At 38.2% G+C, this 72,089-nt stretch overlaps 3 protein-coding genes across 3 annotated transcripts in view; all 3 read right to left on the reverse strand.

Annotated features, from left to right (window-relative positions):
- Positions 1-7,089: 7,089 nt before the first annotated feature.
- Positions 7,090-25,252, reverse strand: LOC121506627 (tubulin beta chain-like). The gene is made up of 5 exons (XM_041782444.1): positions 25,103-25,252; positions 15,595-15,703; positions 13,492-13,602; positions 11,681-11,925; positions 7,090-8,707 (listed from the first exon to the last, which is right to left on the reverse strand). The coding sequence occupies exons 1-5, from the start codon at positions 25,157-25,159 to the stop codon at positions 7,895-7,897; spliced, it is 1,335 nt and encodes a 444-aa protein (XP_041638378.1). The 5' UTR covers positions 25,160-25,252; the 3' UTR covers positions 7,090-7,894.
- Positions 25,253-30,793: 5,541 nt separating this feature from the next.
- Positions 30,794-43,265, reverse strand: LOC121506628 (H-2 class I histocompatibility antigen, Q9 alpha chain-like). Its single transcript, XM_041782445.1, has 7 exons — positions 43,121-43,265; positions 38,573-38,839; positions 36,354-36,632; positions 35,489-35,782; positions 34,951-35,046; positions 31,049-31,066; positions 30,794-30,903 (listed from the first exon to the last, which is right to left on the reverse strand). Exons 1-7 carry the CDS (start codon positions 43,176-43,178, stop codon positions 30,809-30,811), a joined length of 1,107 nt encoding a protein of 368 aa, XP_041638379.1. The 5' UTR covers positions 43,179-43,265; the 3' UTR covers positions 30,794-30,808.
- Positions 43,266-59,623: 16,358 nt separating this feature from the next.
- The window catches only part of LOC121506629 (class I histocompatibility antigen, F10 alpha chain-like), a 14,176-nt gene continuing 1,710 nt past the window's right edge, over positions 59,624-72,089 (reverse strand). Inside the window, exons 2-8 of the mRNA XM_041782446.1 lie at positions 68,445-68,711; positions 66,479-66,757; positions 65,599-65,892; positions 65,061-65,156; positions 61,992-62,009; positions 61,772-61,850; positions 59,624-61,444 (exon numbers count right to left, since the gene is read on the reverse strand). Of these exons, the coding sequence (XP_041638380.1) occupies positions 61,798-61,850; positions 61,992-62,009; positions 65,061-65,156; positions 65,599-65,892; positions 66,479-66,757; positions 68,445-68,711 (1,007 nt within the window). The 3' untranslated portion in view covers positions 59,624-61,444; positions 61,772-61,797. The remainder of the gene's footprint in view (positions 61,445-61,771; positions 61,851-61,991; positions 62,010-65,060; positions 65,157-65,598; positions 65,893-66,478; positions 66,758-68,444; positions 68,712-72,089) is intronic.

Genomic DNA, 72,089 nt, shown 5'->3' on the forward strand with positions numbered 1-72,089 from the left:
ACAAAACATGGCGTCCCATTTCAGGCATGTAAATGTGGGTAGATGTTCATTTTCAGAGAGCAGCAGAAGCAGGAGAGAATCTTCAGCATGAACCACAGATGTGATGAAGAAAGGAGGCCATTCGGTGCACAAATCTGCTCCCTATGAAACTCAGCAATCACTGCATTCCTCTCTGACTCTTATCGTTTTCTTTCGTGGACTTCAGAGCTCAAACTCTCTCCTTTTGTGTTAGGAAACGGTTAATTTGCTCAATATTGTGTGGATGTCCGGATTAACACCCCGCACTCACGCCTTCGCTGCGTTGCTCTTGGTTACACGCCCTAAATCTGCCGTATGGGACCAGCAAACAGTCAAAACATCAGAAGAAAGCTGCAGAATTTAACCCACTACCTCCCTGTTTGGACCAAACACTGAAAAAAAGGCTAAACGCGGTAATACACAAGTATAATTGGATGATAGTATTTACCTTTGCCAAGCCTCGGAGCCGAAAACCAGCAGAGTGGGAGGGAGGGGCTGAGGAAGGATGCTTTCTGGAAATGCTCTGTTTTTCTCTTTATTTCATTAATGTCGTCCACCCCATCACCCCAACAACACACTTCAGTGGGGCCGCATCGGGAGTAACTGGAGAGTTTCGGTTGATGTCGGGTTTGTGGACCATTTGGAATCGGCAGCGCTCGGGAAGCTTCGGTAAAACTCGTCAAACCTGGCTCAGAGCCACAGCAGGAGGCTCTGCAGTTTGTTTCAGGACATGCACGATTCATCCTGAACGAGGGGGATTTCCTGGCAGTTTGAAGCTGAAAGAGTTGCTCTTTTTGGTTGTTGTTGCTTCTGTCGATTATATTTGAATATTTGCTTTGTTTTTATTTTTAAATTGAGGCTTCAAGTAAACTTTTAGATGTCCTGCACTTTATATTTTTTTCTTATTATTAAACCATGCATAAAAATAATAAAGCACACTACAGCCTTCTAGGTTTTATTTTTGTGAAGTATGGGTGAGGGAACTGTTACTGAAGGGGTTCAACCTATGAGCTCACGACCCCCAAAATAAAGGAGCCAGTGACCGAGGACCCCCACTGAACCTGAAGGTGGTTGAACACATCCTAGAATAGTCACGTGGAGACAAGGCCGCCCATTAAAAGGGAAAAATGGGAGAGCTTTTTGGGACCCCCAAACTGGGGGCCAGCAAAATCATGGTCCATTGTAAAGTTAAGCTGTGTTTTTTTATATTCAACCTGAATAATAACCACTCTTATCAAAGAAACACATTTTAATTCATGGGTGTAGTAAGTAGTTCTCTTAAAAATATAAATCCTTTTGTTAAAAACAGAATTAAAATATGTTAAAAATAGCTAAAATGAGTTAATATTGGGGAAAAAATGTTGGGAAAGGTGATCAAATTAGATTTTAAAAGTAGCAGAAATGAGTTAGAAATGCCAAAAATTACATGAAAGTGGCAAAAGCAACCAGAAAATGGCAAAAATGGGTTAAAGTGGCAAAAATGGGCGTATAAAATGGTAAAAAGGGATTCAGAAGTGGCTGAAATGGTGTTAAAGGTGCAAAAATAGGTGGAAATTTGGTGAAATGGGATGAAAATTGATGTAAACTGGCAAAAAAGGGTTAGGCAATTTGGTGTAAAGTGGCAACAGTGTTATTCAAAAATGTTCTTAGTTAGGGAACTGGAGACCCCCTGTCAGTGTCTCGTGACCCCCAATGGGGTCCCGACCCCAACGTTGAGAACCACTGGGTTACTGGCTCCTGTTGGCACAAAATCTCTGCAGGACAAGAAGAAATTGTTATGGCCTGGAAACTTATCATGTCCAGCTTGTTCTCTGTATTTTGAACTCATATTCATTTAAATGTAAATAAAGTGAATGGGCATCAAATGACATTTATGCCTCACCTCATGTGAATATTTGCACTGATTAATCTACTTACCGTACCAATTACTAATTTAATTTTTATTTAATTTAACCTATTAACCATACTCAAATGCTGTAAGAAGTTTCTCTGTGGTAAAATGCCTCGCCTTATACACCTCTGCTCTAATCAACTATCTTAAATTATCTACCTCATATAAATCTCCCCACATCCCCTCATGCTTTATACTTCTGATCATGTCTAGTCAGCATTACTGCACCCTTTGCACATCTTGCAACCATACTGTCTATGCACACTGATTTGTACCTACAAGGGCTTGTACACATTTAAATCTACATTTCTTTAACTTTTTTCAGTTTATTTATATTTTGTATTTGATTCTTAATTCATTTATTCTGACTGAAATGCTGCTCTTTCCTTGTAATATCTAGTAAAGATGTTTTATTCATCTTTTATTGAGTCCATTTGAACTTTTTCAATGATGTTGCTATGGTGATGTCAGCGTGGTTAACAAAGACGGGCTAGGATAAACTGTTAAACTTTGCAAAAAGATTGGTGTCATTGACTTGAATGATCTTGGCTGCATTTTTTCAGGTGAAGGCCTCAGAAGGCAAAGGCCATCCAGGGAGACCCTCAGCACCCTCTGCATGGAGAGTTAACAGTGCTGCTGTCCATGGTCCTGAATATTTTCTTCATTTTTCTGCTGACGCTGTCCAAGGTCCTGATTCTTAGTCCAAACTAGAAGTGCTGTTTTTCCGTTTAAAATAATTGTGAGACATTACGTTATGGTCTTGGGTTATGGTTTGCCAAGTGATTGATATACAGTCAGGTTATCTTATTTTAAATACACAGACAGACGGATCATTAACGAGAATAATTTTGTTTCGGTGCCAACGTATCACAGAAACCTGAGAACCTCTTGACAACTAAAATGTGCTCTGAACAGGGCTATCAAGATTCACCGAGCTAATCGTAATTAATCAAGGTCCTCGATTAGTGCTCTAATTTTTTTGATCGCAATTAATCCCATGGTTAACAGGCTGTTTCAATGCCCACTATGGTTAAGCCATGTCAGTTTCTCCCTGCAGCCTCAATGTAAAATAAGTCAGAAGACCGCTCAGTGGACAAGTAAACAGTCATCTTGACCATGTGTTATCAAACATTTACTCTTTTCTGTCTCCTAAAACCCTTTAAATCCATAACATGTTCCCTTTTCATGGTTGAGTTCATGCCATAATCTTCTGTCTACCTTTAAAAAGCATTTCTTTATTCAAAAAAGAAGTCAGGTACTTTAAAGACAGCTGGTGAATCCAAAATGACACAAAAAGAGTTAAAAAGGCAAATTGGTGGAATTATTATTGATTAAAAGAGTGTGATTAACCACAATTAACTATAGAAATTCTGAGATTAATCACAATCAAAAATTTTAATAGTTGGACAGCCCTAGTTATCCATATTAAATGTTTTATATTTAAAATGTGTTATTATTTTTCTGCTAGCTGTTAGCATCAGAAACAAAGCTGTCACAGGCAGCTTTCCCTGATTAAACTTCAAGCACCAGCTACAAACTAACTCATTAAATCATATTGATTCATATAGATTTTGACAAACAGATCAATCAGGTAGTCAGAGTAAGTTTCATGCAGCTCTTCATCATCCTCAAACCCAGACCAAGTTTCTGTACTTCTGACCTGAAAACTCATCCTGCCTTGATTACTGTAACTCACTGTGATTTTGTATCAGACAGTCCCGTCTATTCTGGCTTCAACTCATCAGAAATAATTCTGATGAGTTTGTGGCAGCTACACATCTCAAAAAAGTAGGGACGGGGCCATGTTAATCACTGTGTAGCGGCCCCTCTTCCTCTAACAACAGTCTGTATGTCTGGGAGGTGAGGAGACCAGTTCAGCACGTAAACTCTTCTGCAGTGAAGCCATTGTTGTGCTGGTACTTATTTTAAAATAATACTAAAAAAGATCTTTTGATAAGTGAAGGTTTATTGTGGTTTCTGAACTGCGCAGCACATGACCCCCATCTCAGTCAGAACAATGTGTTTAATACAGAGTTAAAAGTTCCTGTCTTGGCTGACTCCTAATCCAATCACAACAGTTCCTCAGCAAATCACAGCAGTCAAAGTTACCCATCATGAACATGAACGTCACAGTTAAAATATCACATGAACATCTGGCATTCTTCCCTGAACCTTAACTGCTGAAGTTGGAAAAGCAATTCCATTAATCTAACTTTCATTGGAACTGGCTGCTCTCAATGTTTTCTTAACAATTCCTTGAAAAGGACATCTGTGTGTGTGTGTGTGTGTGGGGTCACAGATGTGTGTAAGTCTTTAAAATGTGCTTCTTGTCAGTTTGGGTGCTCGTCTCCTCTGACCTCATGGGAGCACATGTTGCTCTAAAACCTCTGTCTACTTTCAGCATTGATAGAGCTTTTCCAGATGTTGTAAGCTTCCCACAACATAGATACCAATGCAACCTCATACCGTTAGAGATGCAGACTTTTGAACTGAACAGTTTTCCACTTTGCCTCAGTCATTTTAAAAAATAGCTTTAAAACAGCTTTTGCCCAGAGAAGAGGCTTTAACTTGCTTTTGTGGATGGCATGGTGATCTGTGTTGATAGACAGGGATTCCTGGAGGTGTTCCTGAGCCCATGCAGTGATTTCAAGGACATAATCATCCTGTTTTTAAAGCAGTGCTGCCTGAGGGCCTGAAGATCACCGGCATCCAGTATTGATCTTGTCCCTTGCACACAGAGCTTTCTCCAGACTCTCTAAATCTTTTGATGATATTTTCTACTGTAGATTCAGGGATATTTAAATTCTTTGCAATTTTACATTGAGGAAGAAAGATTCTTGTGGAGCGGAAGTTTTTTGCAGATTGGTGAACTGTGCTTCTGAGCGACTCAGTCATGCTACTGACCTGTCGCCAATTAACCTAAGAAGTTGTAAAATGCTCCTCCATATGTTACTTACTTTTTTGTCCCTGTTTTTTTTAGATGTGTTGCTGCCATCCAATTCAAAATGAGCAAGTCACTAGCCTCAAAGTATAATTGCCTAACTCTGCTTATGTTAAGGTTTTCAGAAAAATAAGCAGCATTAGAAGAGTGCAGTTAGGCAGAAGTCACAATTTCCCCCAAAATTGACTGAAGCAATTCAGCTATGAGGCTAAATAAGTGTTTTTCATGAAATGGTAAAATGTCTGTCTCCTTTTTACCTCATTTGTTTATGTTCTATTATGAATAAAGTATGGGTTGTTTATAAAACAATATATTTTGTTTTCTTTACATTTGACATAGTGCCCCAAGTTTTTTGGAACCAGAGTTGTAATTTTGTCTAATTTTTACACCATAAAGCTTTTTGGGTCTACGGTTCAAAATTCATTAGATTTGAAATAATATAGACTGAAGATGGGACAGAAAACTCCGACTGCGCCAAGCTTTCCTTTGAAGAAATAAGATTTTCAACCTAAACAAAGTTTTCCTAGTTAAAAATGACAAAGCCAGTAAGTAAATAGTCTAAATGAATACATTTTGGTCTTGACAATAACATCTGCATTTTTGTGTTGTTAGCATTAAAATTTCTATACTGACTGAGAGCTTGAACAAAGTTTTAATCACATTTAAACTTCATCAATAACAACAAATACCAGTATTTTTTTCCTACAAATGCCTTTTATTTTGCACAAATGTTTCAGTCACTGGAGTTTATTTGTTTGATGGGAATCCAAAAAAAGGTACAAAATTTAAAGCTCTTAAAAACACACAGACACAGAGAGAACACGGCTTAAAATTACATAATTTAATTCAAATTCAAAATGTAGTGGCTCAGAGTGTAAACATTCACCAGAATGTAAACATGTGCACTTTTTCACAGGCTAAAAAACATCTTTATTGATTAAATATTCATTCATAAAAGTTTAATGTCAAATAAATACAAGTAGAGTTTAGCTTCTCCCATGAAATGTGTAGATGCAGAAAACACTGAAAACTCTCCAGGGCAGGGGTGTCAAACTCAAGGCCCGGGGGCCAAATCCAGCCCACAAGATTACATTATATTTCTGTTAAAACTGGTCCATTATTACGAGGTGTGCAGATTTCCTCAAGTATAAAAACGTAAACTTATCCTTGATTATTTAAGATATCCTTGTTAAGTCACATAATCTGAAAAAGTAAGGAGTAAAAATAATCGGATAAAAAGTCAAGAATATGGAAAAAGAACTTTATTTGTGTTTTAATTTCAAATTTTTAGTTTTGCATCCAACATTAAGGACTAAAACTTTGGATTTTGACTTTTATTTCATACTTTGAGCATTTTAACTCATAATTTTGGCTTATTATATAATATTTTGAACTTTTAGATTGATTATTTTAAAATTTTGTCATTTTGATGTTTTTTTTAATTTAATTTAATCTCAAATTTTCAACTCCTAACTTTGACTTCATAATCCCACAGTTTGACCTTTAAGACACTCCAAATTTTAAATTATTAGTCCATAAAGGTCACGTTTTGACCTTTATGGACTAATAAATTTACTTTTCTCAGATTTTGAGCCTTTAAACTCATATTTTGATTTTTTTTTTAAATTTCAAAATCATTTACTATTTATGCTAAGTTTTTATTTTTGGTTAAAAGGTTGACCCTGGTAGTCCCTCAGGTTAGACCTGAATCCAGAATCTGATCCCTGCTGTGATTGAGTTTGACACCCCTGCTCTAGGGATCAAATAAATTTTAGTACTTTTCAAGCTTCTCAGATCTAACAGGTGAGTTTGCTATTTTACCTGGATCATATGTGCTTTGTTAGTTCTGGTCCCATTCATCATAATATTAATACTTAAGTTTAAAGATGTTTAAGCATGTCAGACTGGTAAATCTGAAATATCTCCTATCAAACAGTCAGGATTAAAAACAGATGAAGCCAGCGCTAACATGCTCCCTGATCTGACCTTTGCTCTGCAGTGAGACCCTCCTCATGACGTTGGCTGGCGTCTGAGTTATCCTACCACTGCTATTAAACGTGAAATTATTTTACAAAGGTTTCTCACAGACTTAATGAGACGGATATTTGTTCAGCAGTTTCAAGCAAGACAAATAAAGCTTCATTTAATTAACTTTTATTGAAGTAAATGATGGCAGATTGAGGATGAGTTATACGAAGTTGTGCTTGATTGGTGCTTTTAGCTTGGTAGTGTTTTTTAGTGTATACTAGAATGTTAAAAAAAAGCTTTTTCCAGTAAAAGTGATGTCTTTTACTGGGATATTGTTCATGATCTCTATATTTAAACCTCAGTAGGGATCAAGTACTGACAGATCTCCAACCTAAACACTATCAAAATTCACATTTATCACCAACAGAAAAAAAAAACAAGAGAAATAAACACTGATAAAAATGATTAACAACTATAATGGCTTGATTTTACACTTCTAAAACTTACCTCTGATGTAACACTGTTAGTTTCTGTACTAATGCTAGGTCACAGTAGAATTACTGGTTATCTTACACTGATTTGATCCTTGTTGAAGTGCTTTAATAATACTGGAATAAATTGTGAAAGTACATACCTCTGATTTCTCACTGCATATATTCAGATGGATGTATTGTTTCTAATGCAAAAGTTGATGTCATGTTGATTAGATTTGGCAAAAAATCTTAAAAGATTGCTCATTACTTTACTGTAAAAACATGAAAATATTAGGTGATGAAAATAAAGGTAAATTTGTGTGTCTGGTTTGAGAATTTTCTACAGTTTCAGCGGTTTGCTTTGCTGTTTGGTATCAAAATTAACATAAAACCATGGCACTTTAATTTGGTTTTCTTATTCTGTTTCACTTTCTACTTTTCTTTCTCCGCTCACATTCAACTTTCACTTTCATTTCTTCTTCACAATTTCTTTCTTCAACTTCCTGTCCTCCTTCATTTTACGAGATTTTCTCTTTTTTTGAGTTTTTTAATTCTTTTTGGTTAATAACTTCTGCAGCCTGTATTGCAGAACTTGTGACTTCCTTAGGCATCCTCTTCCACTTCCTCCTCAAACTCTCCCTCCTCCTCGGCCGTGGCGTCCTGGTATTGCTGGTACTCGGACACCAGGTCGTTCATGTTGCTCTCGGCCTCCGTGAACTCCATCTCGTCCATGCCCTCGCCGGTGTACCAGTGGAGGAAGGCCTTGCGGCGGAACATGGCGGTGAACTGCTCAGAGATGCGTTTGAACAGCTCCTGGATGGCCGTGCTGTTTCCGATGAAGGTGACGGCCATCTTGAGGCCACGTGGCGGGATGTCGCACACGGCCGTCTTCACATTGTTAGGGATCCACTCCACGAAGTAGCTGCTGTTCTTGTTCTGCACGTTCAGCATCTGCTCATCCACTTCCTTCATCGACATGCGGCCACGGAACACGGCGGCCACGGTCAGGTAGCGCCCGTGACGAGGGTCGCACGCTGCCATCATGTTTTTGGCGTCAAACACCTGCTGGGTGAGCTCAGGGACCGTAAGGGCGCGGTACTGCTGGCTCCCCCTGCTGGTCAAAGGGGCGAAGCCGGGCATGAAGAAGTGGAGACGAGGGAAGGGGACCATGTTGACGGCCAGTTTCCTCAGATCGGCGTTGAGCTGGCCGGGGAAACGCAGGCAGGTGGTCACGCCGCTCATGGTGGCTGACACCAGGTGGTTGAGGTCCCCGTAGGTGGGTGTTGTGAGTTTGAGAGTGCGGAAACAAATGTCATAAAGGGCTTCGTTGTCGATGCAGTACGTCTCGTCTGTGTTTTCTACCAGCTGGTGGACTGACAGCGTGGCGTTGTACGGCTCCACCACAGTGTCCGACACCTGAAGACACAAAGAGACGAGGAGTATGAGCAGCTGACTGAGAGAAAAATCAATATACTCTAAAATACTGCCAGTCTATCACTCATCATCAGGGAGACTATGGATGAGTAGAGTCTGTCTCTGATGTTAGTCTCCTGCTCTCACATGTTGATGTGTCCTTAGGAAATCACCCAAAACTGCTCACACTGCTGCATCAGTGTGTAAATGTGTATAAGAAAGAATGGGAGTAGTTCAACTGATGGCCACTCTACATAGCAGCCTTCACCATCACTGAATGTGGAGTGAATAAAAGTGCCAAGCAAGCTCAATTCCATTTATGAAATTGTTTTAATCACATTTACCAAGTGTGATTTACTGACATTAACCTGCTAATATGGGGGTACAACCAGGGTTGGAATATAACTAACAACATTTACTCACTTTACTAAAATCCAGTTGCCTTTTTGTGTACCTGTATATTTTTGGGAAGTTTTTTAGATCAGTAATTTTACTTTTACTTAAGTACATTTTTGTGGAAGTACTGTTGTAAACAACATCTTATGCCCTAATTGAATGGGACTAGTTATACCTAGGGACCTCTGGTAATTTGTTATTATCTCAAAGGACGTCTGTGTTTTTAATCCCATGTGAATAGACCATGTGTATAATTTGCAGTGTAAAAATTCTGGGGCAAATTACCCACCATATTTCAGCGTACACAGCGCACACATTTAAAGTAACAGGAGAGGTTCATGTTTAACATGAGGTTAACAGTATGTGTCAGACACATGAAGAAAATGTCACCCACAGAAGGAATTGTGCACAACATTGCATTTTTTGTATGAATTTTAGAAATAAAAATTGTGCATTATCATTTCTACAGCCCTAGGTAATCCTTTAAGAATAGGGCATTAAAAATCTACTTTCACTGAGCTTAAAAAATGAAAACTTTAAGCCAAACAAGCAGGACCAAGCTTTCTGTCAGTGACATGAAACTGGTGACCACACATGAGCACATGGCAAGAACGACTCCACATTACATCCTAAAACAGCTTCTGCATTTCACTTTCTCAGCTGCTCCAGCTTAAGGACCAACCACCTTAATGACATGGAGATTTTTCCCCAAATATTGCAATTGGATTTGATATGCAACTATTCCTTAAGTTCCTCATCTTATGTATTTTCCAACAAACACAAGTAATAAATCATTCTACAGTACAACCAACACAATATTATATTAAACAAGGGCTGCACACCTTAAAAAATCTAACTAATGATTTTGACTTGTATTGCAAATTGGATATGAATTGTTGTAATGAAGGAAGTGATTGTTTTTTCAAATTTAATAAGAAAAAGCACAAAATGAAGAAAGTAGGATTTTCTGTAGACTAGAAAAAATGGCACTTGAATGATTGCATGATAGTTAATGTACAACATCACTGCTGCTGCTGCAAAGAAAAAAAAATCAAAACTTTTTTTACACAAATTTCAGGTTAAAGAACTACTGCACCTTCTTGCTTTTGAAAATTGCATCAGGCCATATTGCAGTTCAATCAATTTCTGATTAATTTCCCAACCCTAATCACAACCCAAATTTTCTACATTTTTTAATCACAACCAAATGTTTTTGATGTAAATATGGAAGTCTGCACTTGAGGTGAAACAAAAAATATCAAAGGACAAATATTTGAAGGCATATCCTTTAAAATTAAAGCACATTAGTGATTTTTTTGCCCCTAATTTTTTCCAGGCACACATCAGTAACCTACTGAATTTGCAATAAACTTTAGGGTCCCAACCCAGAAATTCAGAACCAAGGACTTCTACAGCCTGGTTGTAGATTCTTATTCTCTTGTTATTATAGATTAAGGAAAGATCATATTTTTACCAAAAAACCCTTGAAGGTATCAAAAGTAGCAACCAAGTACTCCAAATTTTAATCAAATTTTAAATAAAACACTTTTTAATTGTACTGGAGTAGATTTATAAACCTGTAAGTTTCCACCTGAGTGTAGTAGTCTTGTACTCTGGATGAACCAGATGTGTCACTGTTATTCTGCTAAATGTTGTTCAGCACTGTTTAAGATGGATTATTGATGAGTCTCTGAGAACAATATAATAATGAGAATAGTTTGAAACTGATCCATTTGTAAAGCATATTTGTGCTGCTTTTGTCATGTATTATTGTTATATAAATAAAGTTTTACCTTTAGTAGGATAGGATCAGGATTTGATCCTGCCACCAGATCATTGAGGACTGTAGCCTCTGAATATTTAGGCCTGCTCTACTAACTGAGCTGATCAGCAGGTTTAATCCTGTTTTAAATCCTATTGTTTGTTTATATTATATAGGTTTTGTTTAGAATGTTTTAAAATCACCAGTAATTTCTTTCATGATTTTTTATTTTGTTTTTAATTGTATCTGTCCTCTCATTCTTGTTTTGTCGAGTATTTTGTAGGGGTGGACCAATTTTTTAGCCTGGCCAATTATTGATGCTGTTACTTGGCATTTAGCTGATTATTGGTATCAGCATTTTATTTCACAAAGTATCTGCAAAAATCAACTCACTCAAAGGTGTGCTACTGTGGCTCTACTGCAAAGTGTGTCTTCCCCTTTGGTTTGTTTTAATCTCACCCAATGCTTTACCCACAACACTCTCTGGCTTCATTTGGCACATCTACTGAGGCCTGGGTGGCACTGACACAGGAAGCGTACTGCACCTCTTCCTGTTTCTTGCCACTATAGTGTTTCACTGAGCTGTTTGTCATATCATAGTCTATTGCTATGTCTGTTAAAGCACTTTGTAAACATCTGTTTTTAAAGGTGTTATATAAATAAAGGTATTATTATTATTATTATTATTATTATTATTATTATGTGTACAGACTTACATTGTACAGTTACAGTGTTACATTGTTTATTTTCCTTATTTTGCAGCATGCAGTTTTACAGTTTTGTGATTTTTTGAAATAAACGAGTATTTAAAGTGTTACCTTTGGAGACGGCACCACGCTGAAGGTGTTCATGATGCGGTCCGGGTACTCCTCCCTGATCTTGCTGATGAGCAGGGTACCCATGCCAGAGCCTGTTCCTCCTCCCAGGGAGTGTGTGAGCTGGAAACCCTGCAGGCACTCACAGCTCTCAGCCTCCTTCCTCACCACATCCAGGACAGAATCCACTAGCTCTGCCCCCTCCGTGTAGTGACCCTTGGCCCAGTTGTTTCCAGCTCCGCTCTGACCTGTGCATTCAAAGAAGGAGAAACGAAGCTAGTATTGTTTTTTCTAAACAGCAAATAGACTAAAATATTACCACTAACAACAGTTCCCCCAGTCTAAGGGTTGGTACTTCAATACTACTTTTCAAATCACCAGTTTTGAAATTTTACAATCTTTCATTTTCAGTACTGATAGTATTGAAAAGTACTGAAAATTAGAAAAACTGTAGATTTTCAGTCATTGTTTATACTCAAAATCACCCTTGATAGGAAAAAGCACTGTTTAAAAAGCAGAAATATGATACTTTGCTACTTTGGTATCTGTAAAATTTAGACACAGGGCGGACTTTTACATAAAATTTTCTTCATTTAAAACAAGAAATCACTAAATATTGGGAGCCTTGGGTTTTTATTTTTATTTCTGGTTGCCATGTTATCAAGACAGGTACTGATGTCATGCTATTTATTAGATCGTATGGAGCATCTGAACCTGAACTCTGGATTCCTGTGGCCACAGTAAGAGACCCCTTCCCTTTACAGACCTGCCACTTCTCTGTTAACATTTATGAATCATATAACTATTTATTGATGCTTTTGGTTTAGAAAGTCCTGACAGTATTACAGGTGAACTTTATAGAAGCTTCACTTAAGTGAAGAGGAGTACAACAGATTGGAAAAGAAGCTAATACACTTATTCCAGAAGAGACAGGGCTTTATTTCTGGAAAAATCAATTCAGTGGCATAAAATATTTGTTCTGGCAAGGTTCCTACAGGAAGAATCAAACATTTTTTATTACCTCAAACCAGAAACCTAAAACCTTAGTTTTTCTCAAGTTTCTTTTCTTCATTTTTTGTTGCAGGTAGCACAGCTCATTGCAGAAACTTTGCATAAGATTTGATTTCTCCTTTACCCCCTGAATCTTGGAAAAATTCCTCCAGGCCTCAGTAACACAATTCTCACATGGTTGCAATTAAGAAAATGTTTACAAAACAGGGCTTCAGAGGGATTTTCCATCCATTAAACTTTAGAAACATTACAAATTTTTATCGCAGGATGGAGAAACTGTTTTATGAAGCAGCTCGTGGAAAAGGAAATATAGGAAAATTGGGTAAAATGAGACTGATACAAACACAAACATTCTTAAAACTCTTTCTCTGTTTCAGATTGTATTCATATGTTCTGTGTCTATCCTATTTTCACACTCCAATGACAGCACTGCAATTGTCCTTGCCCTCCTCTGATCTATGTCAAACATAAATTATAAGAAAAAAAATATTTGGAATTTTTATTAGAAAACATTACATTAGAGAAAACGTATCTTGTCCAGACAGGACGGAAGTTTGCTGAAAATCCTGTTAGCAGTCATCGTGTGAGATAGTATAAATCGGACCCACAAACAGAAGAACAAAGGCTGAAAAATTGTAGATAAATTTTTGTTATGGAGCTAAAATCATGCTGAGGAATCAAGAGGAATAATGTTTTAATGTAATTTGTTCTTTGCTGTGAATGTTCTGGTTCTGTCCTATAGTGATGAAAAAAAAAAAAAACATAAAATAAAAACAAAGAATCTCCTCTCGTCGGGTTCTTACCAAAGACAAAGTTATCAGGTCTGAAGATTTGTCCAAATGGTCCAGAGCGGACAGAGTCCATGGTGCCTGGTTCCAGATCAACAAGGATGGCCCTGGGCACATACTTCCCACCTGAAAACACACAAAATAAACATTCAAGTTTTATTAATCATGTATTTGGAGCTGTTCCTTTATACCAGTGGTTCCCAAAGTGGGGGTCAGGATCCCCAGGGGGTTCGGGGGATGATTTCCAAAGTAACAAAGACAAAATAAATATGATTTAAAGTTGCAAATTTTGCCCATTATTGTAAAAGTTTTGATAAAGTGAGTACAAGTTTTGCTTAGATATAAATAAAATGTACAAAACCTAACTAAAATGTAATTTTGTACACAATACTATGTGCAGCATCCTATGCTGTAACTACGTCCAGGGATGGTGGGGGTCCCTGGTCTCTAACTCTGTTATATTGGGGGTCAAAGGCTGAAAATTTTGGGAACCCCTGCTTTATGCATCAAGATTAAAACAACGTAAAACTAGAATGGCCGTCTGAGTCGGCAGACCCACGCCTAAGCAGCGCCACCGAGGAACTTACGCTCCCATTGATCACTATGGTGTTCAAAATGTCGAAGTCTGAGAAAAACCAAACAGGTTCGCAGATCATCACCAAAATCTAACTGATTCTTCCCTGTCACTATCCCAGTATTCCCTGAAAGTTTGGTGAGGATCCGACTTTCTGTTCTTGAGTTATCTTGCACATACAAACAAAGAAACAAAGATACAAACCCTTTACATAAGCCCCTGCCGATTTCATCGGCGTGGGTAACAATCAAGAATGTGAGAAACTAACAAATCACCCACAAATCTCTATCTGATTTTTACAAAGCAGAACTTTTCCTCTCAGGCTAAAACACCCAGCTGCATGACTGTCTTTAATACCCCTGAATCTAAATTCGACAGTATTTTTTATGAGCACTTAGACGCCAGATTGTTGAGAAATTCTCCCTTAGTTGCTTTGGGAAAGTAACTGTGTAATAATAAAGAGAAGAACCATGAGGCCCTTGGTTTAGCTTAGTAGAAAAACTGTATGACATTTAAGAGTGGATGTAGTTACCCTTATGTGGCCACTAGATGGAGACAAACACTGCAGCATTGCTGGAAGAAGCTGTTGAGACTGTTGATACTTATGTAACTTTACAGCTGAAGACTTTTGGGTTGATAAAGAAACATTTTTTCTTTTAAATCTTTTATTAGAGGATAATCTAAGTAATTTTGCTATGATTTCAATCTTGTGAATCTTACATCATTATTACTGCTTATTCATAAAACTGTCAAAATATGAGCTGTTAGAAAACATTTTGATATGATGGTTGTCAAATGTTTGATGATTTTTAATACCACAAGTTTAAAAGCTATGCAATCTCTTGTTATTGGTCATACTATAGCTTTAAAAAATACAGATCTTGGGATAAAATTTTAACTAAAAAAGAAAGCGATCCAATCTGCACAGATTCACTGACAACATTTAAGCGCCAAAACACTTGATGAACAAAAGATTTCTACATTTCAGACAGTCTGCAGGAGTCTGTCAGCATTTTAATGTTACTTAAAAAGAAGAAACGATCAAATAAATGAGTCATGATTATTCTGTTTTTGTTGCTGTGGTATAAAAACAAGTATAGATGGTGCTTGATCTTTCCTAGTACCACATCCAAGTTTAAAATTCTGGTATCCTGTCCAACCTAGTTGATGAAATATACTTTAAACATGCTTAAAAGCATACTCTTTCCTCCAATACTAAAGCACATGTCCATGAGGCTAACATTAACCCCCAATGCAGATCTGTAGCAAGGTTTGAATAGTATTTAAGTTTGAAAGAGGACGCTCCTCCTTCTATCTGTTTTGGGAAAACTAAATAAATTCCAGAGGAAGGAGGGCTGAGGGATCACGTGTTTTTGTCTCTGGTTACAGACTAAGCTGTAACGCTCTGGAATTCCCCAGAGTTTTCTCAACGTTTTCTCTTTCGCTTTTGTTTCTCGCTGCAGTTAGCCCACACGCCACAGGGGGGATGTCACAGCTCATTTTTAATCACACTCAGACCTCAGAGTGAGTCAGGAAGTTCTCACCGGTGGCCTCGTTGTAATACACACTGATCCTGTCCAGCTGCAGGTCGCTGTCTCCATGGTAGGTTCCTGTGGGGTCAATGCCGTGCTCGTCGCTGATCACCTCCCAGAACTGAACAAAGGACAAAAGACATCATCAGTGAAGAAACATGTGAATATAATAAGGGACAAACCACAATCCCATAAAAGCTGGGACAATGTGTAAAAATGTGAATTAAAAACAGAACAAGGGATTAGCAAAATACTTTCCAACCTAAATTCAATTGAATACAGCACAAAGACAAGACACTTAATGTTCAGATAAACTTTTTTGCTTTTTGGGAGCATGCACACTCATAAATGTTCCCTGCAACATGTTCCATAAAAGTTAGGACATGTACAAGAAAAGACTAGGAACATTTAAAATGCTCCTAAACAACTGAAAGCAGATTAGAGAGCAGGTGAGAATACCATGATGGGTATGAAGGAGAATTCCAAAAAGGCTCAGTCATTCACAGTCAACAGAGGTGGAAGGTTCTCTGCATTGTAAAAGACTGCAGGGAACAGTCAAACAGTTTCTAATCAACTCCAAGGAATTCATGAATTTCCCCATCTTCAGTCCAGAATATCATTAAAAGAGTCAGAGAAACTGGAGAAATCTTTGTTTATAAGGAAAAGGATGCCCATGACCTTCAAACTGTCAGATGACCCTACATCAAAAACCAGTATCATCCTCTGATGAACATTACAACCTGGGCCCAGAGGCACTTCAGAAAACTGCTGTCAGGTAATACAGTATGCTGTTACATCTACAAATCCAAGTTAAGACTCTACAATGCAAAGCTAAAGATGTTTCAGCAACATCCAGAAGTGCTGACTTCTCTTCTTGTTTTAGGGAATATTGGCTGTCAAGTGGAAAAGGACATCCCTGATTGTTAATGACAAAGTTCAACAGCCAGCACCTGTGATTGTGTGGGGGTGTATTGGTGCCGATAGCATGGGTAACCAGCACATCTGTGAAGGCAAGGTTGCTATGCTTAACTGAAACTAACTAAATAACTAAAATGTTAAAAGAAATTTAGGCAACTTAAACTAAATAAAAAAAATATTTATTATTAATTATTTTTTATTTATTGTTTATTTAATTTATTCTTAGACAGCAGCCTGACTGACATGAACACCCAAACATCTCGAGAGTAAAATTTTAAGTCCTGACCTTTAAAGATAACTTCTTTCTCTGAGCTTTGAACCTGGAACATCTATCAGCAGCTCTAGTTTTAGTTAAATGCTGTGTATTCACTCTCTGTCCTGGAAACAAGTCTCAGAAGAGTCTCTGTGTGCTCGTTCAGACCATGACTGCAGGCCGATGCGCTGTGGTCAAAGAGGAGAACGCTTTACAATCCCTGATCTGTCCTTCTTCAGTACTCGAACAAACATCTGATTACCTGCTGCAGTCATAAGATCACCTAAAAAGAAACACGTCCTGCAAACCCCCTCTTAGATCTGGTTAGATAAGGCTTTCTACAGTCAGTCCTCTTTTGGTGAAATATAATCTTTGTTTACTATTCAGTTATCAGTTTCATAGATAAAAACACATTTATGTGATGCAGGAGCATCTATGTAACTACAACCATAACGAGGGTAACTCAGACACTTTTTCAACTCGCTGAAACCTTGATTTCCCTTTATTTCCTATTTTATAATTAATTTTACTTTATTTACTATTTTTTTCAGTTTTATTTGTTTTCAGTTATTTTAATTTAGTTTTTATTTTGTTTATTTGTTTCTGCTTTTTCTTTTGTTTTCATCAACTGCATCCTCTTACATCTCAGTGCCATGTTGGGTTCCTGGGTTACCTCAGTTTTTAGGACAATAAAACTTTTTTTGTGATTAATCTCAGAATTTCAGCAGGTAATCACAATTAATGTTTTTTTACATTCTGAAATTCTACTATTTTGCATTTAAAACTTATAGATTCATTTTGTACTGTCTTAAATGAAGTGTAAATGATTACCTGTATGGATACAGAAGTGTTTTTATTTTGAAAGAAAAATAAGGAACTGTAAGTAATCAGGGATAATGACATACTTTACAGTGAAAAGGGGAATTTGTTATGGATTGAAAGGAAATAAGGAACTCTAAAATGGAAAATGTTCGATAATAGAAGCATCAGATGACTTCTGATTTGTCCACAGAGCCGTCTGAGTTTTTAAAGTGAAAGGAGACATTGAGAAGAAGTGCTGGTTTTATTTTATATCACTGTGGCGGCAGGGAAATGCTGCAGTGTTTTAACTAAAGTGTGTAAAAAGTGACAACAAAGCATGCAATTAATGCATGTTTAAATGACTAATACACTAATTATGGACCTTAATCACACATGATTAATGCCTTAATGCTGACAGTCCTGGTTATTTATGATGGTTGGGGTTTTTATTTATATGCTTCTTCTAGTGTATGTTTTTACTTCCACGTCAAAGTACTAAATAAATCCTACTTTTTAAAGTTACGACATAAAAAAGTTATTAGTTTGTTTTTTCCAACCTGTTGGCTGTTTCCAATCCCAGAGTCTGTAACCCACAGTCAACAACAATCTGAATCTGATCTTCTAGATAAAAAGCTCACCAAGGAGCCAATAACAAGAGGAAACATGGAGACCAAAACATTTTCTAAACAGGATGTAGAACAGAAACGCCTGAGTCACTGCAGAGGAAGAGTGTCATGTGACTGCAGACTACAGATATCTAATCAGGGATGAATCTTAGCAGCAGCATCTAAAAACACAAAAACAGAGGCTTTAACACTCAGCAGTCACATCTCTGTGATATCAAACTACTAGTAAAAGGACTTAATGTACTTTGTTTATTACTTATTTATTATTTTAACAGGCTATTTTCTAAATTTATTTCAAATAACTGTATTATTTATATTGTTTTTTTAGTTCATTTTAATAAGCTAAATTAATGATTAATAAACCATTTATAAGATAGATAATTAGACATAAGTTAATAAGGCATATTCAACACATTTCTGTAGCTGACAGCTAAGGGCTTGTATTCAAAATGTCTAAAATAGTTACAACCAACAAGTGACAGCAATACGAAGGTCACCAATTTTATCAACACTGAAACTGCCTTTAATGCTAATAAACATCCACAAGCAGTAAATCATGTTTTTATTAACAGTTAAATTGACTTATTTTTGTTATAAGCATGTTATAAGTATCTTTTATGTGTTTTATTATTAATTGCAGCTTACAACAATGAACTTAATACAAAATATTACCTGTGTGTACTGAGTTCACTGGAATAGTAAAGTGCAAATTAATCAGCCTATCAGCAATTAGCATCAATATTACTGTGACAGAATTTGCATATTAGATAAATTTAATCCATTTAACTAAAGTAAGATCTTTGAGAAATGTGCTATACTAACAGTTTTCCAATTAAATATAACATATTTCATATTAAAATTACAAATTCATGTGAAACAATATCTAAAATATGCTCACAACAAAGCTCAGCCATGTATTGGTGTGAAAATAATCTCTTCTGTACAGGGGTGTCCTGCATTCCAGTGAAAAATTGAACTTTTGCTGTTTTTCTGTGGTAGTGAAGTCACCATCCAGGCCTGCCCACAGAATTTGCTGGGCCCCTGAAAAACCCGAGAACGGGCTCTCCCCAGCTGTGATTTATTGATGATATTAATGTGAAGGGTTGGTGCTAGCATCCCGGATAACAGTGACTTCATTCAGGTCCAGATAAGTCAAACCATGGTTAGGGTCTGATGATATAATTGTGCTGCCTTAAAACCACTTTTCAACACTTTTTCCACCACTTCTTGCCACATTTAACCCATTTTTCCACTGTTTAGCCGCTTAACATCCATGTATTCCTCTTCTTTTTGACATTCATATCCCATTATCACTGCTTTTCATCCATTTTTGCCACTTTTGCCCATGTTTGCGAGTGCTTTTTGCAAGTTTTTACCCATTTTACTGCTTTATACCATTCTGCCACTTTTGGCCTATTTTTGCCTTTTTTTACAATTTTTTTTTTTTTTTCATTAAAGTTGTCTCTGTTTTTTCAGTTTTATTTTCTAGCATCCTGAGGTGTGTGCAGTCTGACATTTCCAAATCTCCGAATGGTTTAGTTCAGTGTGCCCATCCACATTGTTACTTTATCAATGAAAAGTCACAGAAAGCCTTGTCACCAGTTATCAGACATTATTACCAGATTTTTCTTCTCCCTCCCTGTTTTTCTGAGTTATGTGTTTTTACACCAGCTGATACTGAAGCTCTCACCTGCATGTAGTTGGTGCTACTAATCAGATTCACCCTCCAACAGCCTGTCTCACAAGTATCTTCCAATGTTTTTGAGTCTGACCTGAAATAAAACAGGATTAAACCAAACAGTCAGGCCATGTTTGCTTTAGGTCTGCCATTTAATCTGATCACAATGTCAGACTCTGCAATTACATAATGCCATAAAAGGCTGCAATTCTTGTTTTTAGTAAATAGTGCTTGAGAGATTTACAAAACTGCTCACAGAAAGGCCTTTAAGTTTACAACAGTGCCACTACTGCACTTTCTAGAAGTATTTTTATTTCCAAAAATGGAAAAACTTCATCTTTTTGGAGAATATAAAGTTAGTTTGAAAGCAGTACTCTAAAAACTTCAGGTTTTGTTTTTTGTTTTTTTTTATAAACGTGTAATCACAATATTGTCATGCATAAATGCAATCCCACATCACCAAACTGTGCAGCATTAGTTTGCTTCCTTTAAAAACCTGGACGAGAACTTTCACTGGGACTTTGAGAAAAATCCAGATGGGATATATGGGATATAGAATAAGCCTGGACAGAAACGTTGGCTATAACACAACCTCTTTAACTTAACTGGGTGGGTGGGGGGTGTCATTAAGAGCAGATCTTTCTCTGTGGATTCAGTCAAGTCTGCTTCTATTCAGTCTTAAAAGCCAAACTCAGTTAAGACTGCAGCACCCAGAGCGTCTCACCAGCTCAGTCCACTGACCCTAATCTGTTTCATGGACGGGTGTGTGTGAGTGTGAAGAGGGTGAGATAAGCAGGGCAGGGGGAGGCTGGCATGTCTGTGTGTGGGAGGGAGAGAGAGCACACGGTGGGTAGGAAAATCTCATTTTATTAAGCTGTCACCTCACCATCTTTGGCTGTCCTTGCACTCACTCCCTGTGGTCACCATGGCAACGAGGCGATAAATTTAGTCAAGCAGATTTGGGAGAAATATCTCGACCTACAGCTTTGTAATGGCTGAGGCTAGGAGCTTTAATTAACCACAGTTCACTAAACATATATCCAAGAAATTACATAGATCAGAAGGTTAAAAGTCACCAAAATGTGAAGTAAACATGCTCCGTTAAAAGCTACTCTCTCTCTGTATCATATCTGTGAGTTTAAAAGGCAACAGAACAGAGCTGAACAGGTTTTGTTGATCTAGATTGTGTAAGGGAGTGAGTTCACGCAGAGTTAATCCATTGTTAAATGGGGATGACCTCAGCCTCACTAAGTCCTCTACAAATACACTCGTCTTCACTGATCACGACCATTCAGAAGTAAGTTTAACAGTACGCTGCTGCCACACCTCATTTTGTATCATCAACAACCCCCCAGGGAAATGTGTGTGTGCAGGATGAGTGTGTGAGAAGAAAATGTATGTAGGAGTTTGTCCTTTTATTCGTGAATTTAAAAAAAATCTGGTTGTGTTTGAATTATAAAGCTGATTCTGATGTGACTGACTGACTGACTGAATTCTGACTGTTGAATTAAAGTTTACAGTATCCTTCCTATCTCAGTCACACACTCTGTTATGTGTTTGAAAGTGTCTGATTGGTGCCATCACAGATTTCTCCTGTGATTAATCGATCAGGGTTATGATGATCATTTAATTTGTGGATCAATGAATTTGAAAAAAAACCTTACAAAGAGAAGGAAAGAGATTGAATTTTTGCAGATATGTCGATATCATAAATAAATCATCTAGGCCAAATGATATATCAAGGTAGTTTAATGTACTAAAGACCTAAAAATGAAGTCAAGACCTAAAACTTAGAATACACTTGGAGTTTAAGGAAGAAGACTGAATAACAGAAGGCTCACATAGGTCTGTGAGACTTTCCCAAAACTCCACAAACTTACTGGTACTAAGTGAAAGTTGCAGCTGATATAGACTGATACTTACTGCTGATAAAGGCCAACATTCACAGCAAATATTGGCTGATATTTACAGCTGACAACGGCTGATACATGCAGCTAGTATAAACCAATGTTTACAGATGATATAGGGTGAGAATGACAGTAGACAAAGGCTTAAATGTATGCTGATAAGGGCTTATATTTATAGCCAATATAGTCCTATATTTACAGCTGATATTCAAAGACAATATAGGCCAATATTTAATGCATATATAGGGTGAAATTTACAGCTGATATTGGTGGAAATTAACAGCCACTATAGGCTAATATATACAGCTCATAGGCTGATACTTAAATCTGATATAGGATGGAATTTACAGCCAATACAAGCAAATTATTTACAGCTTATAGCTCATACTGCAGTTGATATAGGCTTGACTTTAAAGCTGATCTATGCCAATATTTATGGCTGATATAGGCTGATATTTACAGCCATTATATGCCAATATCTACAGCCAATATAGGCTTATAATGGCAGCCAATAAAAGGCTAAAGGCTTAATTTTGATGATGATATAGGTTTATATTTACAGCTGACATATGCTGATATTTACAACCAAATTTTGCTTAAATTGACAGCCAAAATAGGCCAATATATTCACAGCTGATATAGGCTGAACTTTATGGATGATATAGGGTGATTTGAGTCATATCTCACGCTTGACTTCACCATGTTTACTGAGGAGAGCAAACCTTAACTATAACCTCCTCATACCTGAGTGAGACATGTTTTTCTCTGCATATCAAAATATCAACATGTGTATGACAAGGGCTGGGGGGCTTACAAGTATTTATCTGCCAAAGAGCGGCCTAGCAGAAAGTTTAAGTACAACTTCCTTAAACTTTAATGTGTGTCCTAAGGACTGTACTTTAATATCAGTACTGATATTAGTGTCAGCTAAAATGATATTCTTATATTAGCATGTTGTATTAATACATAAGTCCAGTATCATGCATCCCTAGAAGTAGCACTGATGCAAAATACTCTGGTACAAATGGATGTCATGCATTAAAAGTCTTGTTAATGTTGGATTAACCAAATATACTTCATGAAGCGTACTTTGCATGATATACCTAAAGTAAAAAAGTCAAACAGCAATTCAGAAAAATTCACTGTACTATTGGACCGTAACTATTGATGCTTTGCTGTGTTTATGCTTAAATGTTGCAGGGGGGTAAAGAGACAGATTAGCTTGAGACTGTGGAGAATTAAGGTTGAGAGGAAAACACACCTCACAGCAGAGCCAGAGTAGCACCAAAGTTGTTCTCTGACACTCCCAGTGTTACTAGGGCTTTGGTTCTCTTTTAGACATTGTCATCCTCTGTGTATCTTGGAAGTTGGGGATTTTGAAAGCCTTTCTTTCATTCTACATTTTCAATTTTCTGACATTTTATAGACTAAAAGATCATAAAATTACCATCAAAATAATAATGGTATTCATTGCAGGCTGCAGTATCATAATGCTCATATTCCTTTAAAGGTTGGAATCTCATTTCAAAAACACTTCAGTTATCATGTCAAAAACACATAACTCTGTCCGAATAATCCCATCTAACTGAGAAGTGATAAATTCTAAATCAACCATGAAACCGTGTGGCTCCTAACGACTTTTCTGGAATACACATATCAGTTAGCGGCTGCACATGATCTCTGAGGTTTGATGTGTTTAAAACCACAGGAGATTTAAAGAGCTGCAGCTAAACTGCTGGTAAAAGAGAAAACACTTTTTTATCAGGTAATCACTTCATGTTCATGTGTCCTTGCTGGTAGGGCCCGGGGTCCAGGGTCTGTGCATGTGATTCACTGACTGGAAACTCAGCTATTCTAAATAAGCTCTCTGTGCTTCCAGAGCAGACACTGACACACTTGTTATCTGTTCCCCCTTCTCGCCCCTCCGGCTGCGTTCCTCTCCTCTGCCTCAGCAAATTTCTCCTTTCTTTTAACCCTCCTCTCTCTTTTTTTTCCTTCCTTTCTCTCTACTAAATGACAAAGAGTCCAGCTCACCAGGAGACCAAGACGGCAGCTGGCCCTGCGTGTCTGCTTCATTAATCATGGATCAATGAGCCGAGTCTCTGTTTTGTCAACAGTTTTAAATCTGTGAAGTGACACTGTTTTCATAATGCAGAAACACAAAGCATGGATTACTGTTTCATTATCCCATAATATCACAACAACATTACACAGACAGACAGCAGTTTTATCACATTTTTGACATTTTATCTTCGCTTTTTTTTTTTACCAATTATGGTACTTTAATAGTACTTTAGGTAAACTTGCTTCTATAGAGTGATTACAGGGCTTTTAGTGTATTTAAGTAGACTAGAATTGTCATGATACCAACATTTAAAGTCATAGTCATCCAATAAAAATGCCTGTTTTACCATGGTGCAATAAATATGAGCCCATGGCACTCAATAGTGGGTAATTTCTTGTTTTAAAGTATCACAAAAATGAAGGCCAACTGCTTCATTCTATATCTACTATGATGGCAACATTTCAGTGAGAAAGTTTTAGTACTTTCGTTGATAAATTTGATCATTAGATAGTGGAGACTGTGTTGTTTTGAAACATGTGGTTCCAAATATACCAGAATACTGACACTTTGATGACCTGAGGGGGAACTTACACTACTTTCTGGTACCTTTTTGACCAATCATGTCCAATTTTCCAACATATATTTTTATGTTTGTCATACTACAATTAAACTTAGACAGTTAGAGCTAAATTCCACCACGTTATCTTTTATTTTTTCCAACAGCTGTTAAAAAGTGTTAAATAACAATTTTAAAGCACTTAAATTTTGAGGATTAACAATTTATTCTTAGCAATTTAATCTGTTGAGTTGTGAAGAAATTTTAAAGAATTAAAATTTATTAATTTTTGTTGGAATAATGTATCTGGGACTAGAATTAAGGAAATCTGTGCTACTAAGGCCAGAAAACAACTTATTTCTCCAATGTTTTGATGAGTGAACATGCTCAACATTTCATTTGAACTACAGAACAGCCCAAAACTCAAAGAATTTTGGCATTTCAGATAAGTAAACACATTAAAGACAGCTATAAAATCATACGTGCACTTTATTTATTTTCTTTTATAAAAGACATTAAATTGTCTTTTGGAGTTTGTTCTGCAAAATGCAAAGCAATTGTTTTCATATTATCTAGGCTATTAAATTAAAGTTGAATTTTCATTATGCACTCTTACAATATATAATTTAAGGGGGTGTTAAGGATGAAATTCTTCACTAAAATGAATCAAACTACTAACAAAAACTGCTACAGTTGTCTCCAACACGTCCTCTTACCTTTGCACCGATCTGGTTCCCGCACTGGCCGGCCTGGATGTGCACAATCTCCCTCATGGTGGATGATTTTTAGTGATAATGTGAAGTTTGGAGGAAATAATGCAGAGCGATTGACCTACAGTCTGAACACAGACAGAAGTGCCTGAATGAGGAGAGAACGGGCTGCTCTGAATCTTACAGATGGGGCAGAAGTTTAGGGACGCGGCCATCATACCGTAGACGCTTATGATTGGCTGTCATCGCTGTCACTCCGCTGCTGATTGGCTAAAGGGACAGATTTCTTCCGCTTCAACAGGGGTTTCCTGGGCTCAAAGGCAAGGGCCGGAAGAAGAGAGGGAGTGCCTGGCTTGTCATCGCTGCCTCGTTGGAGCTTCACAAATCTCGGTGAAACAGTACTGAACATCAACTAGTGGACAGAGAGGACTTTACATTTACTTTAAAGAAATATAAACGAAAATTTAGATAAGTCGACGTTTCATTATTCTTTATTCAACTATTTTAACTATTTCAACATTTCTGCAGAAAGTTTAAAAAATGTGGAAAAAATACAATGAGCTTCTAAAAAATAGAATAAAATTTTTTTTTTGGAGAAAAAATAATAAAACTTGCATATTTACCATCTCATCCCAAATATTTGAAGACCTTTGCTTTTTCTTCATAATTATGGGTTACAGCTGAAAAATACCAAAATACACTTTTGTCCAAAATATTAGAGTATTACAAAACATGTTAATTTATGCACTCATTAGGTGGCTGACGCTCCTTTAGCAGGAATTACTGCAACAATGCAACATGTCATAGCTACAGGTAATCAGGCACTGCTGAGGTACAGGTGCATCTCAATAAATCAGATTATTATCGAAAAGTTGATTTATTTCAGCAATTCAGTTCAGAAAGTGAAACTCATGTAGATTCATTACACACAGACTGATATATTTCTAGAGTTTATTTCTTTTAATTTTGATGATTATGGCTCACAGCTAATGAAAACCCAAACTTCAGTATCTTTTAAGCACATTAGTGGAAAGAAATTTGTGGTTAAAAAAAGCTGTCCAAACAACAGGGTTAACCGCAGTCTCGAGGGGATTGGGAAAGCCACCACACGCAGACAGATCCAGGACATGGACTACAACATTCCTTGTGTGAAGCCACTCTTGAACCAGAGACAACGTCAGAGACGTCTTACCTGGGCTAAGGACAAAAAGGACTGGACTGTTGCTTGGTGGTCTAAAGTCTTCTTTTCAGGTGAAAGTAAATTTTGCATTTCATTTGGAAACCAAGGTCCCAGAGCCTTCAGGAAGAGTGGAGAGGTACAGAATCCACGTTGCTTGAGGTCCAGTGTGAAGTTTCCACAGTCAGTGAGGATTTGGAGCACCGTGTCATCTGCTGGTGTTGGTCCACTGTGTATCAGGTCCAAGGTCAGCGCAGCCATTCAGGCAGAAGTTTTAGGGCACTTTAATTCTGCTGACCAGCTTTATGAAGATGCCAATTTCATTTTCTAGCAGGACTTAGCACCTTCCCTTACTGCCAAAGTACCAAAACCTGGTTTAAGAACCTTGGCATCCCTTTGCTTGACAGGCCAGCAAACTGGCCTGACCTGAACCCCTTTAGAGAACCTATGTGGTATTGTGAAGAGGAATATGCGGCAAAAACGCAGAAGAGCTGAAGGCCACTATCAGAAGAACGCTGTCAGACGCTGGTGTCAGGCATGCATCTCGTTTGCAGCAGACCATAGAAGCAAAAGGTTGCTCTACTAAGTACGTACTAGCTTTGGTCATAGATTTGATTCTGTAAAAAAACATCCTGACTTGTCTTTTCTTTTTTCAGGTGCTCCTCACAGAAATCACCTCCAAAAATGCCTCACTATTGAATTAGGTACTATTTCTGTATTTACTGGTAAGGGAAACTTGTCCAGATGCCACTGCGCCATCTGCTCTACTGGCTTCTTTTTATGTGAAATGTCAAATTGTATGCAAGTTATCTATGTTTAAATTACATATTTGCACATACAAAAAAGAACTACTGTGTGCTTTACATGCAAAAGTGTCTTCTTTTATGTTATTCTATTCATAGACCTCATTGCTCTTGTTTAAAGTTAGTGCAGCACTCTCAGTCATTAAAAAATCTCAAAAGATACATTTAGAATTTTGTGACTTTAATGAACACAAAATAAAAGAACAAAAATAAACCAAAGCAGGGCATCTTCATTTGGAATCAAGTCGTTTACAAAAAGCAGAAGCAGGAGAAGTTTTAACAGTTTTATTGTGGGGATAACACTGGTGCAGGGAGGGAGGAATCCGTGAATCCAAAACAGTGAACTTAAATCTTCTTGAGAACGAGGCAGGAAGGAGGCACTGGAAATAAAGGAGGAGAGGCACAGTCAGTCAAAAAGTCAAAAAAAATTCACAAGAGGTTACTGAGATTGATCACGAGTGAAAACACTTAGTAGCGGAGCCGACATACCACTGAGGGTGGACGATAATACACTGGCATCAGAGAGAGCTTCTGCAGCCAACTTCAGGAGACGCTGATTGGAGATGCGCCGCAGGTGTGCCGCTCAAAGCCCGGGGGGAGGGGAGAGAGTCACACAGCCAGGAGTAAAGTTACCTTCATACACAGCTCACCGGAAACAGGAAGTCTTCACAAAATAAAACTCAAGGAGAGTCGATCACCACAAAATTAAGATTACAAAAATAAACTCTATAATCTTAATAGTTAATAGAAAAATATTTGTAACACGTTCCTATAGAAAATGTAACATTCACACCAGTGGCGTCATGGTGTGTATAGGAGGTATACATCTGAACCATTTAAAATTAAACAAAAGTACACACACACACACACACACATATATATATAGTATATATATTCATAAAGAAAAGATAAAGTAGTCTCTTATTTAAAAGTGAAAAACAGCTAATTATAATTCACTTGATCCTTGTTTGAAACAATACATTTCATTAATGTGACAGAAACAAGCAGCAGTATTTTCAACTCGACCTGTAAATTGCTTTATATATTGTTTTTATAATGTTGGTGTTATGTGACTGACAGTGCATGTCCACTAATAAGACAGAGACAAAACTTCAATCAACAGCCCGGGCTTTTATTAAGCTCCATCTATGAAATGACTGCCTTTATGTGGCAAAGTCATCAACATTAGACCAACCTTCAACTGTTTTCAAACTCAACTCAGACACTAGAAAGACAACAGAGACTATCAATTGTTGAACTGACAGCAGAAAGATTTACCTGTGGAAAAAAAGTCTCTATTTTCATCTTTTTGTCCACTGATGCTGCATCAACTTTACATTTCAGTCCTGCCTGGGAACTCTTCCACTCTGGCTACCATGAGGGGACTTTTATTCACAACAATTCAGGCTGATCCAAAATGTTTTAAAACACTTGCTAAATTACAGTAAGGAAGTATTATTAGCATTTTTAAAACTCATTTTCAGTGTTCAGTGGAGTGATGATCCATTCTGATTGGTCCAAACGGCTCATAGCTGACATTTGCCCAACTTCCTGATGGCCAGTCCATCACTGGTCCTACCAGTTTATTTATGCTGAAGTTCAGATCAACTCTCAGGTTATCTGCATGTTTTAAATCACACATTTGCACACACAAGTCAATGAAAAATCACCAAAGTGTCTTCTTCTCTATTCTACCTGCAAAACTTGTTGCTTTAAGTCAGAACTGCACTCTTTCAATCAATAAGAAATCACAAAAACACACATGAAGATTTTTAGGGGCTTTAATCAACACAAAATTCAAATACAAAAATAAACCAAAGCAAGGCCACTTTATCTGGAATTCAGACATTTCCAAACACAATCAATGATTTTCAGCAAAGATGTCACACTCGATTCGTTCAAAGCTGAAAATAAAACACTTCCTAAACAGAAAAAGACAAATATCTGCAGCAAGCTCTGATAGAAAATTTCACATCCCACAACCCTTTAAAGTCTCAGTGCAAATAAAAATGCTTCAACACATCAGTTCAATTCATCCCTCTGAAGCCTTTAAACTGAAGGAAAACAGAGATATTAATGAAGGAAAGACAAAGGAGTCACAATTCATCATGAAAAAACAAACTCATTACAGTTCACTTGATCCTGCTTTCAACCAATACATTTCATGAATGTGACAGAAATAAGCAGAAATATTTACAACTTGAACTGGAAAACAAATGTGTGTAAGGTGTGTATTGTGTGAGTGTGAGTCCAGAGATACAACAGAGCCAAAACTTTAATCAACAGCCCGGGCTTTTATTAAGCTCCATCTATGAAATGACTGCCTTTATGTGGGAAAGTCATCAACATTAGACCAACATTTAACTGTTTTCAAACTCAACTCAGACACTAGAAAGACGCCAAAGACTATCAACTGTTGAACTGACAGCAGGAAGAAGATTTACCTGTGAACAAAAGTCTCTTGATTTTCATCTGCCTGCTATTTTAACACCCAAAGGGCTCTCTAACTGAGGCCTGCCTTTACATTTCAAATGTCCGCTAACACCAGGCTAGAAAAAGAGACTGAGCCTTCAACTCTGATGGGCTTTTATTTCAAGTTTGACGCTCTCATTGCTCATGTTGCTGTTATGTTTGATTGAATCAGACATTTTTTGGAAGTTTCTTTTAGCATTATAGATAGAGTAGTAATCAGGCTCAAACCTCTGTCCAATGAATTAGAAACTATTGAAGAAGTCCTTCCAAAACTCACAGGAACCTGGAGTCAAACTGATTTCACATCAGAGGATCAATGGAGGACAGTTTATCGGTGGAGAAGACCACCATCTTCACTCACACTTGGCACCCTTTGGGGCTCCAAACACACAATTTAGGGAGTTAAATTCATAATTCATGTTTGTGATGTTGATCTGTTGTGTTGCTCCATTTGGTCAAACAAGCAGAGAACCAAAGAACGGCTTTCTCCACATCAAAAACCTCAAATATGCTGCTTGACAACAATCTGGACTCTTGTCGTTCATATTAGAATAAAACAGGATGGTATGAGGAGAGATGAGAAAATGTGAAGGCATGTCTGTGCTGTGTGGTTATGTATGAATATTAACGTCTTTATTACAAACATTTATTTTAGCACAAAGCTCCCAACACCAGACGGATTTAACACACTAAACTATATTTTAGCATTTTTTCACTCTTTTTGTCACATGAGAAACCTATTTTTAATCCAAAACTATCAAATGTCAACCTTCATGTTTGAGATTTCTAATGAATTTGTCACCACATTTTCAAACTTGTTTTCTTTGTTTTTCAATCAATAAGAATCTAAAATCAAATTCTTCACTGATCAGTTTATGTCTTCAATGATGAAGAGCAAATGAAGTGTCAGAGAAATTTTTAGATCTGCTCATTGCTTCAGTCCAAAATGTCTCCATAAACCTGCAGAAAAAGACAGAAAAGAGAATCAAACAGAGAATTAAGAAAGAAAAACTCTATGAGAACTTTATTGAACAGTATTTATAAATCCACGTTAACACTGAGGTCTGAACTAACCAGGATTTGTTCATTTAAGTGCATTTATTTTAATCATCTCTCTAAACTTTAAATACAAGTCTCACTTTTCTGTATAATATCCATGAAAGTCAAAGATTTTCTGTCAGACTGAATGTGTCAATAATAAAGGAACAATCTCAGGAGGTTTCTTTGGACTCTGTTTTTAAAATCAGCAATAAAATCAGCTCAATTGGAGACTGAAATAAAGAAACTTACTGAGTCCAGGCTGTTGTCTTTGTCTTTCTCAAGAATGGGTTGTTCTGAACCACAGCTGCTGGCGACTGTAAGGTCAGAAGAACAACGTTAGCATGGATCAAACTCTGAGCTGAGACTGTCGTTTACAACAGAGAACTCTCCAGAAACCCTTCTCATCAACACAATTCATTTCAGCTCTGATTAAACACAATCAAATCAGGATCTACTTACTAGATGGAGGGCGTTTGGCTGAAACAGAAATCAGAGAAAAACATTACTGATGGAACATTTGACATTTCTAGCCTGTGTCACTGATTTCCTGTTATGATCCGCTCATCTACCTGATCAAACATCAATAAAACATTTTTCTTTAGTTTAGATTTGACACGCTTTCTTTCTCCACTCCCTGTCATCATCCTGCTGCAGCGCTAACACACCCACAAAGTTTGGCAGCTGAGTCGACTTTCTGCGTGTCGCCATGAGCCAACAGGTCGTTTCCACTGAGAGGGTCAGTTTGGTACAGTATGGTACGCGTTTATTAGTGTTTCCTTTAACAAAAGAAGGAAAGGGGTCTCAAATAACAGACCCCTCTTTGGGTGCCAAGCTCACCTATCCATCCCAGAAAGGTGGAGCTATACACAACAACACAGGGTTTACACTGACGTCACTTTTAGCAAGTGACTTTAAAACAGGAATGACTGAAATACTGATGGACTTGACAGTATTTTTTGTCTTTCCCTATAAAACCAGCCTTGTTAATCTAACATCACAGGACTTCATGTACAGCTATAAAACATAATCCACAGTCATTAGATGCCCTGCATCTTAGATATTATTTGACCGTCTGGTTGATCTGCTGAAATTTAAGGTCTTCATTTTCCTTTGAGGTCAGAGAAAGGAGAACAGAGTTGAGTTCAGATTATATTCATAACTAACTAAATGCTTGTGTTATCTACTGTAACAGCCCAGATTCATCTCATGTCTTTATTAAAGACCCTGTAAAGTGAAATCCAATGTTTTAGTCTTTTAACATTCCAGATATGTTCGAATATGGTTGCTGGGGGTTGGTTGGTTGCAGGGGTGCAGCAATACATGTATCTGTATGGAACTGTGCAATACAGTGCGGACCGAACCGAACCGAGACCACTGAATCGAACAATACGCAATTTTATATTTATTTTATCAACTTCTGACGAGGCACTCTGTGCTGAAAGTTCAGTGGATATGTTATGCACAGCAGAACATGTGTCAGGTATAGCTGCACCGGATACATTTAACTTTCAATAAACAAGTAAAAAAAGGTATGGAAATTTCTCTATTTTTGTATCGAACCGTGACAAAAACGAATCGAACCGAACCGTGAATTTTGTGTATCGTTGCACCCCTAGTAAAACTGTGAAAACACTGAGATCTACCTGTGACTGAATTCTGAATTTGGACTGTTAGACAGTTTTATACCTCTTTCCTGGCTTGGTTTCATATGGGCGGGGCCGATATGTGGCTCATGATGTCATGAGCCCACAGTGGGGAATGGCCCCGCCCCTCTAACGCGACAATATAAAATCACAGAGCAGTTCATCCCAGTACAGTCTGTTGTTTGCTGATGTTACTGCCTTTATTGAAAGTTAACAGTCAGTCAAATGCTATTATTTAGTTCATTGTGAGATAAATTTGCGAAATCTATCAGCCACAGAGGATCATTTTAAGCACAGATGTCAAACTCAAGGCCCGAGGCCGAATTTTGCCCGTTAAACAGGTCAAACAGGCCCACATGATGATCTCATATTTCTGTTATGACTGGCCCATCAGTTTGAGGTCTGCAGGATTTCCTCAAGTATAAAAATGTGAACTTATCCTTGATGATTTAAGATATCCTTGTTAAGTCACAAAATCTGATTAAGTAAGGAGTAAAAATATTTAGATAAGAAGTCAGGAATGTGGGGAAAGAAATTAATTTGTGATTTAATTTCACATTTTTAATTTAGCATCTCACAATTTGGACTCAAACTTAGGATTTTGACTTTTAATTTCCTACTTTGAGTATTTCAACTCATAATTTTGACTTCTCTTATAATATTTTTAGCTTTAAAATTCATAATTCTAATTTTCAAGTAATATTTTGACCCTTTAAGCCAATTATTTTGAATTTTATCTCACATTTCCAACTCCAAACTTTACTTCATGATCCCATAGTTTGACCCTTTAGACTCACAATTTAAAATTTTGAGTCAGATTTTGACTTTTGATTTCATGATGACAAATTTTATTGTATAAGCTGATCTTTTAAACTATTGATTTTGACTTCTTTCTAAAAGATTTGTGCTTAAAAAAAAAAAAAAGATTATTAGGGGCTTGGGGCAACGACACGAGCCACTCTCTTCTCCATAGCAAAACTATCTCCCAAAACTCCTCTCTACTGTCACAGCTGAAACTGCTCTCTGTGATCAGTGATGCGTGACCGTGCAGGCATTAATTACCATGACAACAGCAGCTCTGCTGCTTTGATGTCATTGCTGATTGACACACATACAGCCCCCAATGAGCTCTGATCACGCACACATATGGAGCTGTTCCATAAAGCAGCCCATTTAAACAATGCTTTACCAGGATGGTGGGACAATGTAGGTGGCGTCTCATCCACATACAGTCTCCCATAAAGACAGCCACACATATATCACATATAACGAGAATGGGAGAGATTGTGTGTTTGCTTGTATGCTGGCACGTGAAGCGCACATGTGGATGTGTTTGTGTGTGTGTGCAAAAGTCACATGCATGTGTGAATCTGCACAAACTTCTCAGCCTATTAAACTATGTGTTCAAATGGAGCTGGAAAGATACACACTTCATCTCTTCTGCACCTGCTCTCATCAAGTTTCTTTGTATCACAGCCACGTCCATTTGTAGTCATAATGTGACCTCAGCTCATAGGGAGGGCCAACACCACCAGGTATATCAAGAAGACAGCTGAAGCTCAGGTGCCAGGTGATCAGCATCAGCCAATCAGGCCACACATGACTAAAACACATGAATGAAGTCTCCTGTCATGTACAGTGTTATCCAGCTACATGCTGCTTCAGCCTGGACTTAGACATGACCTTGTAATGACAGGTCGGGTCTATTGTCATGAATGACCTTGCGATGAAACCGGCACAGCCCCCCCTGGGCCCCTCTCGCAATTTCTGCTTGAGGAAATTGTCTAGTTTTTCAATTTCAATTTCATGCTTTGAAATAAGAAAATGACTTTTCTCAGACTGTGAGCCTTTAAACTTCTCTTTTTTGGCTTTTTAAATGTCAAAACCGTGTATCATCAGTGCTGGTTTTTTTCCATATTTTCTGGTGAAACAAGATTGACAGTTTATGGTTAAAAAGGTGACCCTGTTAGGCCCTCAGGTTTGTCCTGAAACCAGAATCCTGCCCCTACTGTGACTTGGTTTGACACCCCTGATTTAAAGCATCATAACAGAGATTTGAGCCAGTAAACTGACCTTTTATCTTCTTTGGCACAGAGCCAGGCAGCGGTGCTCTGATCATCAGGTCAACATTCAGATTGTAACATTTTTTAAATCTGAGAGGATCGTATTTCTCCTGAGTGGGCGTGGCTTCAGCTCATTCAACAGGCACGCCCACACCATCCTGGAGCAGATTTTACTGCCTCATTTTTCAAGATTTTGAAGCTTGATTTCATAAACTTAGAGATGTTTTAATACATCATACAAAAAACCTAAATACAGATTCATTTTCACTTTAGAGAGTCTTTAATGTACGGTTACGACTCCAAACATTTCTATAAATATATTCCATCAGCTGAGGGTATGGACTGACCGCAGTTCACATATTTAAGATGGAGTTATTAAAAAGACAGCACTGTTCAGCTGAAATAAAGCTGTTTACTGATAACTCCCCACTGATTTGTCACGAGCCTGAACTTTCTGCTGCTCCCACCAAGTGAGGATACGAGTGTCTGTGGAAACACAAACTATTCTGAGCTGTATTGTACCAAAACAAACCAAACTGTACTCAATCAAACTGAGATTAAATTTGCTTCTCTTTAACATCCTGAAAAAAAACCAACTCAAAGTCTTAAATTTAATCACTTTAAAAACAAACAGGACAAAGTTTGTGTCTCTTACGTGCTCTCTTCTTGTAAATCATGTATCCAAGGCCGGCGAGGGCGAGAACGAGAAGAACACCCACAGCGATGCCAATGCCGATGATCGTGTTATCCACTGTTGATCAGAAATCAATAAACCACAGTTACAACCTGTGACGATGAAGCAGGTTAGAGGAGGAGAACATCTGCAGACCATCATCCTGGAAATAAACTCTGTTTGTCCTGATGATGTGAATTTTCATCCTGACGTGTCTGTAAATAAAACCTCCATCTATGTTTGAGCTCATTTTCTACTCCTGTTGTCTCGCTTTATCTCAACGCTGCTTTCTTGAAAACATGTTGATGTTTAGCACCATGAGAGCTTTGACAAACATATTCACACTTATTTTTCTGTCAGCACAAAGAAAAGAAAACTGATTAAAAACAATTCTCCAATAAACTAAACTCTTTTATAAAAACACATCAAATCTGAGAAGTCTGTGAGATAAAACTTCTCATCCAGCACACGACTGTTACAGTAAAATTCCCTCTTTCATCACGTCTGATCCAGGTCTTACCGTGGTTGGTTTTGATCTCTCTTTTCTCCAGTCTGGTGACGATGTCCTCCTTCACACCAGACAGCTGAAACACACAATCGTACTTCTCCCAGTCTCCAGAGGGAAGTTCCAGGTCAGCACTCATCTGGAAGGATCCGTCAGGGTTGGGGAGGATCTCCCCAACGTCCACGTCCTCCTGAAGCTCCTCTCCATCTTTCCTCCAGAACATCACGGCTCTGTTGGGGTAGAAACCTGTAGCATGGCAGGTGATCCGAGAGGAGGGAGACTTCTGGAGGAGAGACACTGTGGGGAGGTCTGGAGAGCACACAGAAAGACCGTTTAGAGTTTCTCTCATTTAACATTATTGCGGAGCTTTATGTCTTTATTTGGACAGGACAGAGGATAGAGGACAAAATCAGGGAGAGATTGTTTAGACTTTCTTTATCATTATTTACTCTTATTTACTATCACTATTCCTGTTTGATGTCATGGATTTAAACGCCTCAGTAACACAAAGACTACATAGAGAGTATAGATGTCATTCTAATAAACATCATTAAATTAATATCTCTGAATAAAGAAAAGAGGAGGGGGCAGAGGGGACAAAGACACAAGTAGAGAGGTGAGGGAGGCTGAGTTATATTGGAAAGGTGGAAGAGAACAGAGAAATATAACAATAAAAAGAGAGAAAATGTTGAAAAAGTCAGAAATGCAGCAGAGAGAAAGAGAGAGAAAATGTAGGAATAAGTGAGGGGAAGCAGAGAGATGAAGAGAGAGCATGAAAGAAGAGAAATGTGTGAAATATTTACTGTGATGTCAGAGGATTAAAAAATAAGGGAAATGTGTGAACACTGTCAAAATAAAACTACATCAGGTCATCTGATACCTGTTCTCATCAGAGAGCTCTTTCCATAGTCCACATACTTCTTCAGCCAGGCAACGCACATTGTGGTGAAGTAGTTCTGTTTAGTTGCCAAGAAAGCTTTGTCTTTATCCCACTTGTGTTTGGTGATGACAGCCTGAGGTCTAGGAGCGACCCATGTCATTGTCTTCATGTCCAGAGCAATGAAGTCTTCTCCATCATAACCATGCTGATCATATCCATTAACCTCTCCAGTCTCATCGTCCCACTCACAGCCGTACATCCTCTGGTTAATGTGGACACCTGAGAGAGAGAGAGAGAGAGAGAGAGAGAGAGAGAGAGAGAGAGAGGTCAGTGAAGCAGAGTGAGGTCACAGCTCAGTCTTCATGATCAGCTGATTTCACATCTTCACCACAATGACACACTGATCCACACACATCAACACAGAGCATCTACACCTCCTGCTGTGATTGGCTGGATGGAAGACGCTCACAGCCAATCATCAAGTGGACGGAGAGGACGGCTCAGAGAGAGAGAGAGAGAGAGAGATCCTAACACAGTTCAATACTCTTCTTTCTCAAACACAAACACTGAGTTTCCATGGCGACCATCAGATTAAACTGATCCCGGACTGAACATCCACTCTCTGTGGATCAGTCCAACATTTCCCTCGTCCTGGGACAAACTCCACACCCCACTGTCCTGAGCTGATCTACAAGTTTCCACTGAAGGAGAGTCTGGGTCCAGGATCAGTGTGTAGACTGGTGCTGCTCGGCCCTCACAGTGTTCAGCAGTGTGTTACTGCAGCTGCTCACAATAAGGCACAGACCAGCACCACCATTATGGAGACTGGGAGGACGTCTGCGTCCTGATTGCTTCATCCATCTGTCAATCATTCAACACTAACAACAGCTGTTTCCTGCTGCAGATGTTTGTTTGATGCTGCCTGAGAGGACGGACCAACACTCAGGTCAGAACAGTGGAGATAATCTCATCTAATCTGGACTAAGACTTTTTATTAAGAGCTCACACTAAAGATTCTTTCATTAGACAATTATTTGGATTTATTCATCAAACATTTGATTATTTTAAAAGGTCAACAAAGACTGGGGTGAACTTTTTCATTTGTTACATGAGAACACTGAGCTGGATTTAATCTACAATCATAGAAAACAGAATAAACTGAAACTTGACTGAGATTATGACTCTTATGTGGATCAATTAATAAATCAACTGACTGAATATTTCTGCCGTCAAAGTTAATTCTGTCACACAAACACTGGTAAAGTTCAATTAATCTTCTGTAATCTAGATTTAATCTATACATGTATATTATGGGATGGACACTGGAAATCAGTACAGTTGACTTCATCTTATCAAATATGTTTTCTGCTCAATATTTACAGCTCAAACTCCTCCTGTCTGTCATTATTGATTATGTTCTGGCTCTAGTTTTATCAATCATGACATGGTTTCATCTGTTCAAAGTCAAACCGCTCCATAACAACGTCTCATGAACTCATTCAATCTTTAAAATGCTTCTTTTTCTGCCTAACACACAACAGTCTGTCATTATTTTACATCCTGACTGTGACATAGACACACAGTGGTGGACTTCATCTAGTCTAATCTAATCTGCACTTGTTCTTCTCATAGATTTGATCACTTCTATTTTATATTGATTATGGACACAGTCAGGTCAGTACAGTAGAGTCGTGCTCTTCAACTCTTTAAACGTCTCATCTCAATGTGACATTTATCATGTCGTCCTGTCACTCAGCTTCATCAAAACATGCTGCTCTTCCTCTCATGTGAGGACCCAGCACAAGCACCCTGTGTCCCATTCAGGGTCCTGCACCTCACTTTGACAAACCAGCCAGTAATGTTGCTCTATCAGCTGTGTGTTGTTAAGCTGCTGTGATCATCAGCTTTTCTAAAGGACAGGAAATATGGACCAGCCTCACTGTGGACACTTCACTCCACTTATTCTCATGTCATCTAGTGGAGATCAAGTCTTCACAATCTCTGGGGATTATTATGGGATGGACACAAACACTCAATCAGAGCAGTACAGCAGCATCCAGGAGTCTGAGTCTCTCTCATGTTTCTGTTCAGTCCCACTGTTTGTTTCAGAGAAAAGACTTCATCAGACTGATTCAAGCATGGGGAGAAAACACACTCCTGACTCTGAGAGTTCAAATCTGTTTACACACAAATAAAACTAAAGACAAACACAAACTCACCTCCAGTTTGGTTGAAGCGCTGCTTTGCAGTGTCAATGTTGGCTTTGAAGGTCTGCTGGGCACCCTGACGCTTCCTAGTCTCCCCCTCCCAGTAGTCTGCTTTTCTTTCTGTGACTTTGTTCATCCAGTCCTGTTTGGGTACATCCTTCTTGATGTTACTGTCATAGTAATCTATCTGAAAATCATCCACCATCCCAACAGCCACAAACTCTGGGAAGTTTGGGACTCCAGACGATGCCGTGTAGAAATACTGCAGAGAGTGAGTCACTGTAAGAAGAAAATGTTTTCATCAGTTCAGTTTTTAGTTCACACTTTTATTCATCATTGAACAATATTATTATCCAGCAGATTTAAACAACATTCAACACAATCTAATAATCTCTTCGCACTCATTAAAAACTGAAATTCATTCATAGATTAAAGAAAAGTTGATCTCGAAACTCTTGAATATTTCGGATAAATGTCTGTATGATTTATTATCTCTCTATAATCTCATTTTCTCCTTATTTGATATCTGAAAACCTCGGACCAAAATATACCTGCTGAATGATTCAATCTCATTTCTACATTCAACAGACCACATTTTTCTCTGTAATCATAGAACATCTATTAATATATCACAGTAGCTAAAACATCAATGATTAGATCAGTAACCACCCGTCAGTTTGATTTCTTTAAAGCTCTTTCAGAAAACTTTTGAATTCATCTTATTTGGTTCAGATGTTGGTTGTTTTCACTGTTATCATCTTTAACTCAAATAATGACTTATTATATTTTTATATTGATGTTTTTTTATGTTCCCTTATTTTAATGATTATAATATTTTTGTAATATTTAAATCTGATGTGAATCAAAACAATCACAGAAATATGAGAAAGGACAGTCAGATATTTGTGTTATATTTACATTTCTAATGTGCTGATTCTGAACATTTTCTACAACTGTTGTTGATATATTGAACTAAAACTAAACAGATTATTTTAAATAAACTCTATCATCCTTTATTAAATTCAATAATATAAAAATAGATCCTCTAAATCAGTGGTTCTCAGCTGGTCAGGCATCAGGACCCACAACCAGCTCCTTCAGAGAAATCATGACACTAATATTTTTTAATTTCCAACCACTTGAATTTATGAAATGAAAAACATTGTTCAGTTATGTTTTGTTCCATTTGGGGTCTAAACTGCAAAGAGACAGGACAAAACAAATGTGTTTAAGAAGCTCTTCATTACAGTGGGACGTGCACGAATACATCTCATTTTACTCCATTTTCCTGAGACAGCATGGAAATTTGGAACATTTTAGAAGAATTTTCCCCTTATCTTGGGAAAAAACAGCTTTGTTGTGTAAAAAAGGAAATAAAAAAAGAGGAAATCTTGAAACAAATACTGAAATTTACTCATCATCATAGGGAAACCTAAAAAATGCAAGTTTGAATTTACTGTGTGTCCACTTAGGGCTTCTGTAAATCAACTTTTTGATACATTTTTTTTATTGGTGCACAATCATGACCCACTGGAAAGAGATCTGTGACCCACTTTTAGGTCCTGACAAGGGCTACATGATTTAGGAAAAAAATCTAGTCTCATTGTGTCACATTGTGATTATTTCAACTCATATTGCAAATTTGATATAAATTGTTGTATTGAAGGAATGATCATTTTTATGTCATTCTCATTTTGATTAAGAAAAAAATTCTACAAAAACAAGAAAAGCAGGATTTTTTGCAAACTATCCTGAAAAAATGGACACTTGGATGTTTGAAAACAGGGACGTAATTTGGGGGGGGGGGCAGGGGGGACATGTCCCCTGCACTTTTTAAAAAGGCACTTTTGGTCCCCTGCAGTTTTTACCATCCAAAAACAATGTTACGCTATATTAAATGGAGACGGGTTGAGCACTAGGACCAAGCGGAAAACAGCTGCTCAAGCTGAAGCCTGTTTCTCTTTAGACCGCCCACTGGCCCACAAGCTCATTGATTGGCTTTGCCGTTTCTTGCTAACGTGTGATTGGCCGTCCCTGCTGTCACTCCATCTGGTTGTAAACAGCGCCTGGACTATAGCACATGAGCACACCCGTGTTTAGCTAGTTGGCCATGAGTCCACGTTCATCTGCCACACTGTAAGTTGTTAACATGTTGGGCATTTGTTCTGCCTGGGTCACATCAGCTAGACGGATTTTAATATCAGAGGTTTCGTTTACATTAACATTGAATGTGTGTCTGTGTGTGTGCGTGCATGTGAATGTGTGTTTGCTAATTAGGCGCAGCCAGGTGGCAAGATGTCGAAAAAAGAAAACTGAATATAAGAGACTTCTTTAGAAGTCAAAGTGTAAGTTACTCAGAGGAACACATTACACCACAAACTCCTTCCCCTCATCCATCAAAAACTCAGACTCTCTCCACTCCTATTATCATTATTATTATTATTGTTAGTAGTAGTAGTAGTAGTAGTAATAGTATTACTTATATTTTTTTTAATATTCTATTATATAACTTTATGATAAACGTATGTATTGCAATTTATATGTTCATATTATGTAATTGTTTTATTCTTGTAAAGTGTCTGAGTTTTATTGAAAGAGCTGACAAATAAAATATTATTATTATTATTATTATTATTATTACTGTAGAGCCTCAACAACACAGAGATTTTAAAAAAGCGTATATTTAAAGCCAAAGAGATACACTTTTTGATTTTTTTTTCATGTATTATGTCTGTTTTGAAAGGCAGCCACTGTTTAAAAACACTAACAATGAAAGTTTGTGGGAAAAATAAAATAAAACCTTGGATTTTAAATGTGATTTTATACATCCATATTGTTTGTGAATAAATTAGGCATAATAACTGAGAAACTGAGTTTTTTCTTCAGACTATACCACCAAAATCAATGATTGTTGTATCCCAAATTGTCCCACTGTTCATATGTCATCCATCAATATTTTTTTGTCAGGTGACAGATAATAGAAATCCAGAAGAAGATACAGGAGGAGGCAGAGCAAGAGAGGCTGGAGGAGATGGAGGAGGTAGAGAAGGAGATGAAGGAGGAGATACAGGAGGAGGTAGAGGAGGAGAGACTGGAGGAGATGGAGGAGGAGAGACTGGAGGAGGTAGAGGAGGAGAGGCTGGAGGCTCACAGGTGAGGTTGAAAGAATAAAGATATGTTAGTCATGAGATTGAGCATTGTGACAAATGTTAGAGTGATGATAATCTTATTTTTCTATCTTACTATAGCTTATTATAGCTTATTTTTACTCAAAAATTAGGTATAATTTTATGTAAATGAGGTCTATTGACCATACCCCCCGTACTCAAACCAGTTGTGTCCCCCCCACCTCTGAAATCAAAATTTTGTCCATGTTTGAAAATGTGTAGAGCATAAAATCTCAGCTGCAATTTAAAAAACTCTATCAATCTGGTATTTTGATAAACATTAAAGAAATGTTGTACCTTGTGTGATTTTAACATTGCAGGACATACTGTGATTTATTCTGACTTTAAATGAATAACCCAGCCCTAGTCCTGACCCACCAGTTGAGAACCAGAGCTATAAGTAATAAAGGTTTAAAGAGAGGAAATTTTCTGCTGATGTGTTTTTTAGTATTGGACACTTCATTAAAAACATTAAACCAACATTAATGTTTGGTTTCTGAATACATGCTGATAACTTTTTAAAATTGTATCTATCTTTATGAAAATGACAGGACCGACAAGTGACACAAAAGACAATTATTATAAAGCATAAAAATAAATAAAGAAATGCTTTAATTAAACTTTTTCTCATGTTTTGAAAATGTTTAAGAATAAATCTATCCCTGTTAATAGAGCACTCAAACATTGTAGCTTTATCAATCCTGAATTTTTGAGGCTGGTGTCAAAGTTGATCCTTTCAGACATTCAAACATTTTATTTTGGTGACTAAAATCCAAACTGAGCGCTGACACTTCCGCTCAGGAATAAACTCGTGACTGCCCTCTGCTGGACAAACTGGAATCAACACAGCGCTTCTCAATCATTTTACTCATCATTTACTGCGTCCTGTTACAAATCCAACAACATCAATGCAGACACCAAAATCTCCTCACAAAGCTGATGTCAGCAGATCTATCTGTGTAGATCTACTAAACGCTCTGACATCAATCACATTTAATAGCTGCTGTGTGATGAGATCTGACCAAACCAAAACACAAACATTCACAAAGATCAGGATTATCTGGACAACACGGTTCAACTTGACTTTTTAAAAATACAACAATGTTTGTGCAGATATTTGAGCTTAAAACAAGATGATATTTAATGACTGAGAATGTTTATTATCATTATAGACAAAATCGAAACTAGATAACGATCATGATCAAAATCAATAAATTAACATTTTTATATTATTCTCTCATCTCTTTTGCTCATTTTGAACAATTCAACAATCTTCTTTAAGTCCTGAAACTAAACATCAGATGATGTTGAATGAAGCTCAAATGTTCCGTTTACAAAAACATGAAACATTTCTGTCTCTACGATAAATGGACTTGATTGAATGTGAACTCACCTGCCGTCGTGTCATGTAGGAATAATCCCAGGAGAGTCAGAAACATCACAGTCTTCATTGTGACCCGTGGATTCTTCAGCTTTGACTAATTTACAATCTTTATGTTTGTTTCTAAACTCAGTCACACTTTGTGTGCATCCTCTTAGAGTTCAAACGCTTATATGAGGAGAGGAGAGGAAGGAGGCACTGACTTCACCCTTTGTCTCAGCCAATAGGAATTTGACGTCTCGGTATCTGGGTAGAACTGACTGAAACTGCAGGGTTGCCCGGTCCGCGGTTTTCCCGCGGAATTGGGCTACTTTTAACGTACTTCCGCGGGTAGATTTTGTTGTCCGCGGGTTGAGCAGACCCATTTTTATGTCTTGTTAGTGGCGCAAAAAGTGGGTATGCACTAGGCTATATGCGGCGCATAGGAGCGCCAAAGCAATGTGGGTAAAATTATTTCGAGTCGGCATTTTCTGTATTTAACAGCTGTTTGCGCATGTGTCAACGATATGATCAATAACAGAGACACGTCTCTGATTAGGCGCCCCTCCGCTCCTTCACCCCCCCCACACACACACACACACACTATAGGCGCTCCCTCGAGCACGCGGGTGCTTTCATTTGAATCGTGGCTCTTATAGGGCTTACTTTACAAATAAAATTCCCCCGAAATCCTCTATAAAGGTGAAAACTGTCCGCAGTAGCCTAAAGACTGCAACAAGAATCTAAGTCCACACAAAGAAGACAGACTTTAACTGCCAAATTCAAATGAAAACTTGTGTTTTATTACCGTCGGGTGCGCCCAGGACGGAGGAATGTGCGTAAAAGAGCGCAGAGGACGTCCGCTGACGTTAGTCCATAATACCTTCATAAAGGTGTGCTGTGTTGTGTTGAAGCTTCTAATGCTCTCGTTTTAACACATTTCTTCAGTCATTTCCTGCCGATGCTCTCACATACTCTTATTTGATGATGACTTTGGTGATGCGCATCATCATCAACGAGCCAAACACACACGGATCACATCTTAAAATAATGTAAAACTGAATAAAACTTGTCCAAACGTGGGTGTTTTATTTGATCTTAAACGTACTAATGATAAATACTGTCAAAAGGGCAGAAACAGAAAAATGAAGCAACAAACTGGCAGAAAGATTGGTGAGGGGGAGCTGCAGGTGTGAGGCAGGGCCGGTTTAAGCCATTTGGAGGCCCAGGGCAAAGAAAAAACATGGGGACCCTCCCCCTTTAGCTAAAAGGATCAAAAATTAGAGGAAAAAAATAGAAAGCATCCCTTTAAGTTAACAAAGTCACAGAACCACAGTAAATGTCCAAATATGAAATACAAATATCCAGACACCCATAATTCATCAGCTCTTTGAAAAGCTTCACTGTGATGTATCTGTATACCCCTCAGAAAGTAGGTAGTTGCGCCCCTGTGTCTTGTGTATGAGTATTTAATATCTGTAGCTGAGGAACTACTCTATTATTTACACTCAAGTACAACTAAAACAACCTGCAGAGAGGCAGGAAAACATGGAACATGGCTCACAGACATACACGCCACCCACAGAGAAGCTGAATGTCTGCAGGCACTCAAGCAATATATGCAGTATGGCAGAGGTTTTAACTGTATTATTTTCAATTTCAGCATTGGGCTTGTTTTTGGGCTAGTTTTATCAGTCATTGGGCTGGTTTTGTCACACAGACCTGGCAACCCTGTGAAACAGATTTTCAGCGATGTGGAAGCAGACACAGCCTGGGACACGCAGGACTTGTTTTTCTCCTCTTTGTCTGCATATTAAAGTGTTCAATCTTCGTCTGGGATTAAAAAATAGTCCTAATCCAAACAGAAACAACAAACAACAATCCTTAGTGTAGTTTCATAGATGTTCTAGTGAGTCAATGTGGTGAGGAGCTCTCCTCACTGTTTAAACCTGCAGATGATGTGCAGCAGTACTGTTGAGCTCAACATGGTCTGTGATGATTCAAAATACATCCATGCACAATCCTAACATGAAATAAAGTTCTTAAATCAGATGGAGGGGACGTCTTCTATCTTTTAAAAACTCTTATCAGGTTATTTTTCATGGACTTTATGTCATGTGTTGTGTGTTACATTTCAGTAGAGGCCTACACTCACGTCTTGGCACATATCAGGCCTGCTGTCAGGACAATAAATGTGAGAAAATTCCTGATGACTTCAGATGAAATAACATCAGATCGAGCTTTATCTGACAGCTTCAATGATCCTGAACTAATGTGGAGCTTTGTACGCTGAAAACTGCTCCAACAGGAGAAATGTGACACCTTTGTTGATGTTTGAATAGGGTGACCATATTTTGATTACTGAAAACCAGGACACTCAGTCTGGCAATGAGAAACTTAAATGTTACTTGAAGTTTACTCAAAGATGTCTTATAATTTCAATACATTTAAAGTAGGCCTCCTCTGAATGGATAGAAAACTGTTATATTACCAAATACTATCTATAACCAAAGACACAAATTCAGATCACGCCGGGCATAGCCCCAAGGGTTGCAGGTAATGCTTGGCATATAGTGTGCACCACATCTTTTCTGTACATCTTAAAATAATTAATTAATTATTATTTGTAAAGCATTTATCAGGACATATAATCTGGCTCATTCTCTTTTCCTTAGACGACTGTCCTTTCCTGAGCCTTCAGCAGGTCTTTCTTTTTTCTAATAGTCTGAGTGAGTTTATGAGTTGGTATTTAAAGGTCTATATGTGGAGTGAGATAATGAAAAAGATGTTGAAAAACATACCAATTAATGCATTTTATTTCTGCCTGCCACTGATATTTCTCTGTCTGAAGACAGCCTATACCAGGGGAACTCAGCCTTATTCTACCAAATAGCCATGTTGTCCATATTGTCTTAAAATACTTTAGACAGAGTCACAATCCAAAACCAGGGATGTAAGAAGATGCACAGATCAGCTGATCCACAGTGGAAATAAAATGAAACGGTGAATTGTTGGATTATTATGTAATTAAGTGAGATAGAGGTTAGAGGAAAGGATGTTACTAAGAATGAACATATATTCTTTTTTATTTATGTAAGTTCCTCCTGGTCTAATGACATGTTAAAAAATTAGTTTGAGCGGTGAGATGTTTTTCAAAGAGCTGATGAATTAAGGTTGGTTATTGGGGTATTTATCTCTCACACTGGGACATTTACTGTAGATCTGTGGCTTTATTAACATAAAGAGATGTTTTCTATTTTTTCCACTCATTATTGATATTTTTAGCTAAAGGACGAAGGTCTCATATTGATCTTTGTCCTGGACCTCAGAATGACTAAAACCGGCCCTGTCTCACACCTGCAGCTCCCTTAGAAACATCATTACACCCTACCTCATTCTGTAGCTTTGATTTTCTGTTTCTGCTCTTTTGACAGTTTTTATCATCAGCAGGACATTAAAGATCAAGTAAAACAGACATGTTTTGACAAGTTTCAGTAGATATTACATTATCTCAACATGTTATTGGTGTGTGTGAGGGTCGCTGATGACCGACAACACCTATCACAATGATCATCATAAAACACCAGTGTGGGAGAGCATGGACAGGAAGAGACTGAAGAAACTTGTTAAAATGAGGACAGAAGAAGCTTCAGTTTGAAAACAGACAGTACTACTGAATGAAAATGATCTTACTGAAGAGACACAGCACCAGTGGACTTCCTCTGCTCTCTCCTGCGCGCACCCGACAATCATAATACACGGATTAATATTAATCTCTGGTCGACATGTTTTATTATGCCAGTTAATTTAGTGGCCCAATGAAAACCAGGACATCTTCATTACTTTATATAAAAAAAAAACGCACGGACGGCCAGGACAGGACCTGAAAACCGGACATGTCCGGGGAAAACAGGACGTTTGGTCACCCTATGTTTGAACACCTGATGCTGTTTTTGATTTGAGCGCTGTGTAAACTCTGTTCAGTCCTCACTAATGGTTTTTGAAAAACTCTCTAAAGATGTGGAATTGAAAAGATGATGATGATCACACAACAGAGCATTAAATCTGTTCTTTTCAATCCTGATGTCAGATTGATATTTCTGTCATGATTGAGACTTGAACTCTGTCTGACAGAGGCTCGTCATGCTCACTGCTGATCAACACCACAGTTTATTACACAGACTGGATAGAAGAAGTGGACGGAGCTACTGCTGTTGAAAGTGAAGCAAACTGAGGGAGGAACCTGAGCCTGGATTCTCTCTAATGACAACTCCACTTATTCAGGCCCTTGGGACATCCACAGCAGGACCAGGGGCTGATGGGAACCCTCCTACCCATCTGGACGGGACCCTAGGCCAAACATTCCTAAAAGTTCTGCACAGTAGGGGAGAGTGGGGTGATCTGTGCCAACGGGGAAGTAGTGCCACCCCTTGTTTATAGAAAACCATGGAAGAAGTTGGTCATGTGACCACATATTTTTGAAGAGCCATCCATTTAACTCATCCTGCATAAAAGAGGGACACATGAAATTAGAGGTAAGCACGTTTAAGCTCAAAAAACTGATTTTTGCCTTTCAAAGTAAAATTTCTATGGTCAAGGTTTTTTGATTGTTATGTCTGAACAATTATGGACAAGTCTGAAAACATTTCACACATGTTTTAGTGCTTTAGTAGGCTACACAATGAGTCTATACAGTTAGCATGATGTTAGCTCTAAACTGCTGGATCATGCTAGTTTTTCAAAATAGTGGGACTGTGGTGATTTGTGCCAAAGGGTCTGGGTTTGTAGTTGTTCCAGTGGCACGCCCACAAACCTAGACCCACAGACACACCCAAACCCTGACAACCACACAACTAGACCCAAATACCTACAAATCCAGACCCACACACCCAGAGACACAAATCCCAGACCAACAGACCTAGACCCTAACCCACACACCCTCCCACCCAGACCCACACACCCAGACACACACCGACACACCCACCCTCACAAATTCACACAACCACACATGGAGACCTTCACACCTAGAACCCAGTAAAGAAAGGCCAAGAGCAGCTGGAGAAGTGAGGAGATGGGCATGCCTCATCAGTGTTTGATTTACCTGCCATTTGTGTAATTCAGCTAACACTGATTTCAGTTTAGAGTTTGCACTGTTATTAAAGAGCAGTTTCATTCAGTTTTTAAGTGGCCGAAGTCACAATGGGATGTTCAGAAATAGGCCTAAATCACTTTATTCGTATATGTTACATAATTGACAGACAGCATTCTATGTATGTCAACAGGCTTCTATTGCCAAAGCCTTGTTGCCTGAAATGATTCACAGATATCAATATTGTGTATTTAAGTTTTTTTGTGTTTTCTCAAAAACTAGAAAATATGACTTATGCCATTAGTTTAATAGGGTGACGATATCTAATAAACCCTAAATGAGTAATTTTATATCATATTTGTCTTGCTTTTATATAGCGTTACAGTTTGTGAGATTAAAATGTTCTGTTTACTTCAATAATCTTCAATAATCACTGGCACAATTTACCCCAACGTACTCTCCCCAGAGGGCACAACTTACCCCGCACCGGGGGCAAGTTGTGCCAAGAGGCCACTTTTTTTTCAACAGCTATATTTCTAAAACAGATAATTTCAGATCAAAAGTTATTGTTCCCAGGAATGCACCACATCCTGAAATATATGTACATACTTAAGTTGGAGGCATTACTGTCATGGCCTCACTTTAAAGTCACTTTGAGTAAAAACTGGCACAATTCACCCCACTCTCCCCTACTGTTCATCCAGTCAGTTTGACCTCAGGCTGTAATAAACATGTTCAAGATGAATATAGAATTCCTCCAGTGAGTTCTGGGTCTACCCTGAGGTCTCCTCCTAGTTGGACATGCCCAGAAGACCTCCACAGGGAGACCCCCAGGAAGCATCCTGATCAAATCCCTGAACCAGCTCACCTGACTCCTCTCATTTGAAGGAGCAGCAGCTCTACTCTGAGCTCCCTCCAGATGTCTGAACTCCTCACCCTCTCTCTAAGGCTGAGCTCAGCCATCCTCCGGAGCCGCTTGTATCTGCAGTCTCTTTGTTTTGGTCTCCACCCAAAGATCAGAGGAACAAAGATTGGCTTGTAGATCTAAAGCTTTGCCTTCTTCCTCAGCTCCCTCTTCACCATGACAGTCCAGCACAACGTCTCCAATCCTGCTGACTCTGCACCAATCTGTCCATCACTCTCACGCTCCGCTCTACCCTGACTGTGAACAAGACCTTGAGATACCTGAACTCCGTTAATATCATTACCATGACATGTGGCTCTTGTGTTTTCATAGCTGCTGTTTTTATCAGGGATCACAGAGTGCTGCTGGTCTAAATCAGCTCTGTGTTGGTATGAATCAGACTCAGATTCTAGGAGGTAGTTGGTGAATTTAATGATTCTGTTGCTGATTTGGATTCAGAGAGGGAACTGACCCAGCTCTGCTCTGTAGCCGTGGTTTCAGCACTTCCTGTGGACTCTTCAAATGTTTTGACACAACTCCAGATGGACTCTCTCCACTGGGTTTGAGTCCCAGAGCTCTGCTTCCATTCATTCACCCCAAACTTTGCTTCCATATAGAAGGATTGCTTCAATGACACTTTGAAAGATCTTGATCCAAATCCTTACAGGGGGGTTTCAGCTGAAAAGAGTTTTTGTGATGCTGTAATAAGCTCTACCAGCTTCATCAGCCATTGAGGTCACAGCCTCAGAAAAATGTCCTGATGCACTAATCACTAGACCCATGTAAGTGTACTCTGGAGACTGATCCAGAATTGTGTCTCTCAAACTGAATTGATGTTTTTGACTTTCTTTTCAAACATCATGATTGTAGTTTTCTCCAGATTCACACGGATCTTCCAGTTTTCACATGAAGGACATTTCAAAGCTCTTGTAGACCTTGTTCTGTTTGTGACAACAGTAGAAAGTCATCAGCATAGAAAAGACACTTCACCTCTTCTCCCTCTTAGTCCAGTCCTTGGGCTGAGGGATTCTCCACCAGTTTGGATAGATGGTGGATGTAAATGTTCAAAGGGTTGCTGATAGACTGCAGCCCTGATGGACACCACCACACTGTTTGAAAAATTCACTTCTATGTGGTCCAGTTTGAGCCGCACATTTGTTTTCAGAGTATTAGTATTTGGTGAAGTCCTGATGGTTTCCTCCAGCTCCATTTTGGAGAAGCTGCTAGAAAAGACCATTGTGAACAGTCTGACCCCTCTGTCGTTAAGGTGGATACGCTCATACAGATGTTGGTCATCAGTGTTTTCATGGCATACCACACTCACATCAGACATCTGAGTGCAGCTCCTGAAGATCTCTGAGTTGATGGTTTTTCTTCTGTTCAGGTGAAGATCTGATGGAGGCAGTAATGTGGATCTGGTGAGCTCTGGTTGGAGAGAGACAGGTGTGTGTTTTGTGGGCTCTGGTTGGACAGGAGAGGGGGTGTTGAGGTCAGTGAGCATGTTGGTGGGTTGACCTTGGAGGATGGAGAGGTGGCGTCCACTCTCTGATGATCCTCCTCCTGTTCTTGTGCTCCTCTGTTCTGGTAGATGTTGCTGATATCTTCTCTCAGTGTGCGGACCACCTGATGTCATCAGGGAGGTAAAGGTGCTGATCTGAAGGAGACAGGTAAACATGGAGGCCTAAGAATGATGACAACATGATGAGGATTTGAAGAAAAACAGCTGTTGTTTGAACTCTGACTTGTCAGGCCGCTGTGTCAGATGGAGTCAGTTTGACTTTGGTCATGGGGGGTGTGGGGGTGTAAAGGGGAGAGCCTTCTGGGGCCCAGACACATGGGGGGCCATGGGGGTCAGCAAAATCATGGTCCATTGTAACGTTAAGCTGTGATAACCATGTTTGATTTTGTCCTGAATGATAACCACTCTTATCAAAGCAACAAATATTTTCATTCATCTATGCTGTGTAGTATACAGCCTTTTTCAAAATGTAAAACCCTTTCTTTAAAATATAATCAAAATGGGTTAAAAGTGGCAACACTGTGGGCCAGATCTACTAAGACCCCAATTTGCGTGTACTATCTAAAATTTTGCGTTTGGGGTTGGCGGTTTGCGGGTGATTTACCAAGAGTGAATGCGCAAATGACAAGAGGCGCAAACCTGTTGCAGGCACGCCTGTTTAAATGAGGGTTTTGCGTGTGTCATGGTTTGCTGCATGAGAGCCGAACACGCAAAATGAAATTCGACCTTCCAGAATTAGAGGAGTTGATGGATGAAGCCTAACACTGAAATGAGCAACAGCAAAGAAGAAAAAGAGTTTTCCCTGTAGGATTAAGCGTCCTGGATCTGGGTGAGATCGTCTTGTTTTTGTATTTTTTACCTGGTATACCACAATAATCAATACATCTCTCAAGAGAACGTAATGAGTTTAAAGCGCTTCCCATTTAATTAACACCTCCCAGAACAGAAGTCCACGTTGTGCATAAACTTAAATGAAAAGTAGGTCACAACAAAATGAAAGATTTTATCTCAGTCTTTATAATTTCATAATAAACTAAAAGTCCAAATCTAACGGAAACAGCAACCGTTCTTGTAGGAGCACTTTCCCAGTGCAGTTTCCCAGTGACACATCCTCCTTATATTATCTCGTCTTATTTTATACATTATTTTAACCACATATCAATACACAAAAATGACATCAACATACCAGAATGACAGTTGGTACCCACCTGTCATACCATTAAATATACTGGGAATATTTTCTTTTTAACTGTACAAAGAAAACCTGCCGTTTTCCATCATTTCATTCATTACCATAAGTTCAAATTAAACTCATTTTCATTTCCTTTTTTTGGTGACGCTGTCGCTAGGCATTGTGTGATTCCTTCTCGTGGCTGGCTCCAAATCTGCTCTGAGTTCCTCCAACAGCTCCGAAATGGCAAGGCTGGATAGGCGATATGTTTTAATGACAGTTTCCTCATTCATTCCAAAAATGTTCACAAGAGGGTGAAAAATGCGTTCTCTGCGTCCTCTCTCATCGTTTCAGTGTCTCCTTCTTGCCACAATAACTGCAGCCATGCGTGCGCAATTACGCACAAACAGTTTGCACCTCCTTTTGAGACGTGCTGAACATAGACGCAGTTTCTATGAGCAAAATTGCTTTCAGGTTTGATAAATCGCTTTGAGTGTGCTAAAATAATACATTTACATTTTTTCAGCTGATAACCTCATCATAACATAACCCAAACCTTACAGTACTGTGGAAATAATGAAATAATTATTGAAAATTGATCTTTAAAAAATCAACCTGACATCAGTCCTTACCTGTTCTCCTTTCTGAATCTATTATTATCAATAATATGATTTTTAGACCTTACCTCACACCCTGAAGCTCCATCTGCCTCTCCTGTCTCTTCCCTGAATGTATGACAGTTCTTCTCTTGATAAAATTGTTTATGTTTAAAAAGTATTAATGGGTTAATACATGTTTCACTAATCAGTTTAAGACCTCACCTGAGCTTCCTCAGTCTCTCCACCTTTCATCGCTTCAACTGCCTCACTACTCTGTATTCTCCTGATAAGACATCATTGCACATTATATCTAATATAATGTCATACTTGTTGATAAATGGTTAAGTATGATCAGTGGCGCTGCCAGGATGACAATTGAAGGTACACAATAACCATTCCAGCGCATGAATGACACCCCTAGGACAAGAGCGCACCTACAAACAGGTGCAGAGAGAGAGAGAGAGAGAGAGAGAGACTAAGGCTGCAAGTACTGCACCAAATCTTAGATTAACCACATGCAGCCAGAAAACTGCCCCTAAAAACATCAGACAGCTTTAAGAGCAGCAAAGACAAGAGCAGCTAGAGTTACAAGAGAAATTCCAACACTTCAAGCCAGAAGATGGAAAATTCAGAGGACATGTGTATGCTACATGTAGGTCTCACGTTTTATGAACATTGCTGTGCGTTTTCCACTCTTACTATAGTTACTTCCAATGTTTTAAACTTGCGCCAGCTCATCCCTGGCGAGACAACGTAAAGAGTGATTTTGCATTAAAATGCTTGTGTTTTGTGTTGGTGGTTGTGTTGGGTGTATTGTGAGGGTTTTATGTGGATAAGGGATTGTTTGTGTGGTGTTTATGTTGTGCTTTGCTTGCGGCGGTTCCAGCACCGTGAATTAGAGTAGGGAGGGCTTTGGTGACTCCGCAGGCCGTGCCATCCAACTGTTTGTGTGTTTCTGTCAATAACCAGCGCTGAAGGGACCATGTGGTAGTGGCATAATATTGATAGGGACGTGTCCCCAGCGTCCCTACCCAATTCTACGCCCCTGTTTGAAAGACGCAACCCTTAGCGCGCACTGTTAGTAGATCAGTTTGCACATTTTTTTGCGTCTGCAATGAGTTTGCACACGTTTTAATACACGCAAACCTTTAGTAGATCTGGCCCTGTGTTGACAGAAGCAATAAAAAGGTAGAAAGATGCAAATATTGATCAAAGTGGCAACAAAAGACAGGTAAAGTAGTGAAATGGGGTTACAAATGGAAAAAAATAGGTTGAAAGTGGTAAAAATGGGAAAAACATGTTGAAATGTGTTTACAATTAGCAGAAATGGAGTGCTAGAGTGATGAACAGGAGTTAATATTTGTAAAAATGGGTCACAAAGGCAACAATAGCTGGAAAGTGTCAAAGACAAGCAGAAGCGGTGGTGAAATGGGATTCAAAAGTGGCTGAAATGGACAAAAAAAGTGATGAAAAGTGGTTGAAATGTGATCAAAATTGGTCAAAACTGGCAAAGTTTGGTGAAAATTGTGTAAAATTTATTAAAGCTGGCAAAGGATAGTGTAAAATCTGGTTAAAAGTAGCATGAATTTGGGATTTTCACATTGGCAAAAATGGGTAAGCAGAGGCAATAAATAGGCAAAGGACAGAAACATGGCTAAAAGTGGCTAAAACAGGAAGAAAAAGTGGTGAAAAGCGGTTAAAATGTGATAAAAATTGGAAAAAAGATGTTAGAAATTGGTAAAATTGTGTAAAATTGATGAATGCTGGCAAATTAAAGTACAAAAGAGTTTTAAAATGTTTAAAAAGTGTCACAAATAAATGAATTCAACATCAGAACCCAATAATAGTTTGACAGACTTTGAAGGTCTAAAATGAAGTCCAGTCAAACTTTATTTCTATAAACGTTTAAAACAACCACAGTTGACCAAAGTGCTGCACAGGCTGAAGACATAGAAGGCAATAAAACACAATACAAAATCATTCTAATAATAATAAACAGTACAAATGAGAGCAGACAATGTCCAGATGTCAAAGCTCAGCTTGTATTAAAGCCAGTTCAAACAGGCGGGTCTGAAGCAAGGACTGAAAGTTTTCAATAGATGGAGCAGTTCTGAGCTAAACTGTTCCACATTCTTGGAGCGGCCACCACAAACGCTCTGTCACCTCGACTGTTGAGCTACACCTAGGAACATCTAAGAGCATCTGATGTGCTGACAGTGCTCTGACTGAAGCATGATGCTGCAACAACTCAGACTAGGATTGTGGGGCTAGACCGTGCAATGTTTTCAAAAGCAGTCCAAGAATCTTAAACTGGATCCTGAAGCTGACAGGAAGCCAGTGGATGGACGCTAAAACTGGCGTGATATGATCACGTCGTCTCTTCCCTGTCAGAAGTGGGACTGTAGCAGAGGAGTACTGTCCCAAATGTAGAGAAAAAGTCCTCCCTGTAAGATCTGACTGGAACCACTTTAGGTAATTCCAACACATGCCTCAAGACCTGATAAAAGACTGTACTGTATCTCAAACCCAGCAGAGGGGCTTCTCTCCAGGGGGCGCTGTAGAGCCATGTTGTGATGCACATGTGTGAAAACATTAGAACATGTCAATATTTGCTACCATTGAATTTTCTGACAGTGTTGGTGAGTTTCTGAGCGTGTTGAGGCCTCCAAAGTAGCCGCTCATCTGACAGAAGAATAATAATCCCTTCAGTCTCAATGGGGGCCTCACTCTGAGGTCGGTGCTGGGGCCCTCATAATTGTTCAGGTCCATCCTGTTGATGCTGTGGTCCTTGTTAGTGAACGTGTGCTGAGTCTGCTTCATCTAAATGATTCTTTTCATCACTTTGACTACAAATTATAAGGCAAAGAAAATGAAGTTCATGTCTTCATCTGTAGTTCTCATAGCTTCTCAGTTAACCCTTTCTTAACCCTTTACCTTTCTCTCTTCATGATCGTACATGTACAGGTTAGAAACACCTTCATGAAGACTCTGTGAGACATGAGAAAACCACCTTTAAAGGGCTGTTACAACAATTATTCAACATCTGTGTGGGTTGCCACCTATCCTTCTCTCTGTAGCAGCCATCAACAATTGAATGAAGTCAAAAATGTGGTGGACATTTTGGAGATTCCAGCCTCCTTCAGATCAGGATCACTCCTTCTATTCAAATGGACATGGTGTCATGATCCAGGTTTTGATTTATTATGTTCTGAGTTTTCCTATGGTTATCCTTTGTGTATTCTGTGATTTCTAGTTTGACTTTGTATTTGGTTTAGTTCTTAGATGTTATCTGTAGCCCTTGTGTTTCCTTTGTTCAGCCTTTAGTGTTATATAGTCTTTGTGTTTCTGTGTATTTTGGGCTTTTGTTATTTTCCATGTGTCTAGTTTTTTATTGTATTAAGTTATTCCCTGTGTTCCATGTTTAGTTTTACTCCCTGTGTTTCTTGTATAGTTTATTCCCTATGCTTCTTGTTTAGTTATTCCATGTTTAGATTTACTCCCTGTGTTTCATGTTCAGTTTTTCTCCCTGTGTTTGAGTTTCCCTCCTTGGTTCTTTGTATCCTCCTGTGTTTTCAATGTTTCTGTAGTTTAGCTTCTTGTGTCTGGGTTTCAGTCCTTGTGTGCTTCTTGTGTTAGGTTCCATGTTTCCTGTTTTATTTTGTAGTTGCCTTCCCTTGTGTGTGTGATTCCAGTTTTGCTTCCTGCCTGAGTTTCCCTCCACTTTGATTATCCTTCACCAGTTTCACCTGTGTCTGATTGTCCACACCTGTCTGCCATTGTTAATCACTCCCTGTGTATATAAGCTCTGTGTCTCCCTGTGTCTGTGTCGGTTTATTGCAAATGTCTTCCTCGTGCTAGCGCCTTGTGCTTCCTCGTGCTCCTTTGGATTTTGTTTTGTTTCTTTGATTTTGATTCCGGTGTTTAAGTTGTAAGTAGTTCGTTTGTTTGTTTGTTAATTAAATCCTTTTGTTTTATCTGCATTTGGGTCCTCCCTTTTGAGTTTTTTCCTGAACCCCGTGACACATGGCTCATTTACACGGAGTGACTTCTTTATAGTCCATTTATTTTCATCTAATAATAATATAGTCCATTAATTCACCAGAACATTTACAGTTTACATTCTTTATCATACATTGTATATGGAGCACTGAGGCCTATTATTATACTGTAAAACACAATGGAGGGCTTTGATTTTGATCATTTCTGCTGTGCATGGGGCAAACTGGACAGATTTAGAGTTGATGTAGAGTGGACTATTAAAGTTAGGATTCTCCTGCATTGGTCCTGATGATGCTCAACAGCCACAGTGTTTCATTAGCACACATGTATAAGCTAATGGCAGCATAAGGCTGTGGAAACCCTGGGCTCATACTGACACAAAAGCACTCAGTCTAGTGACCAAACCAGGGGATTTTTCTGACAGGAAGTCAAAGGAATTTTGCTCACTGAAGGTCACTGAGACGTTCAGCGCCGTAAACACTAAGACAGTCTCTGCAAGTGCAGCTTTTTGGCAGCAGCTCTGATCAAAAGTGAGCACCAGGCAAGGCTGAAAGTGGAGGATGAGCTGCTGTTACACAACCCTGCATCATCTGCATAGATGCAAACTCATAGTTCCACTAAATGAGAGCGTAGAGCATCAAATCAGCTAGTATTGGCATCAGGGTTCATCACTGAAACTAAACAACTGATTGTCTGGGAAAGATGGATGTTTGAAAACATATGCAGACCAAAATATCACAAATATAAAAATGTTCATCTAAAAAGGCTTCAAGATTGGACATAAATGTGTGAAAATATAGTTGTTAAAATCATCATTTTTATGGGGGTGGGGGTCCATAGAATAAATGATTTTCTCCTGGAGGAGGCTCACTTTCCCACACTTTGAAACCCTCCTGCTCTACACCAACCAAAAATCTCTGTTCTTAGAAACAGAGATAAATCCAACTCATTTGCTTTGCAGTGTGGTTTTCACCAAGAGGACCCACTGTCCCCCTCCCTGTTTAACACGGCACTGGAACCTTTGGGGGCCGGAATCAGAGAGCACCCAGACATCAACGGGATCAAGTCAGGCAAGACTGAGACTTATGTGACTTTGTATGCTGATGACCTACTTGTCTGTTTGTCAGAGCCAGAAGTTTCTGTCCCGGTCCTCCTAGATTACATGAACTCCTTTGGGAGAATCTCTGCTTACACCATAAATTAGAACAAGAGTGAATTTATGCCCATAGTGGATCACTTCAGTGAAGATTTCCTGCCTAAACTTTCCTTTAGAGGAGTGAGAGACTGTTTCACCTATTTTGGCCTTAAGATGACGAGGAATCCAAAACACCTTTTCAAATATCCTTTCTCTGAATCAACAGAGAAACTCAGGACTAACATGGAGAGCTGGAGGTCTCTGCCTCTCTTCAAAATCATCTGATCCAAACCTGGAGAATAAGAGAAGAATAGAAACTAGATGCTAAATGACAAATAATCCCGTGGTGAGCCAATGACCCTGGTTTAAACTGAACTAAATGGATTGTAGAGGAATAGCTACATTCAGCTCTTCAACAGAAAAAGCTCCATTTTAAGACTCTGAAGGAGAAAAGCTCTTTAAAAATGTGATTTTCACAGATATCTTCACAGACACAGTTATTCTGATAATCATATAAGAAATCAAACACACCTTGAGGATCCAATACCGAGGTTATTTATTGGTGCATACCAAACTCATTCAAATATGGGAATTCTCTCTAAACTCAAGAGGGAGGGGAGAGCTTTCTGGGGCCGAGACACATGGAGGTCAGCAAAATCATGGTCCATTGTAGAGTGAAGCTGTGATAAACATATTATTATATTTAACCTTTAAAATAACCACTCTTATCAAAGCAACAAATATATTTTTTATTAATTTGTGCCGTAGTATATAGCCTTCTTAAAAATGTAAATCCCTTTGCTTAAAAACAGAATTGGCAGAAATGGGTTAAATTGGCCAAAATGGGCATAACACACAGTGGAATGTGGTTAAAATGGGCAAAATGTGCATAAATAGAGGAAAGATGGGGTTATGGTGGCAATAATGGGTCAACAGAGGCAACAATATGTGGAAAGTGGCAAGAATTGGTTTAGGAATGGCAAAAACAGGCAGAAAAAAGTGGTGGAAAGAGGTACAAATTGACAAAAATAGGGCAAAAAATGTGATAAAAATGGTCAAAACTGGTGAGAGAAAGTCATAAAAACAGGTAGGAATTTTGCATAACTGGTGTAAAGTGGCAAAAGTGGGTAAAAAAAAAAGGCAAAAATGGGTCCAAATTGTGCAAAATCTATGAAAAATGGCAAATAATTATGTCAACATTTGGTGGGGAGAATGGTTAAATAGTGACAAATAAATACATCCTCCACATTTCAGCTCCAAAATGAGGAAACTGTTATTCAGGACGCTAGCACCAATGCTACTGATAGCACCAATAAATCACAGCTGGAGAGGGCCATTCTCTGGGACTGTCAGGGGCTCAGACACATCTGTGGGCAGACTTCCTGTTTACAGCTTTATTCAACATTACTTTGTTTTCTGTATCTCACTAAATGACCACGTTTTAATTGACATTGAACTCATTTCATGCATATATTTTAATTACAATGGGCAAAATATACAATTTGAAATCACTGAAAAAATATTCCTAGTTTAAGGCATATGGCGACCCCATCACAGTCTCTCACTGTCCCCAAGGGGGTCCTGACCCCTACATTGAGAACCACTGCTCTACAGCAGCTGTCCTGATGACCACAGTGGTGGCATGTTTCCAACATCAATCTAGTTTTCTACTTTTCTCACCCTCAGCCCACACGGCTTCCTTCTTTCTCTCTGCTCCTCTCTTTGCTCATTTAACATCCAAATCATCTTCTTTTTGTCCACTGATGCTGCGTCAACTTTACATTTCAGTCCTGCCTGGAAACTTTTACACTCTGGCTACCATGAGGGCATGATGACAGAAAAGACATTTATTCAAAACAACTTAGCTGATCCAAAATGTTTTAAAACACTTTCTAAATCATTTTAAATAGCAAATAAGTATTATTAGCATTTTTAAAACTCATTTTCAGTGTTCAGTGGAGTGATGATCCATTCTGATTGGTCCAAACGGCTCATAGCTGACATTTGCCCTAATTCCTGATGGCCAGTCCATCACTGGTCCTACCAGTTTATGCAAAACTTGTTGCTTTAAGTCAGAACTGCACTCTTTCAATCAATAAGAGATCACAAAAACACACATGAAGATTTTTAGGGGCTTTAATCAACACAAAATTCAAATACAAAAATAAACCAAATCAAGGCCACTTTATCGAGAATTTAAACATTTCCAAACACAATCAATGATTTTCAGCAAAGATGTCACACTTGATTAGTTTACAGCTAAAAATAAAACACAAAATCTTCCTAAACAGAAAAAGACAAATACCTGCAGCAAGCTCTGATAGAAAATTTCACATCCCACAGCCCTTTAAAGTCTCAGTGCAAATAAAAATGCATCAACACATCAGTTCAATTCATCCCTCTGAAGCCTTTAAACTGAAGGAAAACAGAGATATTAATGAAGGAAAGACAAAGGAGTCACAATTCATCATGAAAAAACAAACTTATTACAGTTCACTTGATCCTGCTTTCAAACAATACATTTCATGAATGTGACAGAAATAAGCAGAAATATTTACAACTTGAACTGGAAAACAAATGTGTGTAAGGTGTGTATTGTGTGAGTGTGAGTCCAGAGATACAACAGAGGCAAAACTTCAATCAACAGCCCGGGCTTTTATTAAGCTCCATCTATGAAATGACTCTGCCTTTATATGGGAAAGTCATCAACATTAGACCAACATTCAACTGTTTTCAAACTCAACTCAGACACTAGAAAGACGCCAAAGACTATCAACTGTTGAACTGACAGCAGAAAGAAGATTTACCTGTGAACAAAAGTCTCTTGATTTTCATCTGCCTGCTATTTAAACACTAAACCCAAAGGGCTCTCTAACTGAGGCCTGCCTTTGCATTTCAAATGTCCACTAACACCAGGCTAGTAAGAGACTGAGCCTTCAACTCTGATGGGCTTTTATTTGAAGACTGACGCTCTCATTGCTCATGTTGCTGTTATGTTTGATTGAATCAGACATTTTCTGGAAGTTTCTTTTAGCCTTCATTTATAAATGGAGTAGTAATCAGGCTCAAACCTCTGTCCAATGAATTAGAAACTATTGAAGAAGTCCTTCCAAAACTCACAGGAACCTGGAGTCAAACTGATTTCACATCAGAGGATCAATGGAGGACAGTTTATCAGTGGAGAAGACCACCATCTTCACTCACACTTGGCACGCTTTGGGGCTCCAAACACACAATTTAGGGAGCTAAATTCACAATTCATGTTTGTGATGTTGATCTGTTGTGTTGCTCCATTTGGTCAAACAAGCAGAGAACCAAAGAACGGCTTTCTCCACATCAAAAAGCTCAAATATGCTGCTGGACAACAATCTGGACTCTTGTCGTTCATATTAGAATAAAACAGGATGGTATGAGGAGAGATGAGAAAATGTGAAGGCATGTCTGTGCTGTGTGGTTATGTATGAATATTAACATCTTTATTACAAACATTTATTTTAGCACAAAGCTCCCAACACCAGACGGATTTAACACACACTATGATGGATTTGTTTAAATCAACTCACACGTTTCTGTTATGAATGTTTAAAGAGCGCTGTGATGTGATCACAAATTCATCTAGTTTCACTTCTCTTTAGGTGACAACAAAAATCAGCACTAAACTATATTTTAGTATTTTTTCACTCTTTTTGTCACATGAGAAACCTATTTTTAATCCAAAACTATCAAATGTCAACCTTCATGTTTGAGATGATTTCTAATGAATTTGTCAACACATTTTCAAACTTGTTTTCTTTGTTTTTTCAATCAATAAGAATCAAATCAAAAATCAAAAATCAAATTCTTCACTGATCAGTTTATGTCTTCAATGATGAAGAGCAAATGAAGCACCAGAGAAATTTCTACATCTGCTCATTGCTTCAGTGCAAAATGTCTCCATAAACCTGCAGAAAAAAGACAGAGAAGAGAATCAAACAGAGAATTAAGAAAGAAAAACTCTATGAGAACTTTATTGAACAGTATTTATAAATCCACACGTTAACACTGAGGTCTGAACTAACCAGGATTTGTTCATTTAAGTGCATTTATTTTAATCATCTCTGTAAACTTTAAATACAAGTCTCACTTTCCTGTATAATATCAATAAAGTCAAAGATTTTCTATCAGACTAAATGTGTCAATAATAAAGGAACAATCTCAGGTTTCTTTGGACTGTTTTTAAAATCAGCAATAAAATCAGCTCAATTCTAGACTGAAATAAAGAAACTTACTGAGTTCAGGCTGGTGTCTTTGTCTTTTAGGATGATGGATTGGGAAGCATGCTTTGTTCCACACCAGAGTCGCTGGCGGCTGTAAGGTCAGAAGAACAACGTTAACATGGATCAAACTCTGAGCTGAGACTGTCGTTTACAACAGAGAACTCTCCAGAAACCCTTCTCATCAACACAATTCATTTCAGCTCTGATTAAACACAAATCAGGATCTACTTACGAGATGGAGGGCGTTTGGCTGAAACAGAAATCAGAGAAAAACATTATTGATGGAACATTTGACATTTCTAGCCTGTGTCACTGATTTCCTGTTATGATCCGCTCATCTACCTGATCAAACATCAATAAAACATTTTTCTTTAGTTTAGATTTGACACGCTTTCTTTCTCCACTCCCTGTCATCATCCTGCTGCAGCGCTAACACACCCACAAAGTTTGGCAGCTGAGTCGACTTTCTGCATGTCGCCATGAGCCAACAGGTCGTTTCCACTGAGCAGGTCAGTTTGGTACAGTATGGTACGAGTTTATTAGTGTTTCCATTAAAAAAAGTTGAAAAGAGTCCCAAATTACAGACCCACACATCTGTCTGCTCTGAGAGGAGTGGGTGAAAACAGGAGAAAAAACACTCATATCCTCTTAAATCAGGGATATTTGGACCTAACAGAGATCCATACTGTTTCCTGGACCGTGGATATTTATATGTGGCCACAAATCAGGTTTCCTGACGTTTATGTGGACCTGATTTGAAAAACACCATCAGAGCCTGAAGACACACATTAACCCGGTTCATCAGTGATGGATGTGAAACTGAATTCATGTCAAAGTTTTGTTCATGTGAAGCTTTAGATCAGTTGTTTCTCTGTATTTCAGGGATTTATTCTCTTATTTTTACTTTAGCTAACCTGTGAAAAGATCGCTCTGTGGTTGTTAAATCTGTTTGTGAAACTTAATCTGGTTTGATTTTAACACCAGATAAACCTTTAGTTTAGTTTTAATGGGACAAATTCACACAGTATGGCTCTCAACTTTTAGATTATAGCGTATAAAGTGCTATAGTGTAGTGTATTCACAGAAATAACATCAGGATTTAACCAAATAGGAATGACGTGAATTTACAAACTCTGCTTTATTTAATCTGGGATGAATACTGATGGACTTGACAGTATTTTTAGTCTCTCCCTATAAAACCAGCCGTGTTAATCTGACATCACAGGACTTCATGTACAGCTATAAAACATAATCCACTGTCATTCGATTACTTGTCTACTTATATATCATTTGACATTATTATTTGAAATTTAAGTTCTTCATTTTCCTTTGAGGTCAGAGGAAGGAGAATAGAGTTGAATTCAGATTATATTCATCACTAAATAAATGTTTGTGTTATCTACTGGAACAGCCCAGATTCATCTTGTGGTTTTATTAACGACCCTGTAAAGTGAAATCCAAAGTTTTTGTCTGTACACACTACAAATGTTGGAGTATGGTTGCTGTAAACATGTGAAAACACTGAGATCTACATGTGACTGAATTCTGAATTTGGACTATTACAAAGTTTTTCACCTCTGTCCTGGCTGGGTTTCATGTGGGGCTCATGATGTCACGAGCCTACAGCAGGGAATTGACCCCACCCCTCTAACACTACAATATAAAACCACAGAGCAGTTCATCTCACTACAGTCTGTTGTTAGCTGATGTCTCTGCCTTTACTGAAAGTTAACAGTCAGTCAAATGCCGTTTTTTTTTTCATTGTGAGGTAAATTTGCCAAATCTATCAGCCACAGTGGTCTAAGGATCATTTTAAGCACAGGTGTCAAACTCAAGGCTTGGGGTCAAATCCGGCTCACAAGATAATCTCATATTTCTGTTATAACTGGCCCATCAGTTTGAGGTCTGCAGATTTCCTCAAGTATAAAAATATTAACTTATCCTTGATGATTTAAGATATCCTTGTTAAGTCACAATAAGAAGTCAGGAATGTGGGAAAAGAAATTAATTTGTGTTTTAATTTCACATTTTCAATTTAGTATCTCACAATTAGGACTCAAACTTAGGATTTTGACTTTTAATTTCATACTTTGAGCATTTCAACTCATAATTTTGACATCTCATTTAATACTTTGAGCTTTAAGATTCAGAATTCTAATTTTAAAGTGATATTTTGACCCTTTTAACCAATTATTTTGTATTTTATCTTATATTTTCAACTCCAAACTTTGACTTCATAATCCCATAGTTTGACATTTTAGACTCACAATTTAAAATTTTGAATCATATTTTGACTTTTAATTTCATGATTACAAATTTTATTTCATATTTTGACCTTTAAAACTCATGATTTTGACTTCTTTCAAATATATTTGCTATTAAAAAAACATTATTTTTCAATTTTAATATCATGTTCTGACCTTTTTGAACTAATAAATTGACTTTTCTCAGATTGTGAGCCTTTAAACTTATCTTTTTTAACGTTTTTAATGTCAGAATCATTTATCAGCAGTGCTGAAACCTGGGTGATAGTTTATGGTTAAAAAGGTGACCCTGTTAGGCCCTCAGGTTAATCCTGAATCCAGTATCCGGCCCCTGCTGTGACTGAGTTTGATTTAAAGCATCATAACAGAGATTTGAGCCAGTAAACTGACCTTTTATCTTCTTTGGCACAGAGCCAGGCAGCTGTGCTCTGATCATCAGGTCAACATTCAGATTGTAACATTTCTTAAATCTGAGAGGATCGTATTTCTCCTGAGTGGGCGTGGCTCCAGCTCATTCAACAGACACGCCCACACCATCCTGGAGCAGATTTTACTGCCTCATTATTCAAGATTTTGAAGCTTAATTTTATAAACTTAGAGATGTTTTAATACATCATACAAAAAAACCTAAATACAGATTCATTTTCACTTTAGAGAGTCTTTAATGTACGGTTACGACTCCAAACATTTCTATAAATATATTCCATCAGCTGAGGGTCTGGACTGACCGCGGTTCACATATTTAAGATGGAGTTATTAAAAAGACAGCACTGTTCAGCTGAAATAAAGCTGTTTACTGATAACTCCCCACTGATTTGTCACGAGCCTGAACTTTCTGCTGCTCCCACCAAGTGAGGATACGAGTGTCTGTGGAAACACAAACTATTCTGAGCTGTATTGTACCAAAACAAACCAAACTGTACTCAATCAAACTGAGATTAAATTTGCTTCTCTTTAACATCCTGAAAAAGAAACCAACTCAAAGTCTTAAATTTAATCACTTTAAAAACAAACAGGACAAAGTTTGTGTCTCTTACGTGCTCTCTTCTTGTAAATCAGGAATCCAATGCCAGCGATGATGACAGCGAGAAGAACACCCACAGCGATGCCAATGCCGATGATCGTGTTATCCACTGTTGATCAGAAATCAATAAACCACAGTTACAACCTGTGACGATGAAGCAGGTTAGAGGAGGAGAACATCTGCAGACCATCATCCTGGAAATAAACTCTGTTTGTCCTGATGATGTGAATTTTCATCCTGACGTGTCTGTAAATAAAACCTCCATCTATGTTTGAGCTCATTTTCTAGTCCTGTTGTCTCGCTTTATCTGAACGCTGCTTTCTTGAAAACATGTTGATGTTTAGCACCATGAGAGCTTTGACAAACATATTCACACTTATTTTTCAATCAGTACAAAGAAAAGAAAACTGATTATAAACAATTCTCCAATAAACTAAACTCTTTTATAAAAACACATCAAATCTGAAAAGTCTGTGAGATAAAACTTCTCATCCAGCACACGACTGTTACAGTAAAATTCCCTCTTTCATCACGTCTGATCCAGGTCTTACCGTGGTTGGTTTTGATCTCTCTTTTCTCCAGTCTGGTGACGATGTCCTCCTTCACACCAGACAGCTGAAACACACAATCGTACTTCTCCCAGTCTCCAGAGGGAAGTTCCAGGTCAGCACTCATCTGGAAGGATCCGTCGGGGTTGGGGAGGATCTCCCCAACGTCCACGTCCTCCTGAAGCTCCTCTCCATCTTTCCTCCAGAACATCACGGCTCTGTTGGGGTAGAAACCTGTAGCGTGGCAGGTGATCCGAGAGGAGGGAGACTTCTGGAGGAGAGACACTGTGGGGAGGTCTGGAGAGCACACAGAAAGACCGTTTAGACCTTCTCTCATTTAACATTATTGTGGAGCTTTATGTCTTTATTTGGATAGGACAGAGGATAGAGGACAAAATCAGGGAGAGAGAGAGACGGACCCAACTGTTTAGACTTTCTTCATCATTATTTACTCTTATTTACTATCACTATTCCTGTTTGATGTCATGGATTTAAACGCCTCAGTAACACAAAGACTACATAGAGAGTATAGATGTCATTCTAATAAACATCATTAAATTAATATCTCTGAATAAAGAAAAGAGGAGGGAGCAGAGGGGACAAAGACACAAGTAGAGAAATGAGGGAGGCTGAGTTATACTGGAAAGGTGGAAGAGAACAGAGAAATATAACAATAAAAAGAGAGAAAATGTTGAAAAAGTCAGATATGCAGCAGAGAGAAAGAGAGAGAAAATGTAGGAATAAGTGAGGGGAAGCAGAGAGATGAAGAGAGAGCATGAAAGAAGAGAAATGTGTGAAATATTTACTGTGATGTCAGAGGATTAAAAAATCAAGGAAATGTGTGGACACTGTCAAAATAAAACTACATCAGGTCATCTGATACCTGTTCTCATCAGAGAGCTCGTTCCATAGTCCACATACTTCTTCAGCCAGTCAACGCAAATCTGGGTGAGGTAATTCCTATTATTCTCTAACCAAGCCTTGTCATTATTCCACTTGTGTTTGGTGAAGACAGCCCGAGGTGTAGGAGCTACATAGGTCATTGTCTTAAAGTCCAGCGAGACAAAGTCTTCTCCATCATAACCAAACTGATCAAAACCATTGATGTCTTCAGTCTCATCGTCCCACTCACAGCCGTACATGTTCTGGAAAATGTGGATACCTGAGAGAGAGAGAGAGAGAGAGGTCAGTGAAGCAGAGTGAGATCACAGCTCAGTCTTCATGATCAGCTGATTTCACATCTTCACAGTTCAATACTCTTCTTTCTCAAACACAAACACTGAGTTTCCATGGCGACCATCAGATTAAACTGATCCCGGACTGAACATCCACTCTCTGTGGATCAGTCCAACATTTCCCTCGTCCTGGGACAAACTCCACACCCCACTGTCCTGAGCTGATCTACAAGTTTCCACTGAAGGAGAGTCTGGGTCCAGGATCAGTGTGTAGACTGGTGCTGCTCGGCCCTCACAGTGTTCAGCAGTGTGTTACTGCAGCTGCTCACAATAAGGCACAGACCAGCACCACCATTATGGAGACTGGGAGGACGTCTGCGTCCTGATTGCTTCATCCATCTGTCAATCATTCAACACTAACAACAGCTGTTTCCTGCTGCAGATGTTTGTTTGATGCTGCCTGAGAGGACGGACCAACACTCAGGTCAGAACAGTGGAGATAATCTCATCTAATCTGGACTAAGACTTTTTATTAAGAGCTCACACTAAAGATTCTTTCATTAGACAATTATTTGGATTTATTCATCAAACATTTGATTATTTTAAAAGGTCAACAAAGACTGGGGTGAACTTTTTCATTTGTTACATGAGAACACTGAGCTGGATTTAATCTACAATCATAGAAAACAGATTATTAATTCTGTCACACAAACACTGGTAAAGTTCAATTAATCTACTGTAATCTAGATTTAATCTATACATGTATATTATGGGATGGACACTGGAAATCAGTACAGTTGACTTCATCTCATCAAATATGTTTTCTGATCAATATTTACAGCTCAAACTCCTCCTGTCTGTCATTATTGATTATGTTCTGACTCTAGTTTTATCAATCATGACATGCTTTCATCTGTTCAAAGTCAAACCGCTCCATAACAACGTCTCATGAACTCATTCAATCTTTAAACTGCCTCTTTTTCTGCCTAACACACAACAGTCTGTCATTATTTTACATCCTGACTGTGACATAGACACACAGTGGTGGACTTCATCTAGTCTAATCTAATCTGCACTTGTTCTTCTCATAGATTTGATCACTTCTATTTTATATTGATTATGGACACAGTCAGTACAGTAGAGTCGTGCTCTTCAACTCTTTAAACGTCTCATCTCAATGTGACATTTATCATGTCGTCCTGTCACTCAGCTTCATCAAAACATGCTGCTCCTCCTCTCATGTGAGGACCCAGCACAAGCACCCTGTGTCCCATTCAGGGTCCTGCTCCTCACTTTGACAAACCAGCCAGTAATGTTGCTCTATCAGCTGTGTGTTGTTTAAGCTGCTGTGATCATCAGCTTTTCAAAAGGACAGGAAATATGGACCAGCCTCACTGTGGACACTTCACTCCACTTATTCTCATGTCATCTAGTGGAGATCAAGTCTTCACAATCTCTGGGGATTATTATGGGATGGACACAAACACTCAATCAGAGCAGTACAGCAGCATCCAGGAGTCTGAGTCTCTCTCATGTTTCTGTTCAGTCCCACTGTTTGTTTCAGAGAAAAGACTTCATCAGACTGATTCAAGCATGGGGAGAAAACACACTCCTGACTCTGAGAGTTCAAATGTGTTTACACTCAAATAAAACTAAAGACAAACACAAACTCACCTCCAGTTTGGTTGAAGCGCTGCTTTGCAGTGTCAATGTTGGCTTTGAAGGCCTGCTGGGTACCCTGACACTTTACAGTCTCCCCCTCCCAGTAGTCTGCTTTTCTTTCTGTGACTTTGTTCATCCAGTCCTGTTTGGGTACATCCTTCTTGATGTTACTGTCATAGTAATCTATCTGAAAATCATCCACCATCCCAACAGCCACAAACTCTGGGAAGTTTGGGACTCCAGACGATGCCGTGTAGAAATACTGCAGAGAGTGAGTCACTGTAAGAAGAAAATGTTTTCATCAGTTCAGTTTTATTTCACACTTTTATTCATCATTGAACAATGTTATTATCCATCAGATTTAAACAACATTCAACACAATCTAATAATCTCTTCACACTCATTAAATGCTGAAACTCATTAGAGCATCACGACCCACCACCAGCTCCTTCAGAGAAATCATGACACTAATATTTTTTAATTTCCAACCACTTGAATTTATGAAATAAAAAACATTGTTCAGTTATGTTTTCTTCCGTTTGGGGTCTAAACTGCAAAGAGACAGGACAAAACAAACACCTTTAAGATACCTTTGGGACGTGCATGCATACACCTTATTTTACTTCAATTTTCTGAGACAGCATGGAAATTTGGGACATTTTGGGGGAATTTTCTCCTTATCTTGGGGAAAAAACAGCTTTGTTGTGTAAAGAAGAGGACATAAATAAGAGTAAATCTTGAGACAAATACTGAAATTTACTCATCATCATAAGAAAACCTAAAAAATGCAAGTTTGAATTTCCTGTGTGTCCACTTAGGGCTTCTGTACATCGACTTTTGACACATTTTTTATTAGTACACGATCACGACACACTGGAAAGAGATCTGTGACCCACTTTTGGGTCCTGATTTGGGATGGATGATTCAGGAAAAAATCAAATTTGGATTATTCTTAGTGCCTCATCCTATGTATCTCTTCAACAAATGTTATCAATAAACAACTAATATTAAAAGCATCACAATTTCAATAGATTAAACTAATGAGGAATGTGTTTTAAAAATGTCCCATTGTGATTATTTCAACTCATATTGCAAATTAAATATAAATTGATGAAATGAAGTAATGATCACTTTTATGTCATTCTCATTGTCATCAACAAAAAAAAATCTACAAAAACAAGATAAGCTGGATTTTTTGCAGATGATTCTGGGAAAAAAAAGGCACGTGTATTTTGATACAAATATCAGGTCAGGAAATATTTCACCTTCTGTGATTTTAAAATTGCAGGACATATTGTGATTTAGTCTGACTTTAAATGAATTTCCCAGTCTTAGTCCTGACCCACCAGGTGAGAACCAGAGCCACAAATAATTAAAGTTTAAAGAGAGGAAACTTTCTGCTGATGATTTTTAGTATTGGACATTTCATTAAAAACATTAACCCAACAATACTATATGGTTTCTGAATACATGCAGATCACTTTTGAAAATTAACTTCTCTTTATTAAAAACAACAAGACTGATAAATGGCATAAAACACATCATTATAATAAATTATACAAATAAAATAATTACTGTTTTTTAAAACTTCTGCTTATGTTTCATAAATGATCAAGAATAAATCTACCCCTGTTAATGAAACACTCAAACATTGTAGCTTTATCAATCCTGAATTTTTGAGGCTGGTGTCAAAGTTGATTTTTTCAGACATTCAAACATTTTATTTTGGTGACTAAAATCCAAACTGAGCGCTGACACTTCCGCTCAGGAATAAACTTGTGACGGCTCTCTGGTGGACAAACTGGAATCAACACAGCGCTTCTCAATCATTTTACTCATAATTTACTGCGTCCTGTTACAAATCCAACAACATCTGTAGCTGACGCTGTCAGTTGTTTTGGGTTGTCATGGCAACATAAAAGGCAAAATACATAAATTTAATTTACAGGGTTGCTAGATTAATTTTTGTTTTCAGTCAAGAAATTTTTACTTTGTTAATATTTATAATGTTATAAGTCAAGTTATTATTTTATTTATTTGTCCGTGTTCGTCCTGTAAATAAAGTTTAATGGTGTTACCGGAAGCAAGCTAGGACGGAGAGAGATTCGCGGGTTGCCATGGAGAAGAGTAAACTCCCGCTGTCCTTTTGTTCCCTTTTTCTGTTGGTTTTCAGGCGAACACGGTAAATGTTGTTTGTTTTATTGTTTATGAGTTTTAAGTTGTCTGTATGTCGTATATTGTTTTAAACTGTACATTGTTTATAATTTCAGTTTTCACGGTGCTCCACGTCTTTTCTTCTGTGAAGATTAAAACCTAAAAGTGGACATCAGTTGTCTCCTGAGTTTGAGTGACCAACAGTTATAACATCAATGCAGACCCCAAAATCTCCTCACAAAGCTGATGTCAGCAGATCTATCTGTGTAGATCTACTAAACGCTCTGATATTTGACATCAATCACATTTAATAGCTGCTGTGTGATGAGATCTGACCAAACCAAAACACAAACATTCACAAAGATCAGGATTATCTGGACAACACGGTTCAACTTGACTTTTTAAAAATAGAACAATGTTTGTGCAGATATTTGAGTTTAAAACAAGATGAAATTTAATGACTGTGAATGTTTATTACCATTAGAGACAAAATCAAAACTAAATAACGATCATGATCAAAATCAATGAATTAACATTTCTATATCCTCCTGAGACCCAGGGGAAAAAAAGTTTTGCTTTGTGGATGTTTTCATGATAGTTTAAGAATTGTGGTTGAGAGAAACATGTTGCAAATTTTTTTTTCAAAAACATTGTTTTTTTATGTTTTTATGGACTGTCCACTGTAGTGGACATCGGGTCTTGCTTGATACAGAATATAGTGATGTAATGTTTTGATACTGAATTCATTTTCATGTGGATTTCTTTCAAACATTCTTTTCATTTCACAAAGATTAAAGCAGAATAAGACAGTTAAATGGAGAAAACACATCTGAATGCATTTTACTTTGTATAAAGGAGGAAATCAGCACATTTCAATTGTCAATGTTCTGTGTGAAATGATGGAAAGATGCCAGCTAGCAATCAGGGCTACAATGTACACATATTTGACTAAGGGCAGATAGTTACTGGAATATTCTTACTGGTACTTCCCACAATAAACATTTGAACAAAAATGTAAACTTAGCAGACCATCCAAGAATACTCAAACTCATGGCAGAAAAACTCTTCATGTTGCACATACAGGTGCATCTCAGTAAATAATATCATCAAAAAGTTGATTTATTTTAGTAATTAAATTCAAAAAGCTTAACTCATATCTACAGATTCATCAAGTTTTTATTTCTTTCACTGTTAATGATTATGGATTATAGCTAATGAAAACCCAAAATTCAGTGTCTCAGAAAATTAGAATATTGTGAAAAAGTTTAATACTGGAGATTTAATGAACTCTAATAATGAACTCCAAACACCTGCAAAGGTTTCCTGAGCCTTTAAATGGTCTCTCAGTCTGGGTCAGTAGGCTACATAATCATGGCGAGGACTGCAGACTTGACAGGTGTCCAGAAGACAGTCATTGACACCCTCCACAAGGAGGGTAAGCCACAAAAGGTCATTGCTAAAGAAGCTGCTTGCTCACAGAGTGCTGTATCCAAGCATATTCAT

This window comes from Cheilinus undulatus, unplaced genomic scaffold (assembly GCF_018320785.1).
Source record: "Cheilinus undulatus unplaced genomic scaffold, ASM1832078v1 Contig15, whole genome shotgun sequence".
NCBI lineage: Eukaryota > Metazoa > Chordata > Actinopteri > Labriformes > Labridae > Cheilinus > Cheilinus undulatus.

Bases quoted from the DNA above. Each gene is read 5' to 3' on its own strand.
- LOC121506627 (XM_041782444.1), bottom strand. From the start codon at position 25,159: ATGAGGGAGATTGTGCACATCCAGGCCGGCCAGTGCGGGAACCAGATC. The intron at 13,603-15,594 runs GTGAGAACTTCC...GTGTGTTTTCAG, and splicing joins GTATTACAACGAGGCCACCG to GTGGGAAGTATGTGCCCAGG. The intron at 8,708-11,680 runs GTAACACTTTAA...TTGTGTCTTCAG, and splicing joins GCGTGGTGCCGTCTCCAAAG to GTGTCGGACACTGTGGTGGA.
- LOC121506628 (XM_041782445.1), bottom strand. From the start codon at position 43,178: ATGAAGACTGTGATGTTTCTGACTCTCCTGGGATTATTCCTACATGAC. The intron at 38,840-43,120 runs GTGAGTTCACAT...TTCTTCTTACAG, and splicing joins CCTACATGACACGACGGCAG to TGACTCACTCTCTGCAGTAT. The intron at 36,633-38,572 runs GTGAGTTTGTGT...TCTCTCTCTCAG, and splicing joins GCGCTTCAACCAAACTGGAG to GTGTCCACATTAACCAGAGG.